At 37.0% G+C, this 72,089-nt stretch overlaps 1 protein-coding gene across 3 annotated transcripts; it reads left to right on the top strand.

The window, feature by feature from the left end:
• The first annotated feature begins 33,743 nt into the window (after positions 1 to 33,743).
• Positions 33,744 to 71,723, top strand: Ostn (osteocrin). 3 transcript variants are annotated; one of them, XM_075955647.1, is made up of 6 exons: positions 33,769 to 33,943; positions 34,900 to 34,971; positions 44,569 to 44,667; positions 47,999 to 48,213; positions 65,469 to 65,568; positions 69,177 to 70,084. In XM_075955647.1, exons 3-5 carry the CDS (start codon positions 44,569 to 44,571, stop codon positions 65,554 to 65,556), a joined length of 402 nt encoding a protein of 133 aa, XP_075811762.1. In that variant the 5' UTR covers positions 33,769 to 33,943; positions 34,900 to 34,971; the 3' UTR covers positions 65,557 to 65,568; positions 69,177 to 70,084. The 3 variants fall into 3 exon arrangements, with proteins under 3 accessions (XP_075811754.1, XP_075811762.1, XP_075811771.1); XM_075955656.1 differs by having other exon boundaries at positions 34,882 to 34,971; XM_075955639.1 differs by lacking the exon at positions 34,900 to 34,971 and having other exon boundaries at positions 33,744 to 33,943; positions 69,177 to 71,723.
• The last annotated feature ends 366 nt before the right edge of the window (positions 71,724 to 72,089 follow it).

Here is a 72,089-nt window from a genome sequence, read left to right as displayed (position 1 = left end):
CATAAAATCCTAAAAATTTGAAACCTACATAGACAAGATAGAAACACAGAAAATGGAAATACAGACACATAAAAGCATGAAATTAAACATCAGTAATGATTATTTACAGCTGAAATGAGAATCTACAAAGACCGTCTCTTCTTTCCCAGAGAAAAACAAAATAATGCTTCACTCAATCATCCCTATATTTGGTATAAGTACATTGCCACCAAGAAAGAAAATGGCAAAAGGAATGGTACATAATTCATTTAATAAGACTATAGGAACCTAACCCCAAAATAAACAGAGTTCATACGTCTATTTTATGTGTGAGCACAGTCACAGAAGTCTAAACAAAATTCTTGAGTCAACCACAAAGTGTGGGTTTTTTGTTTGTTTTTTTTTAATTATTTTTGTTTGATTTATTTTCATTTCTGAAACAGGGATTCTCTGTGTATATCTGGCTGTCCTGAAGCTCACTCTGTAGAAAAGGCTGGTCTTGAACTCAAAGATCTGCCTGCTTCTGTCTCCTGAGTGCTGGGATTAAAGGTGCAAGCCACCATCATTGGATTCAAAGAGTGTTTTAAACAATGTGGTCTTTTTTCAATTAGATTAAACTCAGAAGATCAAATGTTTACTCCAAAGTAATAAAATAAATGATAAACCTTAATATGTACAGAAAAACTAATCAGTAAATACTAACAACTATTGGGAGCACTCAGTCCTAAGTGGTATGTCTTTATCAAACCCTCCCTCTTAAGGTTCAGGGATATACACATATCTTTCCAGACACAGTAGGACTCACGTATATATGAAATTCCAGAGACTAACATACATAAGACTTGTACAGTTTCAAACCATGTCAGTTTTGGGATTTCCAACACTGAAAGGACAAGTGAACATAAAATCACATGCCTAACCAAGAAGTTGTTTGTAACTGGTATCTGTTAGGAGAAGAAAAATCAATTTCCTTCAATGGACTATCACTGGATATATCAACTAACTGCCATGGCAGGTCCAGGAGTAGTTGGTCAATACAATAGATTCTATAGTGCGTTAACGTGAATGTGCTTGCGTGTGTGTGTGTGTGTGTGTGTGTGTGTGTGTGTGTATGATTTTTGTTTAGTTTGCTATTTTTACTTTTTTTTTTTGAGACCGGGTGTCTCTGTGTAGCTCAGACTGTTTTGGAACTCACTCTGTAGACCAGGCTGGTCTCAAACTCAGAGACCCCCTGCCTCTACCTCCTAAGTGCTATTATCAAAGGTGTGAGCCATCACTACTCAACTGGTTTTCTTTTCAATGTTTTTCTCTATACAATGTATCACTTTATTTTGAGGGAAAGTCTTTCACTGAATCAGCAGCTCTTCTGGTCAGATAGTGAACTTCAAAGCCCAGCTATCTAGGTCTCCAGTGCCCTGTCTTGAGGTTACAGAAACATACCCCATGAATACTTTGTACCTGGAGAACGGACGTCTGATCACAGGTCTCATGCTAAAGCAGTAAGCATTTTACCAGTTGAGCCATCTCCACAACCCTAGTAGATTCTTACAAGTCTTCTCTTGTCTAATGTTGAAAGACACGGATAAATCCAGACGCCTCTAGCAGAAAAAATAGAGCCAAAAATCTAGCAGAAGAAATAGAGCCAAAAATCTAAGCAGAGAGAGAAGAATCAAAAATCTAGATTAGCCAGTTCAGTGACTGTGTTTCAGGAACTAGCTGAAGATAAAGTTAGATTATAATCTTGAGAATAATCTTGAGAAACAGGGAATTACCCCCTTGTGATTATCACTTGTATTTTCAGAATTTTTCGATGATCATTGGTATTTTCAGAATTTTACGGTTCCTGTCCTGTCAATAAACCTTGTGTGATTGCAACAAGGATGGTCTCTTGTGAGTTCTTGGGGGGTTGTGTTATCCCAAGACTTGAGTGAGAGTGTTCCCAATCCGGGGGTCTTTCAATGTCAGTCTGATTACTGAGTGCCCCACACTTGTTTATCCATTAGGCAGGGCCAATTAGTTCTGGACTTAAAATCCCCAAACTGTGAAGCAAAATAATTCTTTTCTCCTTATGAGTTGGTGATTTTGAGTATTGTTGTTGATTGTTTATTGCTTGTCGTAGGACTTGAAAAACGAGTCCTGAACTGCTTGATCGCCCCAGGCCAGTGCCACCTATGGAAGACTTATTGTGGACAACTCCCATTGGTTAAACTACTTCAACTGTCCCCAGGCATCCAGCCAGCCTGTCCACAGCATCAGCACTTAATGTCACTCCACTGCTCAGTCACTGCCATCCAGACTGCCTGGGCAGCTCAGTGTGATTACCCAGTCTATGGTCAATCAGGCAGCAGTCATGGTACCCACATAGAATGGTAACATGCCCAAAGATACTAGTCCACCTCAAATGAGCACAGGGATTACAACCAGCCCAGCAGTCATCTGAAAACCATCTTATGTAGCTAATCACTGTAACTCCATCCTATCTACCTATCAGCCATTCCTATTTGTAACTGACTATAGTCAGAATAGCTATACTTACAAGAGCACCTAATCACCACCACCTCTCAATAGTCACATCTCAGAATGGATCCTGCAGCCAGGCTCCAAGTCAATATCGCCAATGGAGCAATAGCTGCAGATAGTAGAATTCATTCCAAGAAAACCATCTCAGAAGCAGGGCAGCTTATGGACAGGAATGTGGAGGATTTTCCAGATGGAAAACTTGGAGCATGAGTGTCCCTAACAACTGGTTGAGTGGGAGACAGGGATTTTATCATGGAGCCATGGGCAGAGGTGATCTGGAAGGTGAGTGTAGTCCCAGAACAGTGAAATAAGGTATAATTTTAAAAAGATGGGGAGGTCATTTGGCATACAATCTTTACTCAAGGGTTTCCCATAGAAAGTAATGAGGAAGATAAAGATTTCCCTCCCATAATTCAGACGCTCCCTTGGAGTGCCAGGAAATAGTCATAAAGAGCCAGATGCTAGGAACCCAATGCAGTAGTAGATGCACCTTCAAGGTCTTGCTCTCTGAATAAGGTGTGTGAAGAGAAAAGTGGAAGGAGGCTCTGGACTGACAAAGAATGCCCAACAGTGAAAATATAGCCTGTGCAACTATTTCTCCATTGTAGTTAGATAGGCAATTATTTATCATGCTCTAATGTCAAGTTTCTATTTGACCCTCATTTATAATAGCTACTCCTTGTATACCTAACATCATTTGAAATATAAAGAAAATGCTATTTCATACTCCCAGACAGAGGGCTCTTGGCCACTGGTTGTGTTTTATTTTTCTCTGGATTAGGAGCTTGGGGGTCTATGATTCAGTTATGCCAATAAAGCTAAATGATAAGTGACTGAGATGGTGTTCAGCAGTTTTCTGACCAGGCAATCTTTAGTGCACCAAATAAAGATTTATTTCTGTAGATGTTCAATTCCTTGTGTCGTTAGTGCAGTCTTTTGTCTTACTATCTTGGGGTTAGGGTATTTTAAGCAGTTGGAAATTAAACGCTGGTAAATTGGAACTCCCTCCTGATACTATCCTATATGTTTCTCCGTTTTATTATTTTCATTCACATCTTCATATTCTTTCCTATATTTCTAATCCCATGCCTTTACCCTGGAGAGAGGTATTTTTGTTGTTGCTGGTCCCCGACAATTCCTCCACAAAGTCAACTTGAATCAACACATATAGAGTGACTTTTGTGTTGTTGTATAGAGTAATCAACCATTTGGTTGCCAGCTGCTACATTATCCTTTTTTATCATGTCATTAAATGTTCATGTTTCAAACAGAGGATCGTGCAAAAACCAAAATACGTCCTTGAATATGAAAGGAGGAATCAAACTCTGCTCTGTAGAAATGCTTTCTCATCCGAAGCCATTTATTTTGAGATACATTCTTTTGTTATGTTCCTGCCAGGTGGCTTGAAATGCTTCCTGAGTCCCACTTAGCTGATCAAATTTGAACTCTATAGCATATTTTTTCCTAGGCCTCACCAACCTGACCACCTGACATGGAGGTGAAGTGAACAGGGAAAAACCCACAAGGCCTCAACTCTACCAAAGAACTACAGGAAACAGTGGAATGCTGAGAGCAAAAGAAATAGTTTTCCCCAGGGAAAAGCCTTCCAATTGGTTATCCAATGCCAAGGGTAAGCCATCAAAACATATATACAAGTAATGTTATACAGATAGAGCCTGTTATATTTGGGAATACATATGTGTATGTATATATGTATATAGCAACAATTAATGCAAAAAAGGGAATAAATTTGAAAGAGAACAAGAAGGAATACATGGGAAGACCTTAAGAGGAAAAAAGAGAAGCTATAAATAATGGAATTATAGTATCAAAAAGAAAAGTAAAAAATATTTAAAGAACAGTTATGTAATTTAAGTTAGAGTTATGGGTCAATGTATATATGACATAAATCTGCATAAGTCTATGCATTTTGTACAGGATAGAACTATATGAATACATTTCTGTGTATACATTATATAAACTTGTTTAATTATTCAATCTTATCCTTACTAAATCTCACATGCACTATTCTGTGTCCTTAATCAAAGTTTTAATAGGCTCATTGTAGGTTATCTATGGGTTATTTAGTAGGATCACTGTAGATTATCTGTGGGTTATTTAATAGGATCGCTGTATATTATCTTTGGATTATTTGATAGGATCATTGTAGATTATTCTGTGTCTTTCTTTCCATATCCCACAAAGTCATTAATACACACTTTGAAAATTCTGGTTTATTTTGAGCTCTGAATTTTTTTTCCAAAATGCAGTTACATTTCTTCATACCATGCACATGTGCTATAAAATCACGGGCACATGAAAGTGATACGGCACTGCTTACATAGAATGCACTTGGAGATTTACTCTCAAGTTCCTGCCCTTCCTCAGCTACTAGACACACTCCCTTCACAGGCTGGAGGTTTGCTTGTTTGCTTTTCCAGTTAAATATTAGCAACTACAAAGCAACTCTGATGGAGTCCTTGTGGGATCCTGACATTTCAGAGCACCTCTCTCCAGTCTAGCATCAAACATCGCAACAGAAAATGCAGACGAGCAACGTGGAATCAAATTGAAATTATATACATATAAATATGCACAACTCTCCACATGTTCTTATCTAAGCAGTTTTGTTGTATATTTGTGGTGGATGGAAAGACTGAAATCGCACGTAACAGCCTTAAGAGTTGTTAGTTGGTAGACTCCAGAGAGTCTACCAAATGCAATTAATCTCCCTGCTATGTGTGTGTGTGTGTGTGTGTGTGTATGTCCTTCCTCTCTCTCTTCCTGTCTCTGTTTCTATTTCTGTCTCTCTTTTCTTCCCCTTTCTCTCTTTCTATTTTTTTCTTGCTCATTTTGTGATTCTTCCATACAGGTTGACCGCTTCCTCACATTGGCTAATTTGTCTGCATTTATCAGTTTCTTAAGCATGAAAATCTGCTGACTTCCAAGCCCACCATATTAAATGGACATAGTAGAATTCCAAATACTCTAGATATATTCATGATGTTGTATAACATCTATTATAATTATGTACATCATTAAAGAATTAAAAAACTCCATGTGAATCTTCTATACATGCCAAAGTCTGGTTTAGGTGACATTGAAGCAAGCAGGAGCTATGTAATTTCAAATTCCATGGAGATTTTTTTTAACTATGAAGAATAAAATATACTGAAAATTAAGTGCAAAATATAATGATATAGAAACTTTCAAGTCATAAAATAAAGTTGTCCAGTGAAACAAACAGTAGAGTAGCTATTAGATTTGTGGACTTGAAAAGCCTTCTTAAGAACAATGCATTTGAACCTCAAAGTTACAGAATAAGAAAGGATTTGGGGTGCACAAAGATCTGAAGAGGAAGCATACGAACTGCCTTGGAATAGAGACTTTAGGAGACCCAATGATACATTGCCTAGTTTCCTTTTCATGCAGAACAAAGAAAAAGTATTAATATAAATAAAAATAAATATTACCAATAAAAATATCTCAGCAAGAATGTATGTGTATAGGTATAGGTACATCAACTTATAATTTTCATAAATCATTTATATATATATTTACTTTTTGTATGTTCATCTATACATTTGTAAGCAGAGGGAATTATGTGACACCAGTAGATGAAAAATTGGCAATGAAAAGGAGCTCCACACTAAATCCCCTAGATTTTTAAGGTTGAGTCACATATCAATAAAGACAGAAGGGGTATAAATAAAAGCATGATAATTTTAAATACAAATAATTACAGCTGAATTAAATGTTCTAAAGAAAACTTAAAAGAAGCCTTAAAAATAGTGTGCTATTTATAAAATATCTAATTATAAAAGCACATCAAGTTAGAAGCTAAAGTTGAAAGAACACAAGACTAAAGTGAAGCTTTTAAATTCTGAGTATGAGAAAAATCTTAATAGAAAGAAAGATTACTTGAAAAAAGTTAGATATATCAAAGGGTAAAATATTATTCCACAAAACCATATCAAATAAATATGCAAAATGTATATTTGTATATGCTTAATTATCATGGTCTCAAAAATGTATAAAACTATGGCAGAATCATGAAAATGTACATATACATATTTTTTATATGTATCAATACATTCAAACTGCACTCTGGGTAAGTTGGAGTTTGAGGAAGTGCAATTTTCTTTAACAAATTAAAATGTTAGAAGGCTGTTAGAAAGCACTTGACCTTGACAAATGAAGTGACTGTCTCTTTCTTTTAAAAATAGCTCAGTTTAGGCTGTTAGACTGGATATAGAACCAGCTGTCTGCTCAGATTCTTTCCCCAAATCAGTGTCCAGTGCCTCTACTGAATTAATACTGAACAAATATTTAATATGATAGTGAACCAACTAATGCATTGACCTTATGATGTATGTCCCAGTCCACTTGTTCCTGTGTAGCCGCTATCTGTGCTTCTGTTCTCTTTCCTCACATCTTTTACATGTTCTTAAGAATCTGAATCTAATCTAACTCTCCATTTTGTTCTTGCTATCTAAAGTAATTTATATAGTCACTTGTTCTGAGATAAAGTATAAATATTTCCTGCTTATATTATAAAATTAAATATGAAGAATAAAATTAAGCTACCCAGGGTAGCACAGGTAGGAGGTGACAGAGCAACACATAACACGAAAGCTAAAGGTTTGTGTAGAAGGCTCAAAGTCAAATTATCGAAAAAAATAGCAGGTAAAGGTGTTTTTTAAGAACCTCTGAGGGCCTAAATTTGATCCCTGGAACCCACGTGGGAAAGAAGAGAAAAAAAATTTCTGAAGCCTATCCTCTAGCCTGCATATTTGCACAGTGGCATAATTACCGATACACACACTCACCCACACACACTCACACACACACATGCACTCAGGCACACAAGTACATCACCACCACCATCACCACCAGGCATACTACCACCACCATTATCATAAATTAAACAAAACTGGGAGAACTGAGAAGTCAAATATTGCCATACTATCAAATGTTATTAATTTGGGCTCACTTTATCAAAATCATAAATAATTGGTTTTCTTTATTCTCACTTGTAATTTTTAATTATTACAGTGATGAAGAAACACTTAGTGATGACTTCAACAGTTATGTATGGAACACTTCCCTAAACTCTCACATTTGCAAAGTTTTCCAGCTCCTTACCAAGAGTTGGTGGCTGATGGAGTGACAAGGGCCAGAGCTGCAGCTGCCAATAGGAACATTTCCTGAGGACAAATGAAGGAGGGGGGATATGGGAAGCAGCATGAAGAAAATTGTACAGTTATAGGAAGGATAGCAAAGTAAAAATAGAATAATTCAGAAATCACCATCTTTCTTTGAATGGATATCCTGGCAGTCAAAGTGCCCAAGCAGAAGGCACTTTAGCCAAGATTTCCTTTGAAACCACTTATAGTTCATGGAAACTGATTTTTAAAATACTCGGTGGTTGAGGACATGAAGAGTCAGTTTACAAACCATTATCCTCTCTGAGAAAAGAAAAAGAAATGAAGAAAATCATCAAGAACTCAAATCTTAAAACCATACAACAGAGGTAACCATTAGGTCATGTGAGAAATGAGAGGGCCATCCAGTGATTTCAACATGGTCAAATCGCCACCCCCATCTTCAGTGATTGTACTCTCAGCTTACATACATCCCCGCATTGCTGTGGTGCCTTAAAATATCTGCGAAAAATCCTGACATGTCAGCAATATGAGAGTTCATCCTCAGTGTCCCTTCATCAGCGAGCAAATGCCTTTTCTGATTGCTGAAGTTTTTAGTTTTCTGTGTGTAGCTCATAATTCTCTATTTTCTGTATTTCAGAAGGGGGCTCAGTGGATTTCTCAAAAAAAAAAAAACATGCCAGTTGTGTCTAACCTTCGTTGTTCATCTGTCAATTTAAAAGTACAATTTAAAAGTACAGTACAATGCTCTAATATTAAACTTGAGTGGAGAAGTTTCATTTAGGGATGATAAGAGACATAAAATAATGTTATCTTAAAAATATCGCATTTTTAATCTTCTCCTTTTTAAGAAAGTATAATTTCTGCTTTTCTATTTCCAAGATTATATCCTCAATTATTCTATTTCCTGGCCCTAATATGTGTCTTACTTTACCTAACAAACAGCTTTTTCTGGGAACACCTTACCTTGTGCTTGCACACGATATTTTCGTATCCTACAAGTCTGAACCTAGGCTTCTCTTTATTGTAGAACCTTGTTTGAATCCCCTGAACTGAGACACTTATGACTTCCTTCTATCCTGTGGAATGAGAGCATTTATTATGCTTGCCATCATGATTTATTTATATTTTCTTTCTCTCTGAGAATACATATGACCAAATGGCAAGTCATATTCTCTGTCCACTTCCATTGTTAGGCCCAGTTATGAAACTAACATGGTCAGATAAAGGCAATTATCAAATATGTAGCAGTGCCTCCTAGATCTCACCTCATCTGCCCTCTCTCCAAAGCCATTGATGAACTTGAGGTAGGCAGAGCTTTTGGTCATTGTAAAGTCTTTCACATTTTCATTGCAATGGTTTGTTCAAAGAGTTGGATCTGTCTATTTATCTCATCTCCTGGCTGACACAGAAGATATTTATAGATATACAATGCAGAAGTCGTTCTCTGTGATATTTTTAAGGAGCTCCTGAGACCTCTCTTTTCACCAGAACCTCTACCAACTGAGTGCTTTCGCTCACATTACAGCCCTTCAGGATGACCAAATACACACTTCTCTGTGTGTAAGAGAATGATACTCTACATTTTTAGAGCCGTTTAAGAAGGAGAGAACCATTTTCTTCTCAGCTGTCAAAATGATGTGATGCTAGATTAGGTGCTTGAATTGGAAAGGAACATTTAGAAGTATTTCACTATCAATTTTAATTGAAAGATTGATAAGGAATATAATCATGTCACAGCAGTTCAATTTTATAAAGTATTATTTCAGATGAAAATGTAATTTCATTATTTATTGAATAACGTAAAGTCATTATTTATTGAATATGCTATGCATGCGTATTCATTTACTTAAATTATTAGACTTAATTATCCTTATAATAACAAAAATAAATATGGATGACAATTTTGTATGGGTAATTTATACAAAGTCATTGTTGCTTTTGATGGTTTGTTTTTGGGGTGTGTGTGTGTGCATGCACACACTGGAATAGGGTATTTTGGGAGAAATCACTAGTATAGTAATCTCACCAAAAAGAAGTAAAGTATGACAGGTGAGAAACTTGTTTATAAAAGAGAGATTGGGTCACTTGCTTACCTAAGTATTTTCATCATATGTTATATTAAGATTGCTATGACAATTAATCAGAGATCTATTTTCAAACAGAAGCTGCTATATTTAACATGGTAATTATGAAGCTAAGAATAGTTCAGCAAATATGAACAAGAGCTTCAAGCCAAAACCTCAAGAATAGTCTATATAGTACTAGGTTGGAAATGGTAAAACACATCTTAAGTTCAAATAAAATAAAATATGTCATTGGTTTACTGCAAATCAGGTACAAGGTAATGTTGTGGAAGGCTGCTCATTTGTTCCTGGCTGCTTAGACACAAAATAATTATTCAGAAACTATATTATTTGCAATACTGTTTGGCCAATAGTTTAATTGTGTTGTTAGCTAGCTCTTACATTTAGAATTAACCCATTTTCATTATTTTATATTTTACCATGAGGCTCATGGCCTGCAGGCAAGGTTCTACCTGGAATCTCATATCTATCCCCTCTGGTGGCTACACAGCATCTCACTGACTCCACCTACCTCTCTCTTCTATATATGTCTTTCAGTCTGACTTTACTCTGTTAAGCCATTGGCCAAAAGTAGCTTCTTTATTAACCAATAAAAGCAACACATAGATGGAAAGACTTCCCACACCAGTTCCCCTTTTCTAACTAAAAAGGAATGTTTTAACTTTAACATAATAAAATTGCATTTAACAAAACAGGTATTAAGCAAGAAATACAGTTACAATATTTACATCTACTTTATCTTTTATCATAACTAAGGAAAACTATAACTCTACCTCTCTTTTCTTAAAATCCATCCAAGACTCTAGAAGGATATAATATTACCTAAGTAAATAGGAAATGCAATAGAATTGACAAGACAATTCACTGCCTAAATAGTCACCCAAAGTTCTTCTGTAACATGTGCCATCTAATCTTCAGCCTACTGGACCATAGTATCTGGAAGACTTTCCATGAAGCAGAAAATTTCAAAGATTATTCCACCAATATTGGAAGCTTGTCAGTCACTTTCTTCTGTGTCCATCAGAATTTCTGGCATGAAGCATGAACCCCAAAGGTCTGTCTCACCTTAGTCAAGTTCAGCAGTCATATCTCCATGGGCCCTCCACATCCAGCTTACACAACATAACATTAAGCAGTCCAGGCAAGAACAGTCTATTTCCCAAATGGCCAACAAACTCCATAAGGAGCCTCTTCAGTTCCCCTCATCTTTTTGAAGTAGATTTGTGCTATCTGGGGCAATCGAGTCTCACTGTAAGATTATCTAAGTGAAATATATCTCTGTACATCTAGAAAACCTAACATGACTAACACGACTATAAGCCTGACTATTACAGATGCTTATCTATTATCCTACATTTTAAATTATACATTACATTTTTAAATGAGCTGCACAAGCACAATACCTTAAGTGCAGAAATATACATATAACAAAATTGATCTTAAACTTGTATCAATAGACTAAGAGTCATACAAATAAAGTATTGACCGCTATATCTTCTCCCCCTTTAAATGTAAACAAACATTCATAAGCAATATTTTGGAATTTGGGTATAGTTCTCTTCAAACTGCTTTCTACTTTTTGTTGGGTGAAGTAATTTTGGGGGACATTCATGGTGAACTTCCAGGAGGTCTTGGTCCATTAAACTGCATTAGTCTGGAAACAAAAGCAGAACCTCTTTTCCAAAGCAACATATCCTTAGACCCAAACTTTGAAGTCAAGATACCTCTAAAATATATATGTTGATTTAGTTTAGCAGCCTGTACAAAGAAATATCTCTCTGTACTTAATTCCTTCACAGTCAAAAAACTTAAAGAAAACAAAATAATACATATAATCCATACTCTCTGTGTATTTTTCCATCTTTATGTGACTTATTTTTCTTTACTTCTTTTAACCTATGACTGTATGTCTTCTATCTCTTTAAAGACTTTGTTTAATTTTTTTAAAAAATATTTTTATAACTTTCTATACTCTTTCTTTTCTCTCTCTCTTCCAAGCCTATGTACATTTATCCAACACTGTGACTCCTTTATAGAGATCCTATTTATCTAAATCTGTCTTTATTATGTATCTGTAATTATTTTCTGAACAGAAGTGCCCCTTTTATTTTTAATACTAAGCAGGCATGGCTAAGGCCAACATGGCCCTCCCTGCTTGCTCCACCCAGCCCAACATGGTGCAGGTATGCTTGCTGCCTCTGAGAGCCATGTGCATTGCCCCATTTCCAGGCATACAGCAGGTAAATGTTACCATTAGGCAAGTTGTAGTTCTGCTCACAGATTCCATTTAAATGCTCCATAACCAAACCTTCCAAAAGAGTCAGCATTGTTTTTGCTGGCAAACCAGGAAGCCTTCTTAAAAGAGCCACGCAGTTTTGTTTCTATTGCTGAGTCAGGAAGTCTTCTCTTAAAATAATCATGCCTCTGCTTTTCCTAGCAAACATAGCCTACCTGAGAAAATGCTGCTACCAAAAAGCCATGCTTAGCTCTGTTCTTTTATGTCTAGAATTCCTTTGTAAGCCTTCTCAGGTTTTACATGGATATAGTCAACTGTGTTGGTGCGCCAGTTTGTTGTGGGAGGCTGCTCATTCATTCCTGGCCACCTAGACCTGAAATGATCACTCAGAAACTATATTATTGCAAAACTGTTTGGACAATAGCTTAAGCATGTTACTAGCTAGCTCTTACATCTAGAATGAACCCATTTCCATTATTGTATATTTTACTACAAGGATTGAAGCCTACTGGTAAGGTCCAAACTGACAATTGGCATCTTTCTCCTCTGGTGGCCATTTTTATTTCTCTTATTGAGGACTATCAGGTGAGATTCCCTATCACATTTGTTTTATTGTACCTTTGTTTATTTGATTCTTTGTATATTCTTATACGAATGTTCTTTCAGAGGCATAACTGGAAGACCCCCTCTCATATCCTGTGGTTTATTTTATTACTGATTGTTTATTTAGTTGTACAGAAGTGTTTTTAGTTTTATGAGGTCCCAGTTATTAGTGGTTGGCCTTAATCCTTGATCAAAGGGAATCCAGTTAAGGAAGTGCTTCTCACTGATGCCTTGCAGGGTGGTTCCTATATATTCTTTGTACAGTTTTAATGTTTCAGATTTCACACTGAGGTCTCTGCTACACTTGGATATAATTTTTATGCAGGGTAACAGATGCAAGACTAATTTTGTCTTTCTGCATGTAGACACCCAGTTTTCCCAGAACCAGTTGCTGAAGATGCTGTCTTTTCTCCAGTGTCTATTTTTGGCTTTGTTGTCATTATCAGAAGGCTGTAGCTACAAATACTTGTGTTGTACTTCTATTTTGTTTTATTGATCTACGTATCTATTTTATGCCAGTGTTATGCTGCTCCTTTCTTGCTATAGTTCTATAATATATCTTGAAATCTATAGTAGTAAGGCCTTCGGTAATTTTTTCATTTGTTTTTTGTTTTTTTCAGTATATCTTTGACTACCCAGGACCTTTTCTGTTGTGGTACAAATTTTAGAATGGTTTTTATATTTCTGTAAAAATGCTGTGGGTATTTTGGTTGTGACTGCCTTGAATATAAAAATTGTTGTTATTAGATGGTCATTTTCAAAATATTAATTCTGCCAATCAGTGGTTATGAGATGTTTTTCCATTTTTACAGGTCTTTCTTGATCACTTTTATAATATTTCATTGTATTTGATGCCATTGTAAATGGATATTTGTTCATAATAATTTTTTCTGGGTGTTTTCTGGTAGTATAAAAAAAGACTATGGCTTTTTGTGGGTTGATTTTGTACCCTGACACTTTGATGAAATGGCTGATTGTTTCTACTAGTTTTCTGGTCAATGTTTTGGGGTGTCTTAAATACATTATCCCATCTTCTGCAAGTAGGGATAATTTGACTTTTTTTCCTATTTGTGTGCCCCTCTTCTTGTCCTTGTAGGCCTCCCCTATTCGAGGTAACTAATGATCAGAATGGTAAATCTTGAGCCCTTGTTAGGCATGTCACAGGCCCTAGAAAGGAATCTGCAGAATTGCCATACTGTTTTCCAATGTGGGTTGTACCAGTTTGCACTCTTAACAGCAAATGGATCAAAGACCTCAACATAAAACCAACCACACTGAACCTCATAGAAGAGAAAGTGGGAAGTACAATTGAACACATTGTCACAGGAGACCACTTCCTAAATATAACCCCAGTAGCACAGACACGGAAAGAAACAATTAATAAATGAGACCTCCTGACTCTGAGAAGCTTCTGTAAAGCAAAGGACATAGTCAATAAGACAAAACAGCAGCCTACAGAATGGGAAAAGATTTTCACAAACCTCACATTGGACAAAAGGCTGATCTCCAAAATATACAAAGAGCTCAGGAAATTGGTCATCAAAAGAGCAAATAATCCAATATAAAAAAAATTAAGTCTGGATCTAAACAGAGAACTCTCAGCAAATGAATCTAAAATGGCTGATAGACATTTAAGGAAATGTTCATGATCCTTACCAACAGAGAAATGCAAATCAAAACAACCCTAAAATTCCATCTTACACCTGTAAGAATGGCCAAGATCAAAAACACTGATGACAACTTATGCTGGAGAGGATGTAGGGTAAAGGGAACACTCCTTCTGAGTTAATGAGTTCATTGTGTGTGAAATTACATGCTCCTGTTGAGGAGCATATGGGTTGTTTCCAATTTCTGGTTATTATGAATAGAGCAGCAATGAGCATGGTTGAACAAGTGTCTCTCTCTGTAATAGGATGAGGCGTCCTTGCAGTATGTACTGAATACTGGTAAAGCTAGTCTTGAGGTAGAATGATTCCCATCTTCCTGAGGAACTGATGTATTCATTCACATAGTGGCTGTACAAGTTTTCACTCCAACCAGCAGTGAAGAAGTGTTCCCCTACTTTACCACTGTGAACTGTAACTTGTGCTTTTAATCTTAGCCATTCTGTCAAGTGTAAGATGAAATCTTTGAGCACCTCTGATTTTCACTTCCATGATGTCTAAGGATGTTAAACATTTAAGTTTTTCTTGGCCATTTGAGCTTCCTCTATTGAGAATTCTCTGTTTAGATTTGTACCCTATTTTTAAATTGGATTGTTTTCTTGATATTTTGTTTCTTGGGTTCTTTACATATTTGGATATTAGCCTTTTATATGGTGTATAGTCAATAAAACAAACAAACAAATAAAAACCTTTCTCATTATTTTGGCTGTCTCCTTGTCTAAATGGTGGTGTTCTTTAGCATACAGAGGTTTCTCAGGTTCAAGAGAGCCTATTTATTTTTGATCTTAGTGTCTGTGCTATCAGTGTTCTGTTTGGGAAGTCTTTTCTTTTTTTTTTTTGGGAAGTCTTTTCTTATGCTAATGGGTTCAGAGCTATTTGCCACTTTCTCTTCTATCAGGTTCAGTGTATCTGGTTTTATGTTATAATATTTGATTCCTTTAGAGTTGAGTTTTGGACAGGGTAATATGGATCTATTTGGATCTTCTACATGCAGACATCCAGTTTGGTCAACCTCATTTGTTGAACATTCTGTTTTTTCCCCCAGTGCACATTTCTGGCTTCGTTATCAAAAATCAGGTGTCCATAGGTGTGTGGGTTTATGTCTATGTCTTTTATTCAATTCCATTGATCAATGTGTCTTTTTTTATTTCAGTATCATGTTGGTTTTATTACTATAGATATGTAGTACAACTTGAAATTGGGGATGGTGATATCTCCAACAGTTATTTTATTCGTCAGAATTGTTTTAGCTATCCTAGTTTGTGTGTGTGTGTGTGTGTGTGTGTGTGTGTGTGTGTGTGTGTGGTTCCATATGAATCTGAAAACTGTCCTTTTAAGATATGTGAAGTATTGGTTTGGAATTTTGATGGGGATTACATTGAATCTGTAGATTACTTTGGGTAAGGTGGCCATTTTTACATTAATCTTACAAATCCATGAGCATGGTAGATTTTCCAGTCATCTAATATCTTTCTCAAAGACTTGAAGTTGTTATCATATAAGTCTTTAACTTTCTTGGTTAGAGTTACCCCAAAATATTTTGTATTACTTGATGCTTTTGTGCAAAGTGTTGTTTCTCTGACACCTGACTTCTCAATGGAGACTCTAAAAAGCCAGAAGGGCCTGGACAGATATTCTACAGACCCTACAAAAGAAGAGATGCCAGCCTAGAATAATAAACCCTGCAAAAATTTCAATCACCATAGATGAAAAAAGACATTCTATGATAAAACCAAATTTAAGAAATATCTATTTTCAGGTTCAGCCCTACATAAAGTGTTAGAAGGAAGATTCCAACCTACAGAAGTTAATAAGGCCCAAGAAAATACAGGAAATAAGTTATTCCAGACCAGCAAATCACAAGAGCAGAAAGATACACACACATACATGCACACACACATACACACACACATACATACATACATACACACACACACACACACCCTGAAACAACAATATACTAGGAATCAGCAAGTACTGCCAATTGATATCTTGGTATCTCTCAATATCAGTGGTCCCAATTCCCCAACAAAAAGGCTGAGACTAACAAAATGGACACAGAAACAGAACCCATTCTTCTGCTACATCCAAGATTCATTACTTAACATCAATGGTAGACATTACCTCTGGGTAGAAGGGTTAGAAAACATATCCCAAGCAAATGTACTTAGGAAGCAAGCTGTTGTAACCATTTTAATAACTGGCAAAAGAGACTCAAACCAAAACATTTTTAAAGATATATGAACATTACATAATCACCAAAGTAAAAAAAATCCTCCAAGAGGACATTAAAATTTTTACCATCTGTGCAACAAACACAAGAGCACCCATGTTCATGAAAGAAACACTAAGTCATACATATCTTAAGTCATATATTGATCCTCTCACACTAAGTGTGGGAGACTTCAATATCCCAAAATGTCATCCAGATAAGAACTAAATAGAGAAATACTGGAACTAACTAATGTTATAAACTAAATGTACCTATTAGATATTTATAGATTATCTCATTCAAACATAAAAGAATATATCTTCTTTGCAGCTCATGGAATTTTCTCCAAAATTAACTACATACTCAGAAAAAAATCAAATCTCAACAGATGCAAGGAAATTTAAATAACAACCTGCAACATATCTGACCACCAAGAATTAGAGATGGATATCAACAACAGCAGAAACAATAGACAGCTTACAAACTCATGGAAACTGAGCAACTCTCTATTGAATGAAAAATCGATCAAGATAGAAATTAAGAAAGCCATTAAAGGCTTTGTAGAATTGAATGAAAATGAATAAATATCAAACTCAAATTCATGGGACACAGTGGAGGAGTTTCTAAGATGCAAGTGCATACCATTAACTGCCAGAATAATTCAGTGAAATAATGATTGAATCATGTAGTCAAAGGCAGATTTCTCCTGTGCATTCAAGTATAAGCCGGCAGTGTTAAAGATGGTGAAATAACAAAGAAGAAAGTATATTTTGTTTTCAAAACAGCAAATTATCAGTAACTTCATTCCTAATGTTTTCAGTATATGAGTACAAAATTGAAAAAAGATAATAAATCATGGAAGCACATCCCAGAGGTTTCCATATATCTCTTAGGTTGACTATAGAATTCTTCCACTAGCCATATATATTTCTTAGGTTGACTACAGAATTCCTCCACTATCTATCCCTTTATTGGTCTTGATTAAGGAAACTGATGACACCTGATTAGATGTAGTAAAAATAAATTAAACATTATCAAGATTGAAGATAAAGAACTTTACATGATAACCTGCTCGGTGAAATTAAATTTGATGTGATTAGTCACTACTTAGTGTCTATTTTTCTGGATTGTGATTTATGTACACATTAAAAACTTCAATTTCATTATGTATAGTGTATAGAGTTTCCAAAATAAAATGTCAATGATAATTTCCATAAAGCTCTGTGACAACAACTTGTTTAGGAATATCAACACTTACCATATGTCATTTTAATGGATACATAGACTTCAGTTCTTTATACTTCTAATATATAATACTTCATTGTATACAATTTGATGTAAGTTTTATGAACATCTGTGAGAAGCGCAGTTCTAAGTTTCATTTCCCAGTTCATTATTAACAGTCTATGTACACATCATACACCATCCAGAAGACCAAAGAATGTTTGTTCAGAATTTGCTTCACTCTAGGTAAGCATTGCAATCAGAACTTCCCTTGGCTGGCAGCAGCCTTTAAGTGTTTCTTTCTGTGGCTAGCAAGAGTTTTGGTTCCTACTCACTGGTATAATTATCTGCAGTGTAAAGAAGAAGAACCCATGTATTAAACCTGCTTGCTGAAGGCCTTGCTTAAAAAAGACGCTGTCCTAAGACTGGTGTCTTTGTGAATCATTTTCTCTAAGTGACCTGCCTAAAGTCTATTTTTCTTTCTGTGTCTTGAAGTGAGAAGACAGCGGCCTTCATCCAAATAATGCTACTTCTCTCTAGATTGGAAAAGTAATGCTTTGTGTATTAATTTGTTTATACAGGTGTACACAGCCTGCTACTACCTAGAAATGAGCAGACCCCAGTCACAGGCATATTGGCCCTATTCATGGCCCAAAGCATTCATATACAGAACAATGGTGTTGTGTTTTAGTGATAATATTTTAGGGACACTATACAATCATAGTTCTTATTGATTGGAAATTTGTACTAAAGAGTACTGGCTGTGGCATACTCATGGATGCAAGAATACATGCCTATACATAGGTGCACTTGTGTGTATTTGAACAAATGTGTATGTTTGCCTATCCATAGTCTTAGATCCTGCATAAACATTTATCAAAATTAAAACTTGAGCTAGAAAGCATGGTAGGTTTTGCATTTAAAATGTATCTTGAAGATATGAATTTCACTACTCCAAGAATCCTTGGGAGGGGAATGAAGAGCAATGTTGAGGATTTATGCTTATTTATAAGTCATTTTGTGATTAATCACATGCTTGAAATTTCCAGACATTAAAAGTGTATAACTTTTGTGATACCCAGTCCAGTTCCTTCATCCTCCCCGCAAGGTGACTGCAATTCCTTTCTGTGTCACATGGGAAATAAAATAACTACAGAGTTCCCAAAGAATGTAATTCTATTCAGGGAAAGGCAGGTGGGAAGTAATGTTCACCTACTATGTGAGCAACCTTCTACCACAGGGCTGGGTTCTAATTCTGGACAGAACTGAGACCCACTTGGCAGGGGCCTTGCTTCATGGTACCTGCAAGGACACAAAAGGCACAAGGAGAAGGAAATTGCTCCTCCTACGTTCCATTCACTTTTTCCATTCCATTTTTAGCTGGCTCTTGCTCTTGGCTCAAAATTCTCCTTTTACTTTGGTGCCAGTGATTCATGAACTAGAGAATTCTGGATGTAGTCCTAAATTTAAGACTTCATTTCACCAATTTTAGCAGAAAACACTTTGAAATGCCCATAAATAAACTATGGATGGAGAGTTCTTGTCAGTCTCTGGAGAGAGAGCCATGCACTCTTCTGTGGGCATTTAGATTGACTTTATGCTCCTTTTTGGCTCTGCCAGCCTCTGAGGTGTAGGTTACAGGCAACAGCCGTCCGAGCAGGGAGAGGATATAATGTCTTTACTGGGAAAGCGAGTTACCAAAGTAAGAAGACTGGAAAAAAAGAGCTCAGAAAGCCATAAAAGGTAATCCAAGAAATCACATTGGAGGAAAAACTGACTTAAGAAAATCACAGCATTCTAACTTGATACTTTGTAGGCTAAACAACTAGAATAAATTTCCCAGTAAAAGCATCTAAAATAGCTGGGTATAAGATAAAATGAAAATGAATGCAGTGGGCAGTCAGTCATTTCAGACAACTATCATGAAAAGGCCCCTGACAAAGGCAGAAGAGTACTTTGTACTGATAAAAGATGTAATTCACCAAGAAATTTAACAATTTAAATGTTGCTTGTTTTTACTAATGCAACTTCATACTTGAAACCTTAAAGTGAAAGAAATACAAGAATTAAACAAGATAATAGCTTAAGTAAAAGATATTTGAAGCCAGGCGGTGGTGGCGCACGCCTTTAATCCCAGCACTTGGGAGGCAGAGGCAGGCGGCGGAACTCTGTGAGTTCGAGACCAGCCTGGTCTACAAGAGCTAGTTCCAGGACAGGCTCCAAAACCACAGAGAAACCCTGTCTCAAAAAAACAAAAAAAACAAAAACAAAAAAAAAGATATTTGAAATACCTCTCACACAAGCTGAAAAATGAAGCAAGAAAATAAATATAAGAATATAACATTTTAACAGCAAAACTATATGTTTGAAATAATAAACACATAAAAATAGACACATAAGAACATCTTTGCTTGTCAGACTATGGTAGAGCACTTGGGAGGCAGAGGCATGCAGAACTCTGTGAGTTTGAGGCCAACTTGATGTACAGAGTGAGTTCCAGGTCAGCAAAGGCTACACAGAAAAACCAAGTCTCAAAAGAGACATCTTTGCTCAACAATGATAAGTATTGTCAAAACTGTGAAACTTTTATGAATTAGCCACTTGCAGGATTACAAAGCAAGCCACAACAGCTTTCAATAATTGATTAAGAAAACAGGATTGGGGATGATGGCCACTTTCCCGTTGCCGACCCTAACACTATGCATATAAGGCCAGCACTGACTGAACTCAGTGGGTTCAGACAAAGAGTGAAGGAAGTTGAGAAGGAAACGTGACAGTGGAGGTAAGAAAGGAGTTGGAGGGAAGGGAATGGAAGGTCAAGTTGATCCAAATATATTATATTCATATATGAAATTCTCAAAGATATTTTTTTTAAAAAAAACGAAGGAATAGCAAGTTGGGGTGTAGCTTTGTATAGAGCACTTGATTAGCATGTGCAAAGGCCAAGTTTTATGCTTGGCAACAGAGAAAGAAAGAAAGGGGGTGAGAAGATAGCAAAATCCTAAATAGATAGGAAATAATATCTATGATATATAAATTGTCTATTTAAAACACATGCAACTAAACAGATTAGCAAAGTCAAAAGTTAGCTTTTAGGAAAACTACTGAAAAAACCACACACAGGTTTCTAGGGTAAGAAGGTAGAATAGGCGCTTACCTTATGACAGTCTTTGAATGAGAAGAGTCAGTGGATGACAGTCCTGAGTCAGGGAGGGAATCAACATCATCATGGCATCACTCTCAGTGTTTGGGTTATGACAGGAAGGCATCAACTAGAGAGAGGAGTCTGTTGGTTGATACTTCAGAGAATCACCAGTCAGGGAATACAAAGAAACCCTGCTACAGTATCTGAGTAAAGAAGGACAAAAGAAACAGGTAACCCAAACCCCCCCCAAAAAAACGAATATCATATGTACTTACTCATTAGTAGATTCTAGCCATTAACAAAGGGCTTGAACCTATAGTTCATGATCCTAGAGAACCTAAAGAATAAAGTGAACCCAAAGAAAAACTTATATAGATCCACCTGGAAATTGGAATCAGAAAAAAAAAAGTTGATAACGAGGTGGGGGATGGGGTAGAAAGAAGTGGAGAAGGAAGGGTTAAGGAGAACTTGAAGGGATGGGATAGTGTGTTGTAATAGGAGCAGCGGGCTACATTCCTGAAACCCGGCCACCCACATGGCTAGCTTTATACCCGAAATAATTACATGGAAACTGTATTCTTTTAAAGACCGCTTGGCCCATTAGTTTTAACCTCTGATTGGCTAGCTCTTACATATTGATCTAACCCATTTCTAATATTCTGTGTAGCACCAGGAGCTGGCTTACCAGGAAAGATCTTAACCTGCGTCTGTCTGGAGTGGGAGAATCATTGTGACTGACTGACTCGGCTTTCTTTCTCCCAGAATTCTGTTCAGTCTACTCTGCCTACCTAATTTTCTGTCCTATTAAAGGGCCAAGGCAGTTTCTTTATTTAACCAATAAAAACAACACAAAACAGAAGACTCCCACATCATTTCCCCTTTTTCTGTTTAAACAAAAAGAAAGGCTTTAACTTTAACATAGTAAAATTACATATAACAAAAGTTATCAAGCAAGAATTACAGTTACAATATTTATATCTATTTTATTCTTTATCATAACTAAGGAAAACTATAACTATAACTAACCATTCTTCAACTCCATCAAAGACTCCAGAAAGATACAATATTACCTAAGTAAATAAGAATTAAGCAACTTTCAAAACTCTAGAAATGACAGAGACATCTCGCTTCCTGGACAGTCACCCAAAGTTCTTTTGTACCATTGGGGCATCCATCTTCAGCCTACAGGCCATAGTATTCAGCAGACATATCCATGAAGCAGGAAATTTCAAAGGCAGTTCAGTCACTATCTGGTGTGTCCTACAGAATGTCTCACAGACTCTTTCACCTTTAGGCAAGTTCAGCAGTCCTCTTTCTGCGGGTTCTTTGTGTCCACTTTATGCAACAGTCCGAGCAAGGGCAGTTTCTTGCCCAAATGGCTAACTAACTCTATAAGGAGCCTCTTCGATGCCCGTCTTCCTCTTGAAGTAGATTGGTGCTGCCAAGAGCAGATATGTCTCATTGTCATTAAAAGCCCTAAGTTATTAAAACATTAAATGCCATATTCTGCAGTCTCTGAAAGATATGAAGAATGCCTATCTAACTGAAATATATCTCTATATATCTAGAAAAGCTAACTAACATGACTACAGGCTTTACTATTATCGATGATTATCCATTAGCAACCTACATTTCCTATTATACATTACATTTTTAAATGAACTACACAATCATAATACCTTAATCAAGATCAGAAATATACATATAACAAGATTGACCTTAAATTAGTATTAGTAAACCAAGATTCTTATCAATCCAAATTATATCTATATCATCTCCCCCTTCAAATGTAAAAGAACATTTATAAACAATATATAGGAACATGGGCACAGTTTTTTCTCTCCAAACTGCTTCCTGCTGAATGGTGGCACTGTTAATCATATCTTTCATGTGGTAACCTGTGTGCCAGGTTCATCTCAGTTGGCAGTTCAGTGAAGTAATTTTCTGAAGGTGTTCACAGCAACCTTTCAGGAAGGCATGGTCTATCATACCATATTGGGATAGAAGCAATCCACAGGGTCTCATCCTCTGTGAAAACAAAAGAAAACCCTCTCCAAAGCATCATATCCTTAGACCCAAATTCTGAAATCATAATACCCTTATATCCATTTTGGTTTAGTTTGGCAGCCCATGTAATGAAATGTCTCTCTGTACTTAGCTCCTTCACAGTCAAAAATTTTAAAGAAAACACAATACAAAGAATCCAGACACTTTGTGAATTTTCCACTTTTACATGGCTTATTTTTCTTTATTTCTTTTAATCTATAACTATCTGTGCTCTGTCTCTTTAAAGACTTTACCCCTTTTTTAAGGCATTCTCTATATATTTTTTTCTTTTCTCTCCCAAGCTTATGTAACTCATCCAACATTGTGGTCCATAGAGGTCTTATATGTCTGAATCTGTCCTACTGTGAATCTGTAACTTTTTTCTATCCAGGAGCAGTTCTTAAAATGTTAAGCACTTCTTAAAAACTTAAGTTGTGCCATGTAGAGGTAATACGGTAATAGGTAGAACCTGTTTCCTGCCCAGTCTAAACCTTAACTGCGCTGTTATTATGGTAATTACGGCAGTTCCCCCTGAGATCAGCACATTTCAGCATGGCAGAGCAGAGCCTGAGCTGCTCTTGCCTCAGCCATTTGGTGCCCATGAACCGAGCACTGTTCCAGGCACACAGCAAGTCCACATTGCCATCAAGCAAGCAAGCATTTTAATCACAAAAACCCCATTCAAAAGCTCTGTCTCCCACAGGAGCCAGACAGAGATTGCAATGGCGGCACAGCCCAGAAAGCCAGCATTTTAAAACAGCCAGTTTTTTTCTGCTGCTGAGTCAGGAAAATTTCTTTGCAGCAAGCCAGCCACAAACAGCCAAAAGCTGTGTTAATCTCTGGCTCTGTTTTTTAAAGCCCTCTCAGGTTTTTAAGTGGATTTAGTCCATCACGTTGGAGCGCCACTCTGTTGTAGGAGCAGCGGGCTACATTCCTGGTACCCAGCTGCCCAAATGGCTAGCTTTATACCTGAAATAACATGGAAACTGTATTATTTTAAGCACTGCTTGGCCCATTAGTTTTAACCTCTGATTGGCTAGCTTTTACATATTGATCTAACCCATTTCTAATATTCTGTGTAGCACCAGGAGCTGGCTTACCAGGAAAGATCTTAACCTGCGTCTGTCTGGAGTGGGAGAATCATCATGATTGACTGACTCGGCTTTCTTTCTCCCAGAATTCTGTTCAGTCTACTCTGCCTACCTAATTTTCTGTCCTATTAAAGGGCCAAGGCAGTTTCTTTATTTAACCAATGATATCAACACAAAACAGAAGACTCCCACATCAATAGTGGAGAAGGAGGAAAGACAGATATGACAGCAAGAAAAGAGATATCTTGATTGAGGAAGCCATTATGGATTTAGCAAGAATCCTGGCTCTAGAAAAATGCCCAAGACCCACACAGATGACCCCAGCTAAGACCCTAAGCAATAGATGAGAGGGTGTCTGAACTGGCCTTACCCTGTAGTGAGGCTGATGATTATCTTAAATATCACCATAGAACCTTCATCCAACAACATATGGGAACAGAGGTAATGACCCCCATCATAGCACTGGGCTGAGCTCCCAAGATCCAGTTGAAGAGTGGAGGGAGTGAGAGTATGAGCAAGGAATTTATGACCATGAGGGGTTCATCTACTGAGACAGTTTGCTTGAACTAATGGGAGCTCACCAATTCCAACTGGAGTGGGAGTCAATGAGCATGGGAACAACCAAGCCCCTTTGAAGAGGGTTGGTTGACAGCTGGGGCAGACTGTGGGGCCACTGCTAGTGACACTGGGATTTGTCTCTACTGCATGTACTGGCTTTTTGGGATTCTATTCCCTATGGATGTAAACCTTGCTCAACCTAGATGTAGTAGGGAGGGCCTGGGACTTTATACAGGGTGGGCTGCATGGCCCTCTCTTAGGATTAGAGGGGGTAGAAGGGTCTGTGGAGAGAGACGGAGGGGAGTGGGATGAGGGGAGGGAGTGGGAATTTGGAAAAAAATGTTTAAATAAATAAAAAAATTAAAATTAAAAAAACTGGTAAATGGCAACCTGATGTGGGATTCCCCTCTGTATGCTGTAAATATGTTTTATTGCCATTGTTTAATAAAGAAGCTGTTTTGGGACTATGGCAGAATAGTGGAAGGTGGGAATTTTAAACAGAGATAGAGGAGAAAAGAAGGTGGAATCAGAGAGGTGCCAGGTAGCTGCCACAGGAGACAGATGCTGGAAACTTGTCAGTAGGCCATGGCCTTGTGGTGATGCACAGATTATTAAAGATTGGTTGATTTAATATGTAAGAGTGAGCTAGAAATATGCACAAGCTAATATACCAAGCAGTACTGTAATTAATACACTTTCTGAGTGATTATTTTAGGTCTGGGTGGCTGAGAAATGAACATGCAACCTCTGCCTACAGTGACCCCCAAGAAAAGCTTGCAGGTTCTTTTATACACAACTGAAGGAATTCAAAAAGAACTTGATCATTCTATCTAGGATTAGTTTATGCAAGTGACAATCATATTTATACCTTTCTTATTGGATAGGGCTAACATGAGTGGGCCCAGGCCTTTCCATTCATGGGCAAGTATGGACAAGTCCCAGGTTTTGTCTTTATCTGGTTATTGCCTTGAGGTACCTGAGTGAAAGGGAAGTTGGCCCTGGCCTAGTATTGCCATTGCTCTTTTCCTTATTGTTGGGGGTATTGGTTACTGGTTGCCCTTGGTTTGTGATTTTCTTGAAAACTGACTTGTTTAGTTTCAGGAGGCTGGAGTGGAGATACAGTTCTTTTTCCTTTTTTTATTGTTTGTATTTAGCTATAATTTTTTTCTCTTCTGCTTCCTTTCTCCCCTCTCCTCTGTATATAGGTGGGCTACTGATTTTTGAGTTAATCTTGTGTCCTGCCACATTGCTGAAAGTGTTTCTCAGTTGTAAGTGTTCCCTGGTAGAATTTTTTTGGGTCACTTGTGTATACTATCATATCATCAAGAAAAAGTAAAAATTTGACTTCTTTTCCAATTTGTATCCCCTTGTTGTCTTATTGAAGTAGCTATACCTTCAAGTACTATATTTAATAGGTATGGATAAGGTGGACATCCTTGTCTTGTTCCTAATTTCTTTGTGTTTTTTTCCACTTAGTTTGATGTTAGCTTGCTGTATATTGCCTTTATTACATCTAGGTATGTTCCTTGCAATCCTGCTCTCTCCAAATCTTTTATCATTAAGGGGTATTGGATTTTGTCAAGGCATTTTCAGTATCTAGTGAAATGATAATGTGGTTTTTTTTTCTTTCAGTTTGTTTATATGTTGAATTACATTGGTGATTTTCATATGTTGAACCTTCCCTACAACTCTGGGATAAAGCCTACTTGGTCATGGTGGATTATTTTTCTTATATGTTCTTGGAATTAGTTTTCCAGTATTTTATTGCATATTTTTGCATCAATGTTTGTGGGGGGGATTGGTCTGTAATTTTCTTTTTTAGTTGTGTCTTTGTGTAATTTTGGTATCAGTGTAACTATAGCCTCATAAAAAGAATTTGGTAATGTTTCTTCTGTTTCTAATGCTTGGAATAATTTGAGGAGTATTGGTATTAGTTCTTTGAATTCTGCTCTGAAACCATCTGGCCCAGAATTTTCTTTGGTTGGAATACCTTTAATGACTTCTTCTATTTGCTTAGTGATTATAGGCCTATTTAATTTGCTTATCTGGTCTTGATTTAATTTTGATGTCCAGTACTTATCCAGAAAATTGTCTATTTCCTTTAAGTTTTACAATTTGGTAGAGAACAGGTTTTTAAATTATGACCTGAAGAGTCTCTCTGCCTTTTGGTTAGTTTGGATAAAGATACAACTCTTTGTCTCATTGATTCCTTAAATTGCTTTCTTTGTTTCTCTTTTGTTGATTTCAACTCTCAATGTGATTATTTCCTGTCATTCAGTCTTCCTGGGTGAGTTTTGCTTCTCTAGTTCTAGAGCTTTCAGGTGTTCTGTTAATTTACTAGTGTGGTATTTTTTTCCAGCTTCATTATATAGGAATGTATTGCTATGAATTTTCCTCTTATCACTTCATTGTGTCCCATAAGTTTACGAATGTTACAGTAATTTTCATTGAATTCTAGAAAGTCTTTAATTTCTTTCTTTATTTCTTCCTTGACCCAGTGATGATTCAGTTGTTCATTGTTCAGTTACCATGAGTTTTAGAGATTTCTGTAATTAATGTTGTTGTTGAATTCTAAGTTTAAACCATGATGATCTAATAAGACACAGGAGGTTATTGTGATTTTTTCTGTATCTGTGGAGATTTGCTTTGTTACCAAGTATGTGGTCGATTTTTAAGAAGGATCCAGAAAGGAGGTGCTAAAAAGAAGGTATATTCTTTTTTGTTTGGGTGAAACGTTATATAGATGTAGTTAAGACTGTATAAGTCACAACATCTGTTAATTCCTTTCTTTCTCAGTTAAGTTTCTGTCTGCGACTTGTCTAGTGTGTTAAAGTCTCCCGCTATTAGAGTATGGGGCTTGATGTGTGATTTATGCTTTAGTAATGTTTCTTTTACAAATGAGAGTACCCTTGTATATGGGGCATAGATGTTCAGAATTAAGAGTTCATCCTAATGGATTTTTTTCCTGTGATGAATACGAAATGACCTTCTTCATCTCTTTTGACTAATTTTAGTTTGAAGTCTATTTTGCTAGACATTAGGATAGCAACACCAGCTTGTTCCTTAGGTCCATTTGATTAGAAAATCTTTTTCACAACCCTTTACTCTGAGGTCATGTTAGTCTTTGAGGTTTAGGTATATTTCTTGTATGCAACAAAAAGATAGATTCTGCTTTTATATCTGATCTGTTAGCCTGTGTCCTTTTATGGAGGAATTGAGTACACTGGTATTAAGGGTTATTAATGACCAGTGATTGCTAGTTCCTGTTAGTTTTTGTTGTTGGTGTTGATATTGTGTGTGAATTTCTTTGGGGGGGGGGATTTGCTAGTGTGTGACTATCTATTGCCTTCGTTTTTGTGGGTGTAGATAACTTTCTTAAATTGTTTTTTCTTCCTTCTATTACTTTGTGTAGGGCTGGATTTGTGGATAGGTATTGCTTAAATAGTGGTTTTGTCATAGAATATCTTGTTTTATCTGTCTATGTTGATTGAGAGCTTTGATGAATATAATAGTCTGGGCTGGCATCTGCAATCAGGACCTTCTTGCTTTCACTGTCTTTATTGCAAAGTTGCTTGTAATTCTGATAGGTCTGACTTTATATAATACTTGGACTTTATTATTTGTAGATCTTAATATTCTATCTTTATTCTATATGTTTAGTGTTTTGATTATTCAGTAACAAGGGGACTTTTTTTGGTCACATCTATTTGGTGTTCTGTAAGTGTCTTGTATTTTCATAGGCATGACTTTCATCAAGTTGGGAATGCTTTCCTCTTTGATTATGTTGAAAGTGTTTTCTGTGCCTTTGAGCTAGACTTCTCCTTGTTCAATTTCTGTTATTCTTCGGTTTGGTCCTTTCATGGTTTCCCAGATTTCCTGGATATTTTGTGTTAAGAATTTTTGAATTTAACATTTTCTTTGATCACTGAATTGATTTCCTCTATTGTATCTTTAATGCCTGAGATTCTCTCTTCCATCTCTTGTATTCTGTTGCTTATGCTTGCTTCTGTAGTTTTTGATCATTTACGCAGATTTTCCATTTCCAGATTGCCCTTGGTTTGGTTTTCTTTATTGCTTATATTTCCCTTTTCATGTCTTGAGCCTTTTCTGCAACTATTTGATTGCTTTTTCTTGGTTTTCTTTAAGGGATTTTTTGACTTCTTCCATTTTTTGTTGTCTTTTCTTCTACTTCTTTAAGGGCATTTTTCATTTCCTCTTTAAGAGCTGATAGAGGAAGGTCATTGGTTAAAAAATAAAGAAACTGCCTTGACCCATTTTATTGGTTAGAACATAGGTGATGTGGGAGTGATTTCTTATTAATAAAGAAACTGCCTAGACCCATTTGATAGGCCAACCCTTAGGTAAGCGGAGTAAACAGAACCGAATGCTGGGAGAAAGAAGCTGAGTCAGGGAGTCGTCATGATTCTTCCACTCCAGACAGACGCAGGTTAAGATCTTTCCTGGTAAGCCACCTCGTGGGCTACACAGATTATTAGAAATGGGTTAGATCGATATGTAAGAGCTAGCCAATAAGAAATTGAAACTAATGGGCCAAGCAGTGTTTAAAGGAATACAGTGTCCGTGTAATTATTTTGGGTAAAGCTAGCCGTGCGGGCGGCCGGGTGCCGGGAAAGTACCTTGCTGCTCATATTACAACAGAGACTACGCCAACTGAAGGCGTAAGTCACAAACAATGCCACACCAGTTTGGAATTATGATTAATAGGGTGGTATTTTTTTAAAGGGGAAAAAACTTACAGATCACCGTCCCAGACAACAGCCCTCTGCGCAACCAGGAAGGGAGTCTAGTCACCAGCGGAGCAGGAAGTGAAGAGAGAGAGAAGAGGGAAGTAGCCACTTTTTTAAAGGGAGAAAGACCACGCCGCAATGGGCTGGTATCTCAGCGGCTATAGGCTGGAGGAGCGGGAGGACCTCCCGCAACACATAGGTGGGTGGAGTAAACAGAACAGTAATGCTGGGAGGAAGAGGAATTGAGCTCATACTTGACAGCTCTGCTCTCTGGAGAGACACCATGTTCCCCTCTCCTGGGCAGATGCGATAGCTCTGCTCTCTGAGGCAGATGGTGATGCAGCCAGCCACCAGGTCAGACATGCTGAATCTTTCCTGGTAAGTGCACCTCATGATGCTACATAGATTATTAGAAATGGGTTAAGAGGCTGAAACTAATGGGCCAGGCAGTGTTTAAAAGAATACAGTTTGTGTGTTGTTATTTCCGGTAAAGCTAGCCGGTGGCAGGAGCTGGGTGGCGGAATGCAGCCCCACTGATCCTATTGCTACAAAGAGCCTTAATAATCTTTATAAAGTTGGGCTTTTGTCCCAAGACCCCTTCCTTTTTACCCAGCTACATGGGATTATGAGAAAAATTAATGGTTGTTTTTAATGACTCCTTTTTACTGGGGGAAGAAGGATCTAGTTTCATACATTGTCACTTAGCCAAATACTTCAACTTCCAGGGACATTCAGACAGTCCCCCTTATGCTTTTTTTTTGCCTCTACCATATCCCCTATACCAGTATGTTTACCTTTAAGGCTCATAAATCTCAAAGCTAGTCAATTCACTCACAATATCTGGTCTTTAAATGTAACTTCTCCTATAGATAGGTATCAACCAACTAGATGCCAACCTTCCTGGCATCATATTCTCCCTAAAGGAATTCCCAAATTTGATCCATATGAAGAACTCCTTTCCTGACTAAATGTCCTGCTGAATCGAAGATAATTTCAGAGAGCTGGCTTCTAAGTTTTTCTCAGGGAACAAAGCAGAGATGAGACTGTGGAAACCAAGGTGATTGACTGCATGACTAAATTTCTCACTGGATGTCCCACGGAGTAGAAGAAAGTGACCCAATTACACAAGTACATGAGAAAAGTTGTGCCCAATAATCTATATACTGCTGAATCATTTGGTACAGGTCCTATTTAGAGAAAGGAAAAGGCTTATGGCTTCACAAGACATTTATTGTGAGCTCAGTCATTATACAAAAGGTAGTGGGCCCAATGTCTTGCAACTGGGTTTATCTCCTTCAGAACACATTCATTCTTGTGGGTCAACCTTTTACTTTATCACCTGAAATTTCACTGCATAATTTTTGTGGATCACAGTATGCTAGCGCTCCTAAGCAAGCAATTTATTCTTGTTATTTTGCAGTTTATCTAAGAAGTTCTTTCTCAATACAATGTCACAAATTTACTTCTGTGTTTTGTTTTTCAAGTTTCTTTTAAGTTTTGATACATTCTTGTTACGGGAGGTCCTCCCACTCCTCCAGCCTATCACTGCTGAGATACCAGCCCATTGGGGCGTGGTCTCTCTCCCTTTAAAAAAGCGGCCACTTCCCTCTCCTTTCTCTCTTCACTTCCTGCTCTGCTGGCGACTAGACTTCCTTCCTGGTTGCGCAGAGGGCTGATGGTGATCTGTAAGTTTTTTCCCCTTTAAATAAATACCACCCTATTAATCATAATTCCAAACTGGTGTGGCATTGTTTATGACTTACGCCTTCACATTCTGAATTAATTTTGTGTATGGTATGTAGCAAAGGCCCAATTACATTCTTTTTCTTATAGATATACATCTATTTCACCAATATATTTGGAAATATTATTATGTCCCTCTTGAGTGATCATTATGTCCTTAACTAAAATTGACCACCAGTATATTTTAGTATGTCAATCTGGAGTAACCCAATTGTCAATATTGAATGAAAGGTGAGTCACCAGTGAAAAAGAAAATAGATATTAATCATACAAAGTAATTGCTTTTGTTGTGACATTTGCATGTATGAACATAATATATTTCATTCATATCATTTTCTTCTTGTATCCTTCCCCCAGATCACTGATCCCCTTCCCCTTACATAAGAGCTCCAGTTCCACTATCATATAATTTTTCTGCTCTCTACATATAGAAGGAAAAGAGACAATGGACGTCTGAGTCTGGTTTATTTCAGTTACTGTCAAGGTTACCAGTTCCACCCATTCTCCTGCAACAATGTAACTTCATTCTTTTTGTCTAAATAATATTCCTTGGTGTGTACATACCACATTGTGTTTATTTATAAATCATTTATTTCAAAATTGCCTATTGTCAATAACCCTGTGTTTATTAAGCATTTTTTTTGTTTTTAAGAAAGATCACAGTCAATTGTCTCTACCTGGATTCTTCTGTTTTGGTGTCCCTATGATCAATCACATAGTCCTTCAGGACTAGGGATGTTTGTCTTTTAGTGTATCATTTATTGACTCTCTCTTCTAATATGTGCACACTGCTCAAATCACATTATTCTTCATATTCTTTATTTTCTTAGTTTTAACGAACCTCCTCTTTACAGTCAGAATCCCAACTGATAAACATAGCCATTGCCAGGTCCTGGTCCCATCACATTCAGGCTAGAGGACTTGTGCTATGCTTTTTTAAAATGATGTGCTGTGTTTCTTTGCTGTTAATTGTGAATAATACCTCCTTGGCAAGGCTGTTATCTGAATAGAAAAAGGATCTGCTCACTGAAAAGCCTTCGATAATAGTTTCTCTTTCTTGTTTTAATTTAACTTTCACTCAGTGCCTATTTTCTTCATCTTTATAAATCTTTGCATGTTAGCCCTCTTCTCTCCTTTACAAGATAATGCAAACCACAAAAGCAAGCCCCACAGAACTGTGCAATGTACAGAAGCCTGTACAAATGACTTAAATGTACCATAGTTGTGTTCCTGGAATAAACTGCTGCTATTTTTTTTTTTACTGCTGTAGAACAGTTAAGTCAAATTTTGAATTAGGTCAACAAAATCCACAAATAGGCTGGAATCTTTGGACTGTGTAACAACAAGAGATCTGGAATAAATCAGCTGCAGATATCACTTGTCAGAATGCTAAGGCGGTGGGATGCCATAGATCCTGGTTGTGGTAGCATCATGATACATTCATTAAAACTATATTGAGAGTTTTCCATCATGTGGATTCAAGCTTAACATAATTGTTTTATGTCAATAATATCTAAACAAGATTCCAAAATTAGGCTATATTTTTATCTTGACTTGTGAACCTCTGCTTCTGACTGCTCAGATTTCAGGCTTGTTGAGACATATGCTGTCCCTGGAAGCCCTTCATAAAAACAAAACATTTTACTGTACCAACATTTCAGAGTGTTCTGGTCAGTTTGCCTGTGTAACTCCAAATTAACCATGCAATATTTCCCATGACAGTGAGTAGTATTTTAAATGGCTTGTAAGCAAAACCAAAAAGAACAAATTGGTTTCTATTGGTGCAAAAATATAATCTGGTTTAGATTCTCTTTGGTAGCTTTTGAAATAGACAGAATACAACCACAGGCAGAGAATTGGATGTGGACATAAAATTGCATTTGTAATCTAGCTCAGACAGCGTTCTTAGCTGTGTGTCCTCACTAAAAAAGTGAATTTTTGACCCTCTCCTTACTCTATCTGATAAACAGAGACCCACAACGAATCAAACAAGCCCATGATGATCGAATAACACACCATGCACATATAAATCCAATCATTTCTTTTTACTAACGCCCTTGTGCAGAAAAATGTGATTTTTCAGGAGATGAAGGAAACCTTAAGAAAGAGAAAGAAAGTTTTGGTTGAAACGAAGTTATAATAAAAGAGAAGAAGAGCAGGATAAAGGTGTCTATCCCTCTGTATTTATATCACACTGTAGCATTTTTTGGTTAGTGACAGGCTTCCTAGTACAGCCATGTCAATTAAGATGTGCCTGTCTGTTTCACTGACACACCACAGTGCACCTGAGGTTCAAATTACCCATTGTTTCTGAAGACAATCATGTAATAGAAAGGTCCCAAACTACACCATACTACAGTTTATGTCTGACTCCAATCTTTTGAAATCTTGCTGCGAAATGCCCTGGTGACTTTCACAAATCTTTGTGTATTTAATTGCCCAAATACAAACTTTAATAGTCAAATCTGGACTCAAACCACTGGTAGAGGTGATGCATCTGAAGCTGAGCACGAAGCTAAGTGTGCACTTAGTTTTTCCAGAGTGCAGCTGCTCAAATGCCACAATGAAAACAAAATAGATAGAACAGATGTGAAAAAGAAAAGAAATGAGGAGAGGGAGAGAGGGGGAGTAGAGAGGAGAGATTGGAAAGAAGGGAGGGACCTAGGAGGAGGGTGGGCAAAAGGAGAGAGAGAGAGAGAGAGAGAGAGAGAGAGAGAGAGAGAGAGAGAGAGAGAGAGTTAGGGAAAGAAATGTTCCGTGGAAAATCTGTAGAACTGATGTAAGAGAAAGCAAGGACAGGGGCTGGAGCAAGTGAAGTGGAACTGCGACTATAAAAACACGGAAGGAAACTCACCATCAGGGCTAAGTTTGGGATAAACTGCAGACAGGACTCTGTAGTTAGGAGTTCCGACTTCTCACAAGGTAAGCAAAATGTGAAAACTGATAAAGAACTCGGGGTCAAGTTTCTCTTTTAACTATTGCATGTATTTTCACATCCTTGTAAAACTATTTCATGCATGCCTTGATTCTGCTAAAATTAGAAGTGGCTTCTGATAAATTTTCCTCTCTGAATAGTAGAAAAATCTCGTATTTTTTGTAGAGCAAATTGATAAAGATACTTGTGAGACCCTTACATTGATTTGCATTTTTTCTTTCTTTTTATTTTTTTTCCATTTCAAAATCAAGGAAAAAGAACACAGGAGAAATGCTTATGGTTTTATTCCTCTTTCATCTCAGATGTTAAGTATAAAGAAATGTCTTAATGTACAAATGGTCACATTTAAAGAATTTGCATAGATGACAAGGTTTTCCTTTCATCCAGATTTCTGGCAAAACTAGAACTTAAGGATAGCTCTAAAAATCAAATTCTATATATGTAAATCCTGGAACATCCTTTTTATCTTATTAGAAAAATTGAATATAATAATAGCAACAAAGTTACAGTAGTCTTACATAAGGTTTATTGCTCAGTATTTGAAATGTTCCTGCTACTTACTAATTGAATTGTTAATAATTTAATATATATTTTGTGCGCTCATTGAGAGCACATCAAAAATATGCTTCTGGTTTTCATCACTAAAATAAAACATAGGTATGTATTCAATCAATTGAAGTCTTACAGTTAAAAAAAATTCTTCCTCTGAATCATATGTGTGGTTTATTGTAAGTGTGGGGATATCTTATTGTTTAGACATGGGATTACTATGTTTCTGACCCATCCTTCTAGAGATAGATTATGACAATTTAAATGTCCACATAATTGCAGAATTAACAGAATCACCTATAAAGTTCTACCCCCAAATCAACAATGCATTATGTACATTCTCTTTTCTTTCCTTTGGTACATTTCACACTCTGAGGGGATTTTCTCCAAGCAGAGCCTCTGCAGAGAGCTCCAATCTCCACTATAACTGAATTACACTGTAGCTTCATTCAAGCAGTTAACGAATGTAAGTGTGGCATTCTCTTTTTCTCAGGGTTTTAAAGGAGTTATATAAAAGTGAGTTCTAAGCAGTGGAGAAAAAGCTGTCTTTGTGTGAGTAGATATAAGAACCTCTGAGATATGATTTATTTTTATTTCTTGTTCAAATGCTCTCAGTGATTTTGATACCTGTTTAATAAACTTAGATCAGTTGGTTTGTCTCAAAAGAAAATAAATCAAAAGTATTGTTTTAGTTCTGTCCCATGTTTTTCTATGCACTTCAGGTGAGCCTTGAGCATAAACCAGGACTTGGAGATGTTTTATTGTTGAACAGAGTAAATACAAGGTGCAAGAGCATGAGATGGCAGATTGGCCAGGAAGCTACTTTATCAGTCACTCTGCCCACATTAGAGAATAAAAATCCAGATGTGACATCATTTAACTTCTGTCAGTATTTCAACTTCTGTGTTCTGACATACCCTCTAGTCAAGTCTTACACTTTGATTCATTGGTGCAGCCAAAGAAACATAATCCTTAGATTCTGGTCACCAGACTTCTAGCACCAGTCCCAAGTAATAACTCCCTCAAACATTTCAATTTCCTGGGGCTTTTCATAGTACAACTGAAGTAGGTAGAGTTGCCATCGGAGAGTAATGTCCTCTCCTGACCCTGGACCACTCTAAGAATACACATAAGCTGGACAGTGGCTTCAATGTAAGTCAATCTTCAGGTTATAGATCCCCACCCCCACCCCTTCTCCAATTAAATCCAATGATGCACTCCAGGATAGTGACCTAATCAACATTACTTGGCAATAGTTGCTCCTGGTTTTGGCTGTCTTGAACCAATTTTTAGTTCGGTATTGCCCTTTCTTCCTTCCAGATGTCCCACGATGAAGGCTAAGGCGTAAGTCACAAACAATCCCACACTAGTTTGGAATTATAATTAATAGAATGGTTATTTATTTAAAGGGGAAAAACTTCCAGATCACCGTCCCAGACAACAGCCCTCGGAGCAATCAGGAAAGGAGTCTAGTCACCGGAAGTGGAGCAGGAAGTAAGAGAGAGAGGAGGGAAGTGGCCGCTTTTTTAAAGAGAGAGATCATGCCCCAATTGGCTGGTATCTCAGCGGCTATTGCCTGGAGGAGCGGAAGGAACTCCTGCAACACCATGAGCCCAGAACTTAAAAATAAGCATCCTTTCCCTGCACCCACAGTGCCTGCCATCCTTACCTCTCCTTCCACCCACAGTGCCTGCCATCCTTACCTCTCCTTCCACCCACAGTGCCTATCATAATTCCCCACCACCACCAACAACATTGCCCTGCCATCCCTTACCCTCCCTGCACCCATAGTGTCTGCCATTCTTTCCCCTGCTCACACAGGCATTACTTACCTCAACTTTGATCAAGTTCTTTTCATTCTCTCTAAGTCTCACTTTCCTACCTAGAAGTTGCTAAATTCAGGGATGTCTAGCATCTAGCTCTCCTTTTCCAAAATTCCATATTCCTATGAAACTTAAGGGCCTAAACATCAAAACTGTGCTTTAAAAACATTTAGTATTGAAAATTCACTTTGGTTAATATGGTTAAATCTTAATGAGTAATTATGCCTTGTGTACAAATGAGATATCTTCTCTTTATTTTCTACCCAGGGGTACTGTCTAAAACTGGATGCAAGTATTTTCATGGAAATAGTACAGTTGAAAGTGAAGAACAGTACACTAAGTATTACAGTGACTGCTACTAGGAAATAGTGACTCTATTTTACTGTTCCTTTTAATTTAATATATTTTAATTAAAATATAATTGTATTCTTTCTTGTCTTTCTTTCCCTCCTATCAACCACCCCTACACACCCCTGTTGTCTTCCCCTTAAATTGATGACCAAGTTTTCTTTGATTATCACCAGTACATATATATAAATAGACACATAAATATAAATATAATCTGCTGAATTCATTATTGTTATTGTGTGCAAATGATTCTAGGGCTGACCACTGTATATTGGATAACGAACTAGCGAGCTCATCTATGGGACAGGCTAATTCTCTGTCTTTCACCAGTTGATAATATTTTCATTATTATATTCTCAATTCTACCTCTATACCATGTTTCTAGATTCTAGGGAATAATTTGACCCATATATTTCAAGGTCAAGTATTATAGTTTTTATAAAACTTCGAAGTAAGAAATATTTTAAAAAGTTGCCACATTTTAAAGGATGATAAAACTGTTTATTAGGAAATGGCTGTTGCTTGTGAGTTTACATGAAATGTTTCTAATTTTCACAATAAATCAATAGAGTGAATCTCTGTTCCCCTCCCAAATGAAAATGTCAAAGAGCAAGACTGAGAAACACGCCTTGCCAGAGCTCTGATCCCATGCTGTGTAAGCTGAGACCTTGCACATCTCCACACCTTCCCTTTGTTTTGGTAGGAAGTTTAGGAGCAACACTAGGGGTTAGGAGGTCACAGTCTTGTGGAAACTTGGCCCATCTCAGTTCATCAACCTCTAGCAAAGGAATGACGATGCTTTCTACACTAATCTAACTTGATGGCTGCATGCACAAAAATGATGCAGGATAATTTTGAAAGTATTCATGTTTTATTATACTATGCAAAAGTTCTTTGAAGATTATGCAAACACTGCAGAAAGAATCTGCTTTTGCAAGAAGAAATCTGTGGGCAGAGCAAGCAGGCAACTTGAGTTGGGCAGGTGTCCATTTCTAGATCCCTCGTTCCTAGCTTACAAAATATGATTAATGAATGCATCCAGTTTCTAAGCAATATGGAATTCATATTTACCCTTTTTATGTACATCTAGAGTGTATTTTTATTGATTATATTGGCTAATTTTATGTCACATAAATGTAAGATTAATATTAAGTATTACATGGGTCAAGGGAGAGTAAAGAATGAAGTTGTAAAAGTCTACTTCATTCTGAACATTTCATGTCTAATGCTTAACTTCACTTATTCAACTTGAGCCTTTTAAGACCTTTTTATCCTATGTTTTCAGTGCATCCAATCCATATGTTAGGGTGCAGGTCTGTCAGCTTTTTCTCTATCCATGGTGTCATGGGTTCTATTTTGTCCCATTGATGAGTATAAGAATTAAACAATTTAGATTCCTTAGAAGATTCAGCTACAGTCACAGGCTGAAGTTTTTCTGGCCATAGGTATCATTGTTTTACGTCATTGTTTAATTGTTTAGAGGTCTAATTGCCAGTTAGAATGTAACAGGTCATCTTAGATGGAGGAGTGATTACTGTGGGGTCTAGCGTGCATCACTTGCAGAGACCAGAATGTGGAATGGTAGTGAGTGTGAGTGAACTCCAGAATGGGTTTAATCCAAGTTATCGTTAGTGGAAAAGCTTGCCTTTCTTTTCCCTTAGCCTAACTTAGTGTGTTGAGTTAGCTTCCATAGCAACTCGCCTGGGTTATCAATATGTACTGTGCATTTGTGCTTACCTACCAACAGCTATGGCCACTTAATTAAGCACATACTGTTGACTGCCCAGCATTTGGCATTGTGTGTATATGGACTGGTCAACATGGCACAGCCCCTGCCCTCAAGTACCTTATAAACACAGCCAGATCTCTTTGTTAAGAGATCTAAAGGTTTTCTTGGTGGTGGTAGTGGGGTCGTTCTTTAAAGAGCCATGGTAAGCTGCTGCCTTCTTTATTTCTTTGAAAGCATTCTGATTGCAAGGACTTTTCATTCCAGAGGCATTTAATACAAGTTTTATTGTTCCAAAAGTGGAGAGCAACAAAAGATGAAAATTGTGTCTAAATAAAGAAAATCAGTGGATACATAAGCACTAGCAAATTATCATCCTTCCCTAATTGTCACACTCAGGGGAAGTCATTATAAATGCTTTCATAAAGACCTCCCTAGAGTTGAACTTTTTTGGGGGGAGGGGGGAGATGGAAAAGTGTTTTACTTTTATACAACTAGGTTATATTGAAAGAGCACGAAACTCTCTGAAAATGAGGGCTGTTGCTCTGGCTCTTATTTCTCTGGCTTCACAGCTCTGGAAAAGCTTTTCCTGTAAACAGAACAATGGGGGAGGGAGGGAGGGAGGGAGGGAGGGAGGGAGGGAGGGAGGGAGGGGGAGGGAGGGAGGGAGGGGGAGGGAGGGAGGGAGGGAGGGAGGGAGAGAGAGAGGGAGAGAAAGAGGGAGGGAGAGAGAGGGAGGGAGGGAGAGAGAGAGAGAGAGAGAGAGAGAGAGAGAGAGAGAGAGAGAGAGAGAGATAATACACCCACTGTTCTAATTCTCAAATAATCCATGTACTACTCACTAGCAGTCTCAATTTGACCTTTTCAGAATTGCATCCACAACAGAAAGTAAACTGTGTGAACCACCATCACAGAAGCAATGGTCCAGTGTTGGTGAACTTATTGCTGGGTTTTACTTCTAAACCATCCATTAGTTCATTAGCAAGCTTTTGGGAATGATACTATATGAAAATTGCAAGGACATGTGGGTACTTATTATTGGTGCAGAGTGAAACGCCTCAAAATTTCTAAATGAAACCCTCTTAATTATTGTAGCGATAAAGTCAGTATCCACTAAGGTTACGGGTTTTTGAGGAAATACTAGAGTGATTGTTTTATCTTTATAGATTGTTTTCTAGATACAGGGGAAATAGCCAGGCAATACTTCAAAGACTACACGGGTTAAAAAACTTGCCTCTGAAGAAAGAATGAAGCATTGTGCTATCCTATCCCCTCTAAAGCCAACAGTGAGGTGGGAACTATAATGCCAATCAAATGAAGCCACACACTGAACTTTCCTCTCTGAATTTCCCAGAGCAGCTGTCACTTTGGTGCCATGGAACCTGGAACTCATTGCAGTTATTTTTGTTTTAACACTGTGCGTGGATAAATTGAAAGATTTATCCATGATCCAAAAGGAGAAAACCAAATAAATATACAAATAAACATTTTTTTTGTTTCTATGTTTATTGAGTGTCTTTTAGCCATTTGAACTTCTTCTGTTAAGAATTCTCTGTTCAGTTCAGTGCCCCATTTTTTAATTGGGTTAATTAGCATTTTAAAGTCTAGTTTCTTGAGTTCTTTATATATTTTGGAGATCAGACCTTTGTCTGTTGCGGGGTTGGTAAAGATCTTCTCCCAGTCAGTAGGTTGCCTTTTTGTCTTAGTGACAGTGTCCTTTGCTTTACAGAAGTTTCTCAGTTTTAGTAGGTCCCATTTATTCAATGTTGCCCTTAATGTCTGTGCTGCTGGGGTTATACCTAGGAAGCGATCTCCTGTGCCCATATGTTGTAGGGTATTTCCCACTTTCTCTTCTATCAGGTTCAGTGTGTTCGGACTGATATTGAGGTCTTTAATCCATTTGGACTTGAGTTTTGTGCATGGTGATAGATATGGGTCTATTTTCATTCTTCTACAGGTGGAGATAGTGTCTCATGTAATTCCAGATTTAGATTCCAGGCACAAACCACCATGGCCAGTATATGTTTGGCTGAGCATTGATCAGAGGGCTTCGTGTATGTTAGACAAACACCCCACCAACTGAGTTATATCCACAACCCCACAAGTTAACATTTTGTAATACATGGATATAGCACATCTCATCAACTCTTCCTTATATTTACAGTGGAAAGTAGTTAAGAAAATGTGTAAATTATTGAAAATTTGAATAAAAATTATTCAGTTTCAAGCTCATTTTTTTTTTGCTGAAAACGAGGGTGGATAGATTCTGGCTTAAATGTTTTCAATTTAGTTATTAGAGCAAATTAAAAATTTCCAGATGCTATTAAAATTCACCCACAGAATTACCATCATTGTGAACTCCAAAGTTTAGGTCAACTCTCCAAAAGTAAATTGATTATTATAAAGTTTCAAACTGAAGAGACCTTTAATCATCTGATGAGTTTGTTTCAACGGTAACCTTTAAGCACTGGTATTTTAAGAGTCTTATTAGTTCCAAGGTTTATGAGATCAGCTATCATCTCCTTGGGCTTCTGCTTTTGCAGAACATTTTGTTATAACTTATGACAAGTCATTATAACATGAAGAGGATGAAGTGACCCCCACCCTTCTCCCCTTTGCTCTCCTTTTTGCTCCCTACCCTGTGAACCCTTCGTTCACAGACGGAAACACCTTAATTCCCACTCAACTATCTTTTGCTGGGTTCAATCAAAATGCAGGAAAGCTCAGCGCTGTTGTACTTCCACAATTCATCGTATTTTAAAGAATGAATAGTGCGCATTGTTTCTCCAATGGAGATGACAACACTCCATATTTCTCCACATTGATCTATGTGCGCTCCACTCCTCCAGACTTGGGTGGGAGGTCCTTTCCAGACATAAGATGTCACATGTAGAAAGTCTAAGGCACAGCTTCAGATAGTTCACAAAGAAAATGTCGATTTATCCAGATGTATTAAATAATTCAAGTGCAATATATAGCATAAAATAGGATGGAATATTTAACATCATAATTTTTATTATAATAAATAGTATGCAGGAATACTAAAATGTAGCATATAAAATACAAGAACCCAATTGCTTGCAAATAAAATACCTACAAAATCCTAGAAGGCAGATTCCACACCCTCTGTCTATTTTGGAATTCTTTATTACTCCAAGGAATATAATTCAAAAGCTACTCAGTTAAAAGGAGGAGTCTAACTGTTACACACCCAAATTTTAGTACTTGGGAGAGTAAAGCAGAATAATTATGAGTTCAAATTTACCCTAGGCTACATGTTTTTAAAGAAAAGAAAAAAAAGCTAATGTGTTAAACATTTTTTTTAAATGTGGAAACACTTCAGCTTTGGTAAATTCATATAGTTAAAGAATTCTTTTAAAGGTTCCTTCTGTGATTTGGAGAACACATTGGACCCTAGGGGTGTTTAAATCATGAGCTATATTTATTCACTATCAACAAAATAGAGAAATGGGGCTAAACCTGGTCTTTTCCTTTCCTCCCTATAATTTCCGCTGTTTCTAATTTTGTAGCAATTGAGTTTCAATGAGTTAATCCAATGTCTCTTGTTTGGCAGGTGCCAGAGTCCTTGTTTATATTAGTGTACAAAGTGCCATATTTAGAAACTCAGCCTGTTGGTTTATTGGCTCTAAAACATTAAATACATGTATTTAAACTTAGCATTTATTTTTACACCTCCCTATCCAAAGGATTGGGATGTGGTTATCTGTTAGAGGACACATTAAAACTATTTTTTCTATATACGCCCAAGCTCCAAAATACATGTTTCAGATGTAATCATCAATATTACAAACACCATCATTCTGTTACATTTACAGGCCCGTGGGCATGAAGGGAACTTTGGTTAGCAAGATGTTTGTGAAAGTAGCTAAAGGAAATCCACATGGAAAGACTTATAAAACAGGGCAACTTGGCACTTTGAAAACTATTTTTAGCATAATTAAAAATGGAGGGAAGTGAACACAATTGTAATTTATCTTTGACTAAATGAGAGAGTGTTACTTTAAAAAGTAGATATATACAAAATATGAGATTGTTTTCAAATAAAGCTATGCTTTTAAAATGTCTTCCTCTGTATAGATGAATGTAAAAGAAATATCAGCAAAATCAGTAAAAAAATATTAATGAAGAATGCCTGGTGTTCTAAAAGAAAAGCTAATATAATTTTGGTTGATATTTCAATCAAATGATCACTACTGTCATTTCTCAAGATGTATGTTTTTATATTTGGAAATATGATCTCATTTATCATTTTCCAATGGTCACTGAAAAACTCAACTGAATACCAACTTAACAAACAGAGAACACAAAATAAAGTGTTTTATTTCAAGAGATGATAGAATACAGACAAGAAGTTAGAGACTGGTATTAATAACAAGACACCAAAAGAAAATAATTAATGCTATAATGAACAAAGAGTTTAATCTCAATTTTATTACATTTGATAAAAGAAATGTTTTATATATATATTATAAAGATATTTTTCTCCATCTTGAATCTTAAGCAGGACACATAATAGAAATGTTCCTTTGTCTATGCAAAATCACAATTCATGTTGTAGCATGTAACACAACTACTCAGATCTAGAGTCAAGTTTCACAGCAACAAGAAGGAAGTATAAAGTTGGGGGACACATAAACATATATGCAGTTACCAAAGCAATATAGAAAAATGCCACATAGTGGTACTTCCATGTACCAAACCTAAGCAATGCATGTGACAACAGCATTATGGGTAAATCAATTCCACCCTGCAGGAACTCTTTTGATGTAGGAATTACTTCTCACCTCATACATATGAAAATTGAAGTTCAAGAGAGTTAAATAATCTTTGTCCAAGATCACAGCAATACTAAACAAAGTGAGACTCAAAACCATCCTTCAAAACTCAAAGTCCTTTTCCCTTTGCCCCAGAAGGGTATATATTTGTCATGTATATATATTACACTTCTATATCCACCCAAAAGAATTTCTTTGAAATCTATATCTCGGGATAAATAACTAAAGTCGTCTGTTTTAATAGTAATATGAATCTAATTCATTTACTCTAAGCTCATAGTTTGAATGCCATTCAGTTAACCCAGCCATTTTCTCTTGGATAGAGTACATGAACTGATTCTGAATGTTTGCTATTAAAACTAGTGAGTTAATGAACTGTGCCACGCTGTGTCATTACAAGCCTGTGGAAGTTTCTCAAGGTTACACACCTAGAAGTAAAATAAAGGCACAGTTGCTAGAACACAGCTATTTTCAACCTTTACTCTTTGGCCAAGTTTTTCTCACACAACTGTATCCAATTCCAACTTCATCAGGACTTTTGTGATATTGTTTCCAGATACTTCTCTAAAATCTGCAGTGAAGAGATTATTTCTGTTAATGCAATATGTGTGAATGCTACGGTGTTTGTTTTGCAGGACATTAATTTCCCATTGTGCTGTCCCTTGTCTATGAAATATGTATTCATAACTTAGGCTGACTTTTATTTATTTGAGTGTCTGGTTTATGTATGTTACTTATCAGACTTAATTATGTGTTCCAGTTAGTAACTTTTGTCTTATTTACTCATGTTGAAAATATCTCCCATATTGCAATTTGTCTCTTGATTTTGTTATATGTTGAATTTGTTGAATCTTACCACATAAATTTTTTAAATTTTAGAATATTAAATTTTGTCACTTTTTAAATAACATATTCACATTTTGAGTCTTAAACAATCCTGATCAAACACAATAATATAAATGCATTATCTTATTGATTGTGTAGTGTTTTCAAAATTTTTATTCTTTCAGGTATACCATATATTCTGATCCAGAGACCTAAAGCTTTATTCTCTCACATCTGTCAACATTAAGCTACTACCCCCAAAATAAAAGTCATATGACATCGATATCATTTCTTAGATATTTGGTTAGATTTGATTGAATTATTATTATAGCTATATAAATACTATGTATGTTTTATGGAAATGAATCCTTTAGAAAATTCATTACAGGAGGCTGACAGATTTTCTTAGATACTATTTAATTAGATATGCATACCATCACTTAGAAGTGAATGGCTTCACTTCTAACAAGCTTTTCCTTAGCTTCAGTTTTCTGTCTTTATATTTCAAGCTAATTAATATCAACCTCAATGTATCTTGAGCCTAGATGCTGGACCGGAGATTGGCAAGTGCACACTTCATCCTGGCTGTGGTTGTGATGCTGTGGAGCTCAGGAAAGGCGTTCTCTGTGGACGTAGCAACAGAGGTAATGCGAACTAGCTTAGGATGTCACATGCAAAGATGAAGGAGGTGGTTCACCAATGACACTACCCAAGTAAGCATGAGGCCCAGAATTCAGATCCCCAGCACCCACAGGCAAGCTGGGTGAAGCATCAGGCACCTATGGTTCAGGTGCTGGGAGTGTGAAGACAGACCTTCTGGGGCTTAAACTAGCCAGGCTGAGCTAATCAATAAGCTCCAGATTCAGCGAGAGCCCCTATCTTAAAAAAATAAGAGAAAGAAAAATACTTGATGCCAGCCTATGGCCTAGACGTGTGCTCGCGCGCGCGCACGCGCGCGCACACACACACGCATTCACAAGCTCACGCTCACACACACTCACATCGGCATATATGGGCATATTTATATTTTAACAGACACAAGCTGTTTTTACATCATCCAGAAGATACAGCTGACAAATGGCTTCAGAACACAAAATCAAAAACAGAAACATTTCTCTCATTGCCAGTGATATTCAAGGTTGTGAACTTTAAATATATAAATGATGATAACTATTGAATTTAGAGAATGCAGACCATATGACTTATCTAGATTGTGTGTGTGTGTGTGTGTGTGTGTGTGTGTGTGTGTGTGTGTGTGTGTGTTTTAAACAGAGTCTCTCTGTAGCTTTGGAGCTTATCCTGGAACTAGCTCTTGTAGCCCAGGCTGACCTCAAACTCACAGAGATCCGCCTGCCTCTGTCTCCTGAGTGCTGGGATTAAAGGCCTGCGCCACCACCGTCCAGCATTATCTAGATATTTTTTTTAAGAGTTTAAAATAGTTAAGATTTGTATTCATCAAACAAAAAAACATTAAAAGTTAATTTTTACTACAAGCATGTTTTAATTTTATCATGACATCAACATGAAATGTAATTATGTAAAATGTCAGTTGAATGCCGAATTTTCTGTAGTTTTGGCCAAACCTTTTATTACAATAGGAAACAAAACTAGTTTTTATGCTGTGCTAAGTGAAAAAATAAAACACTTTTCAGATGTCTTAGTTTCCTATTTGTCAGACTGTGGCCTTTTGTTCTCCGAAGGAGAAGTTTTTCCCAGGCTTGGTAGGTTGTGACCCTTGGCTTCTGACAGGCAGAGAGCCTGGGGAGTGGTGGTTGACACTAATGTCCAAACATTCCTGCAGGCCACAGCTAATGGGATGTTTTCCTTAAGATGGCAAGTGTAACGGCCCCAGTGCAATCTAAAGATTTTCGCCAGTCTTTAACGGCAACTAGTGGTACAATTCCTGGCCTTAAAGCGTCTGCGATCTTTGGTCTTTAAGGCCTGCCAAATATCTCTGGCATGATTCCAGGGACAACAGTTTGACTTTTCTGGCTGTTTAGTATTCTCTGTCCTCTAGCTCAGATTCCCTGATCTTCCTCACCTTCTCTTTACGTCTGCCATTTTATTTTGTGTCTGCGTTGGATGCTCTCTAGCTGGAGAACTTTCCAGCTGTCTGTTTTTGCAGTGGCTCTTGTCCCAGATGCCTCTGCAGAGAAGGTAACTGCCGTTGCTCTGTGTCCCTACTGCCATTAACTCTGCTACACTCTGCAGCCAACTCCTGTCCTTTCTCTTGCTGAACTTGTCAACTGCTTCTGAAGCTCTGTCTGCCCATCTAACAAGAAAATCAGGCAGAAAATGCCAGTGGAGAGAAGCTTTACACTAGTCCTAATGTTGCTATGGAGAGAGAGGGATACACCGCAGGAAGAAGTCTCTCAGCCAACTTACCAAATGAGCTCAGTGAGCTGAACTACCTGCTTGCACAGCCAGAATTATGGACCATTTACAGCAAATCTTCATGCAGATGAAGGCATATTTACACCAATTGTGGCATTACTAGTTTTATACCAATCACAACAGTAATTTTGCTAAGCCACTCCTCTGACTTGGATAGAGATGATTGCAGGGAAATGTCAGCCCAGCTGACTCGTACCAGATCTTTAGGAGCCAGCATCATGCCTCAGCAGCAAGCAGCTCCCATGGTCATCCAGCTTCCTGCAGTCACCTCTGTGGTATCAGTAATTAAGAACTAGCATAAGGGTAGTCTTTTGACTGGTAATCCATCCTTTTTTTCAAGGCGACCTACTTATATTTATCAGTTTTCACTTAGGGAGTTGAATCTCTCCACCCCCTATTATTAATAATAATAACTCATAGGGAAATAAATATCACAGAGGGTATCTTAAATAAGAAATTATTAAAAATTAATATCAATTGTAAGCCGCATGGTAATGATGTTAGCAATCCCACAGCGAAATAGGACTCCATAATCAGTCTCATTTTGGTCAATATTATACATTGTGATTTAACATTCTTTCTCTCCTAATCTCTGTTGTGATCTACCTTGTGACACATGGAAGCGTGTAGTAAAAGGGAGACATGCTGGAGCTCGAATTTCCATCTGGAGCATCATCTCAGGCACCTATAACAGATGTGTTATTCCTTAACAGTAAGGGAGTCTGAGGCTTACCAAAAGGAGAATTCTAAAATTCTGTTACTGGACTAGAGAAGGGAAAAGAGAGTTCCCACACTCACTCATCCATTTCTAACGTGCATGAAGTACGCAGAGAAAACATACATATCAGATAAATTAAGAAAATATGCCTGTAACAGTATTGTTATTGGGGTAGTTCTACACATTGTTTATAATTTTTAATAAATCACATAGACTGAGATATTAATTTCCTTGGGCAGAGAAACAGGATTTATTTATTTTTTGCATCCCTTTAACCTAATGCAGAACGTGGAATGCAATGGAGTGTTAGCAGGTTACAGAGAAGATGAATGAATTGAGGAAGTAAAATGGCATGACATTTAGAGTTTTGCTTTCAGAAAAAAAATGCTCAGATTTTTTTTTTTTTGTTACGAGAAAAATACTGGGATAGGCATAAAGAAAAAGAAATAAAAGCTTAGGCCATGACTCTCAAATTACTTTCACTTAATGGAAAACATAACTTTGTTGTAACAGATACTCTTTAGAGTAAGATGTGGAGAGTCACATGAGAAAGAGGTGCAGGGCAAGCGCCATGGTGCGCAGGGAAGGGCGCTGCTCTTTTGAGGGTTAAATCTGAAAGACTAAGCAGTAAAGATGTCAAATTTTAGAAAAAAAGCCTGGGTTTTTCCCCCTTGGGTATATCCTTCTCTGTATGTTTCAGTCCCCCAAAGTCTAGTTATTTTTTTTTCTAAAACATAACCGCAAGACATCATAAAATGAGCAACAGGCTTATCATCTAGCGGTAGAAAATGCCCAGTGGCAGTTTTGTGCATCCTTGCTTTCCACTGTCTAAATGAGTGAGCCCACCTTTCTCTGCCCTGTAGGCTTCTGAGTTTGGAGCAGCAGGCTTGCAATCACCAGCCACAGGCAGGGAAGAGAAATCAGCCACCGACCTTGCAGCTAAGCTCCTGCTTCTTGATGAACTCGTGTCCTTGGAGAATGATGTATATGAGACCAAGAAGAAGAGGAGTTTTCCTGGCTTTGGGTCTCCCCTTGACAGACTCTCAGCTGGGTCTGTAGAGCACAAAGGGAAGCAGAGGTAGGTGAGCAAGGAAAATTACCCCACTGTCTGATTCTTTCATTCTAGGGTCTGTAACAAGACCCCACACTTAAAACACTGTGGACAACTTGAAAGTGAGCAGAAATTGCATGTGCTGGCCAACTTGTTGGTTCAATGATGATTTGAGGGGTAAATGCTTTGGAAGTAATGCTAGGGTGATGTGCTGGAATAGCTTATTGTGCTTCCTAAGGGAGATACTGCTCACAGATTAAAAAAAAATAATTAGTTGACAGGCAGTGGTGGAGCACATCTTTAATACCAGCACAGAGATAGGTGAATCTATGTGAGTTTGAGGCCAGCCTGGTCTATAGAGCCAGTTCCAGAGCTGATTCCATGACTACTGGGAAACCCTGTTTCAGAAAACTAAAAACAAAACAAACAAAAGTTACTTGAGGACATTATTAGTTATGGCAGATAAGGGTCAATGTGTATGTGACAGGAAAGGTCCTCCAGTCACTTGAGAGTGATATTTCAAAGGCACAACCAGAGTGTTTTCAAGTTATCCTTAATACAGGGCTTCATAAAACAATGTGAATTATTTCATCTCCTATAGCAAGAAACAGCATACACTCAAATTTTGTTTCAGAACATATGTTTAAATTAAATTTCTTCTCTCTTCTGGCCATGTGTCTCATACAAAATCCTCCATAATTCCCAGTTTATCTCTCTCTAAAATGGATATAAGTACTTACTATTTTACTATCTGGTTTTACATATAAAATCAGGTGACCTAATCAAATGGAAGTGTTTGTAAGCTACTAATCATTATGACAGAATTATAATATATTCATTGATGTCCTCCCTTAATTAATAATTAAAGAATCGTTGATTTACTCTCAATACTGTTAAAGCACCATCCTACACACGTCATTTTCAATCCTCCATATCCGTTCCTCTTGCTGTGTATTTCCCATTACAGTGGCATACGAGTTCCCTTGTACCACATCTAATAGCGGCCTTCCATGTTTTACTATCTTATAAGTTCTGCTTTTATATGACATAAGTATTTCCCCTCCCTAGGGCTTCTCTGATTCCAATCTAAATTATTTGTTTTCCATATTGATTCTTTCTCTGCTCTTTCTTCATCTCGTTCTCTGTACTATCCCCAGCATTTTATCACCAACTTATGCCCTTCTTCTGGCCTTTGGTGATGGCTGTCTACATAAAAACATTTGTATGAGCATCACCCATAGCTTAGAGCATAAGGATAAACCTTTCAGTAAATCCTGCGAAGGATTACGGAATAGCACTACTACATCAACTCCATATCCCCTTCCAAAGACCCCCTTGGTTGACTCAGTTTCAGGACTTGCTCTCGATTTGCTGAGTCCAGGATTTTGTTGATGATAAGAGTGTAAGTCATAATTTCTCCTTGTCCTAACAGATTCTTGAAGCTCCACTCAGAATGTAACCATATATTAGAGATTGAAGTTTATTTAACCTGCACTTGACAACCAATATCTTACTGATTTTGAAACTTATAGACTCGAATATAGACAAATGCAAATTTGGTTACCTTTAGAGTCTAGGTATGATATCATAATCCAGTGGGAAGGAGAAGGAAAATATAACTCTCTCTCTCTCTCTCTCTCTCTCTCTCTCTCTCTCTCTCTCTCTCTCTCACACACACACACACACACACACACACACACACACACCACACCAACACACTTGTGCAGGTACATGTGTGCATGATCTAAGTATGGATATCATCATAGACTAACTTTATGAACCAATGAGTTCATTGGGGTTACTTATAGATGTGTGGATAAAGGGTCACTTCCAGGATCATAAATGACTCAGGGACAGTTCTGTCACCAAAGCCCACCCTAGCATGAAAGGCAAAGGTGGGGTTTGAAAGCTGTCCTTTGCCACTGTCTGACAAGCCCAAACTCTGGCTGTGATCTTAGCTAGCTGATAAGCTTTTTGTGACCCATGGAGATTTTTTTTTTAATTTTTAATTTTTTCCCTGTAATAAATTTTGGTTTCTAGTGTACTAGAAAAAAACACACAACAAAACTGGGAATTTGGAACACACTGCACAGCCTACAGGTAGCTAAACAGATTGGAGAATGTCCTTCTCAGGTTCTTCTGTTTTCCTGAGTTTCTTCCAAGGAGCTGAGCTTTCTCTGGTTGTCTGGTCTGTGAGACATCTAGGACTCTTGTCTATCTCAGTGTGTCTTTACTACTTATATGCCGTTGGGGAAATGAAGGCCTACTAAATCTGGTCAACTTCAGGGACTTCCAGTGCTATTTTGAGTTGTTTACCTCATGTCTAGAAAGGCTTCCATGAGGATGGAATGTTTTCAATCTCACATGACCAAAACCACCAGAGAGGTAATATCATAAGAACTATCCACAACACTAAGTTGGAATGGTTGTTTTAAGAAAACAGGATTGTATTGTAGCCTATGGCTTGACATTATTTATAAAGCATAATTAGCAACCATTCAGGGGCAAGGATGATAGGACAAAATTCCTAATGACATTTTATTATTTTGTGGTTGTTAATTGGGAATAAAAGTCTATTGTAAAGAGATATTCTGTGACCTGAAAAGGAGAAAAACAAGAAGTTTAAATATTAAATTTAATGTCTTTTATCTTTGAGAATAATAGATAATATCCTAAGAGAGAAACTCAAAGTTATATAAAAAGTTATATTAGTTCAAAAAGCACCATTAAAACAAATCTAATAACTTTCCTATGAGAAATAGAGACAAAAATGAAAACACAGTGAAAACATTCCATAAAATAAAAACTCATAATCACAACAGCTAAAATATTACTCAAATCAACCATTTTCATAAATATTAAGTGGAGCTAATTTTTTCTATTAAGATCTGAGTGTCTTCAGGGTATTAGGATATGATATATGGCAGAGAAAACACCTAGCACGGGAGACACTGAGTGTGCCATTCTCCAAAGCTGAAAATAAAGTGATAACATATTAGTCTTCACAGGCAGACTGATAAGGAAAATCAATCCTGCCTCATATTTAAGGAGTGTGGTTACAATAAAACAATTTAGAAGTGCCAACATATGGAGAAAATGCAAATTGTACAATAAACAGATAAATTAAGGACTAAAAAGGTTCAGTCCTTAAGAACACTTGCTGCTCTTATAGAAGATTTATTCCCACACCCACATGGTAATGCTGGTTCTAGCAGAGCTGATGCCCTCTTCTGTCCTCTGCAGGCACCAGGCACACATGTGATACACATGTGTGATATGCAGGCAAAACACCAATACACAAAAAATAATTTTTATTTGTAATTGATTAAAACGAAAACATTCAATGGCATTCATGTAGGAGGAAACATAGGAAATACTTAGGAGTAGAAAATTCAAGAATAAATCAATAAATCATGCTATCTAAATATTTGAAATGTTTATTTAACATATAATTTAAAATATCATAGCTAGCTCAAGAGCAGAAATAAATGAACTTCTCTATTTCAGTTAATATTACAGTTGCTACACAAAGAAGAGTTACACCAAGTAACAACAAGAAATAATTAATATTTTACCACACTCCTGTGGGAAATTAGACAACAAAAAAAATGCCTAAAAGTGAGCTCAATAATAAGAGAACATATGGTTCTGGGTTTAGTATCTAGCATCAGGAAAAATGATAAAAGAAAATAAACCTAAAACTTTCTTCATAAATTATATTATTGGTGGAAATATTGATATTTCTATCATAACAATATTTATCATATATCAAGGGATGAAGTAAATGAACATTTATTTAATAATCTAGTTCTGTCATTCCTGATGCTAACAACAACTGAAGGAAAAGAAACGAGATAAAGTTGTTAGATGAACCAGTTAAATAAAATTTAACACCCAGATATCATGACTTCAAATAGTTTATGAAATATTTGTACTAGTCTGAACTACAAAAACTTTGATTCAATTTGTATATATTGAAAATTCCTCCAAACAAAGCACATAAGCAGCAATCTTCAACAAGCAGCCTGAGTGCCCACCTTGCCACCTCCCAAAGACATCTCTCACTTAGCAGAACACGTGAGAGTCCTCGGAGAAAGAGAAGTACTGAACTAGCTTCAGCTCCCTTGTATCAGTGCCTGGGTGAGAGATCCAGGCACACACTTGACTTTCCTGCTGAGTAGTAACCTGAGCTGCAGTTGAAACATAAGCTACACAATGTTAAACATTTAAGTTCATGAATGGAGAGTTGTGTTTTAGACTGTTGGCTCTCTTGAAAGAATACCATTTTCCAGCTCACAATAGGAGAACTTGTGAGGGAGGAAAGCATTAAGCCTATCTTTCCTACAGGAACTCCATCACTAATAGAGGCAACAGTTTTTTATGCTCTACTATCTGAAACAACTAAGAAATGATTAAGTGATAGATGAGGAGGAAAGCTTCCTTTATGGAATTATTGTGGATAATAAATGAAAACAGAATAGTGGTGTATCTATAGCCTAAAACTCTAATGCTATGCTGGATCCAGACAATGTCACCAACTGCTGCTGTCACTACAGAAGAATAAATGTGTCCCCTGGTGAAAAACCTATTAGTATTTTTAAGATAGCATTATTAAAAGACAGAAAAAAGAGAAGAAAAAATTCATTTTGCTTTTAGCTAGATACCAATTTTTAGCAAACATGAAATCAGAAGTCTTCTGAGACACCATGGAGAAGCAAACAAGCACAAAATCCAGACTGTGGAGAACAGAAAAACATAGTTTAGATTTTCAATAAATGAATTACAAAAATTTTTGTATGAAAATAAATGATGGACAGAAAAGGCATACTAACTATTAAAATAGACTTGAGAGACTCATGGTGCTATGTAAAAGCCTTTGGGGCCTCCTGATTTAACAATGACGTTATTTAAAGTTGAAATCTATAGGAAGAAATATAAATGAGAACAGGGGTTACTTAATGATGCCAAGTTGTTATTAGGAAAATGATGACATGTTTCTTTATAAATCCAGAATAAGTTGAAAATTCTTTCAGTAGAAACGGCATTTAATTAACCTAACCTACTGAACTCAGTGATAAAATAAGCTGTAGAATATAGCTTGATAATTTCACTGACTGGAACATTCAAGAAATCATATAGATTGCCAGCTCAGGGAAATGCCAAAATTCAATGTACAGTTTCTACAAAAGTTTCATGGCTTTCTTGCCATCATAAAACAAAAAAAAAAATTGACTGTTAAAATGCTGAAGGTATAACGTCATTCATATTTATCTGAAATTTGCTTGAAAATAAGACAGTTGTGGGGGCAAACAGGATGAAACAAGATGAAGGGTTCATTGAGCTATTTTATCTTGGCAAGTGTCCGAAATGGTATATAACGAGGTTTTTAATTAAATAATAAAACAAATAATAAATTAGACCTGGCATGTGATTATTTGAGGGAATGACTCAGATATGGAGAATAGAATGAGAAATAGCAACACATAGCCCAGTGTACCAAGAATTTTATGGGGACAGAAGGACAAGCAAAACTAATATTTGAAGACATGATTTCTGTAAGTTTGTCAAAAAGAGTAAAAAAATATGAATTCTCAAGTAGAACAATAACAAATTTTGACAGAAATATATAATAATGTGACAGACTATGTAAATTAAGAACATTAGTTTTCATAATAGTGCATGCTTGTAATCCTGGCATTTGCATGGCTAAAGGGTATTGTAAAAACTCAAGGGAAAAAATGCACAGAAAGAGAAAGAACGAAATGAGGAACAAGCATTGCTCTTATTCTCTTGGGATAAGAGCACAAGAGATGGCTCAAAACTTTAGGGCAAGTTCTTGAGAGGGTGACTTAGACTAGTGCAGGGTCCATTTGATAATAAAAAAGGGGGGGGTAAAAAACCACAGCAGGAGAGCTGCAGCCACACACAGGCATGCTGTGTGGCACAGACATTCAGCCTGTTGGCTTCAGGTTCTGCACTGCCATACCTGTGTAACATTAGTCAGTATTCCTGGAGCCAGGTTGTGGGGGAAGCATCCAATCTTTGATAAAGTGAAAGAAGAATCTCGTAGAATTGATTAACATGTGAAGCTAAAGGGAGTTTTTATCTTTTCCTCTTTTTATGGGCTTACCTTCACCTCCAAATATTTCCAGAAGCTTGGCTATGCTTTGAAGGCATTTGTTCAGACAGTGACTGACCTTTGTGTTTGAGGAATTTAAGATTTGTTTCTAACTTAAAGTATTAAGTCCTTCATATTTAATTTGAAAGTTGGTAGTTAATTTATTAAAATTATGTATCAACTGCCTTCCCTTTAAGGTTTCTCTGCATCATTCATTCTCATAGGAGGGTCACAGAAATTCTTATTCTTACTCGCAAGTCAAATATATTAGGTGGTCTGTATATTAGACAACAATATATTAGGTCAAAACTAAGGGAGGTAAGTCATTACAACTGCAGAAAACATTTCTTTAATTTCTGGAGTCTATAAGCAATTTTTATTCAAACTCAAGATTTCCTCTGTGTGACAAAGTTCCAAGCACGTAATGCCTTCTGACTTGTCCTCTGCACGGATAATTGAAGTAAATGCTGTGTTTCAGTTACAAGCCAATAAAACGGAGAGAGCCATACTTGTCCACGTTTGGAGATTGGGTTTATATGAATTCATGTCCCTGGATTGAGAGAACAGAGTTGTAAATATACAATGCACATTATTTATACCTGGAATACAGTATTTAGAAAGGATTGTATGCTTTTGAAAAGTCTACTAAGAGATGAAGTCAGAAGGATGTAGGAACGAACAACTGGGGAAAACCAGAAACAAAAGAAGCGAGGAGAGCGTTAAACAAAGCAGGGTCTGTGCCAGACTGTAGGAAGCAAAAAGATGGTCAACGCTTCTCACTTTCTGCTATTTGACATTAATTTTCTTCTGAAAATGACACCAAACTTATTTTCAGGTGCTTGGGAAAATTACCTTAATTTTAAAGGCAAATTCAACCATGCTTTGAATTAATATACTTTTCCCATCTCAGCATTTGTATTAAATGTCTGAAGTTAATGAACATCTGCTCCATTTTTTTAAATAAAAAGGAGCAGGCATGATTACATCTTGAGTAGATCCTTTAGGGGACTGATACTGACAACTGACCTGGGATTTTTCTGGAGAATGGCACCACACAATATTGAATACACATTGAAAATAACAATGACATTGCTCTGTATTTGAACATTTTTACAAGTATTATTCATATCATCCCATTAATATTTTTAGGTCACCAAAGGAAGTAATATTATTGTGTTCTCCTGTCTCTCCCCTCCCCCCCCAAAAAGTAACACTTCAGAAATAGAAAATTTGGAGAGGCTATTTCACCAGAGGCTATATACAAACTCTAAATATAGACAAATGATAGTGGATACACAGCAGCCCTAGGCCCTGGCCTAAGACACACTGAAAGAGGATTCTGTAAATCAGAGCATAACTCAGGGGAAATTTTCCCAAGGTAATTTGAGGAGGACAGGTAAAAGCAATCCCAAGATCTTCCTGTTCTTCCTCCCTTCTCCCTATCCAAGGCCACCCATTTCTTCACTCAATGGAAAACCAAGGAACACAGGAACATTTATTTAAAGCCTTCAGCCTCCTAAGGCTGAAAGTTAAAATAGAAAAAATAAACAGACAAGCCTGGAGAGAAGATGAAAGATTCATAGTTCAATTATAAACACCCTTCCAAACTGGATCAGTAAACATTTTGTTCTAAAACATTATTCTTATAAATCCAAGATAGAAGAACTCCACAGAAAAGAAAATTTACACTTTTTCTAGGCAAACTGGTAAGATTTTTTCCATCCCTTAATTGATATCAAGGGTGACTATGATGCCACTGGTCACATGTACACAATGAGCATGTTTACTTTGTCTTTTTAAAAAGTCACAGATGAAAGTGTCTACTTACACTCCATTATCCAACCTTGAGTTTTATAAAAATGTTCCTTTGCCTGGTTTCAGCCTGTTCAAGCAGGTGAGTTGAAGTGGGAATGGGCTGTGATCTGTATCCCCTCTACCACTTCCCCTGTACCTCCTCTGGCTTTTTGTGGAAGCTTAAGTTGGAGCTTACTACTACAACTGGGAAGTTAAGAGTTATTAACAGGCACTATCAAAACCTGGCTTTTCAGCTTGTAGGGCTTCTTAAATCCCTACAACAGAGGAAGTTTCTGCTGGTCATCACATATCACCCACTAGAATTATTATAAACACCTTTGCCCTGAGCAGAGTTTTCCCTCTGGAAAGTTAGGCACACTCTTCATCTTCATCCTGTCTTCATGGACTCCTCATTTGGCGGCACCACCAACATCACAGTTGGCAGGAAACCCTTAGAGATGCCCCTGTTACACTAAACCTAAATCAACCGCATGCTTTATATAGTTGATTTTGAATACCAAGTAAAGTTGTTTCATAAATAGTCCCATCCTCACTACATGAGGCTGACTCTCACAGCTCTTTGCTCTTAGATTTGGAAGACACTTGTCCATCTGGTCTACCATCAGACTGTCCTGAATGTTTTCGCAAAGGCCTTCTCCTCGTGGAAGGTAGAAGAAAAGCACTGCTGTTCTCCAGTAACTTGCTCCCAAGAAATTTCTCCTGATACATTCAACAATACTTTTTTTATAGTTTGAGATTGGACACAATCAATTGTAGCAGTAGCCTTCTAAATGTTATGTAAGTCTACTACCTCATTTGAGAACTCAAGAGGAAATATTTGCTACCTATTTTATTTTCAGCTTTTCCTCAGTTTTGGAGGAGTCAAAACAAAATAATGAAATAAAGAATAAGATGCTGGTTCGTGACAATAAAAGGAGGAATATTAGGAAACTCATTTTGTTGAATGATTTTCAGACAAATAAAATTATATTTCTGACATTATCTACTTATAATTTATCTTTTATTATTTAACTTCAAGTTAAATACACTCCATTTAAAACTCCTTCACAGAAATTAAAACTCCGTGAATAATGTACTTATCAACGTTTAGGATTAGTGACATTATCTTTGAATATATCCATCAAGTCAATTCTCAACATCTCATACCAATGAAAATGGGTTTCTTGCCCTGCAACTGTTGGAGTGGAGAATAATGGTGTCAGATTCAATTTACTGATGTGACTGCCCTTCTCGATGACAGTCCCAAAGACCAAGATGAACAGCCTAATAGCTTACATCCATTTTGATTCATTATAAAGCAACATGACTGACCTGGACCAGCTGAATCATCTCATAGGCCAAGCTAGCATTTTTCAGTTTTTATGTGCTGATGTCTGGAAGAGGTAGTTCTAAATGGGTTCTATTCCAGATGTTAGAACACAGGAAACTATCCAGAGGACACCACCCCTTTCACAGGCTTCTGTCCTCCTTGTTAAATGGCCTGGCTCTGCACTGGGAAATGCCCTTGAGCATAACGGTCTTGGGCTACTCTTGCCAGAGCTCGTTCTTTACTGCCAGTCTCTTCAACACCTCAATTCACCTTGTGCTTGTCAACTTTACCCAACTTGTATGTGAAGGTCAACAACTTTCTCTCAAAGAGAAAATACAGAGTTGATAGAGAGTTTTCAATGTACTTTACTCACCCTTCCAAAAGCAAATTTCTACGCAGTATTTTAGTGTAAATCTATTTGCTAGATGAGCATTTGAAATGTTCGATCACTTCGCAAGAAAGTTGTGAGGCAAGTCGTTGAGGATCACTATGTAGTCTGTGACTCTGCAGAGTGTCTCCAGAGAGTTGCAGCTGGGTTACTTTAGTTACTTAGTTCTCACTATTGGACGCAGTGTTTGTGGTTTCTGTCTGAGTGCTTGTTGAATGCGTGAACATGCAGCTCACATTCCTTGGAAAAAACACTTTAGAAGATAGCATTGCAAGGTCAGCATCATCATCACAAATTTAATAAAATCTACATAAGGTAAATTACTACCTTTGAGATAAAATGCTACATCAGATATAACCTTTCTCACTGAAGCGGTGCTTCCCTGTATGACCTAAACTCACAACTTAAGGAAGCACTTCTGTGAGAAAATGATTGATGCTTGCCCCACCCCTTGTTCGCTTCTTCCCTGGGGAAGTACAGCCTCTAGTGCTTCCTCATTTTGGCAGAAAGGACAGAACATGCTCATCTATTTCCTTCTTGTCTTTATGGGGTAAAAAAACCTTCCATGCAAGTGTATCTAATGCAGGAAGGTCCTTGATCTACTGTTGGACAGCCATATTTTTCTTGGTTTTCTTTCTAGAAACAGCAAGTCATGTTTGTGCTCCTTTTTCTGCACAGATATTATGTGAGAACAAAAGTATCTATCTGCTCAGTTTGGGATTTTTTTTTTGCCTGGTAGTTCATTATCTAATACTGTGAGACTCATAGGACTAAAAGTCACACCCAGCACGGAGCAGGGCATGCAGCAGAATAGAGTTATCTTGGAATCTGACAATTTTGAATACTGAAATGGAGACTCCAGAAAGGGTGAGGGGTATATTGAAATGTAAGTAACTATCTTGGAATTAATGGTATGGCATATGAGGGAAGATTAAGAAGACCACAAAAAGGAACTAAAAGGTATTAAAGAGAATGACCACAAGTCACATTTAAATTTGAAAATAGGTTTTCAAGATTCAATCTGCCAATGTTAGATTGAAAATGTATTTAATTTAAGCGACGAAGTTGTTTTAAATAGTCAATATATAATGCCTTTTTTTCTTCAAAACCACATTTAGGAATAATAGAAAAATAATATGTAAATAATCAACTCATGTACTTAGCACAGCTCTCCACAAGGGCTGTAGTCAGTTGAGGGGCCCTGGAGGCTAGAACATCTACTTCCAAAATGGCCCACTCGTGGCTGGGATGACTTTGTTTCTCTCAGGCTATTGGCAGAAGATTTCCGTTCTTTGCCATGCGAACTTTTTATGAGGCTTTTAGGGAAATGGCAACTAGATGCCCCTCAGAACTAATAGTCCAGCTAGGAAAGGCAGAAGGCAGAGCAGTTTATAAGACTTTACACAGTATCTTTTCCACACTGGCTATGAAAGTTGGCTCTTCCCAGTGTAGGAGACTACACAGTGAGGAGCCTAAATTGAAGCCTGGCTGCAGCATTCTTTTTAAGTTTTTGACTATAATACAATTCCTTGTTTTCTAATCTTACGGACTTATTGAAAAAAATGTCCTCTATGAGGAATTACTGCATCCTCTCTCTGGGTAGTTTTCCATGTTGGTGAGCCGACGGCCTTTCCTAAAAGAGCCTAGCATTTTATTATATTCTTAAAATGCAGCAACAAACCAGACTGTTGTTAGGGAACATTATCCAGATCCTCAGTCCAAGGTCCTTTCCTTGAGACTCCCAACCAAACACAGGGTAACAAAAAAGTTTCATATTCAACCAACATTTGTACATGAAATTCATGAATGGATAGTCTGAAAATGAGCCTTAAAACTCAAGATAAAATTCAAAAGGAGGATTTCCCACCCTTGAAAAAAAGATGTAATTGTAATCCCATATAATAAAGTAAAATTGCCTAACTATTGAAACCATATAGGGAATGACCAAGGAAAGAACTTAACATGACAGCCACATTAGTGACCACAGATGCAACCATCCTCCAAAAATAACTGAGAGTCCAGTCAGGTATGTAAAACAACACACATTATCTCATTGGTTTGCTCTATAAAGGTTATTATTTTTAGGAAATTAACTATTGAAATTAACAGTAAAGAAATAAGCTGTATCATCTCAAGAGATGCAAGAAAATCACAACAAAAAAATCAATTCCTTTCAATACTAAAGTCACCAATAAATGAACACTAGAAAATTTTTAATCAAGTAAAAGTCACATACACACATGCACACACACACACACACACACTCCTACAGCTTATAATCTTATGTGATATCACTTACAACAAATGAAATTCCACAAGCTATACATGGTCTTTATGGAAACAACTATAACATTTCATCACTGAAGACATCAAACTACCCCAAGTGATAAATCATCTGGGCTAGCAAGACACATTCATAGTGATCTTAGTTTTCCACAGATCGACTTATACCATAGAGTCAATTCAATTCTAGTCAAAGCTGTAATAAGATTTTCAAGAAACTCAATAAGCCGAACCTAGAATTATGAGACAGAAAGAACTCATTAAATAAGATGGAAATGTTGATATTCATTGAGGTACCGTTAAAGATTTTCTTATAAAAGAAAAACAAGAAAGTGAAAGCAGAAAGTTAGTACATAAGACTGACAAAATGTCATATTTACTGAAAACCAAGCCTACCTACCATCAATATTTGAAAGGAGAACAAATTAGTAAGAAGAAAATAGGTTGATTAAGCAGACACTTCCAAAAGAAGGAATCCAGGTGGGCAATGAGCAAGTGGAGGCAGGAGGCTTCATTAGAAATACAAAAGTTAATTACATCCAGTATAAGAGAGTATCTATGAAATCAGGCTGTCAAAACTGTAAGGACATGTCCTGGGGCCTGGAATACTCTTGAAACAAAAGAAACTGTGTCACATGGCTCTCAGGTTTGCAAATATGTAATAATATGGGAAAATCTGATACTAAACAATAAAATTAAATATATTCATAGGTGGCAACTCTGTATAATGCTCAGAAATCCCTAAATAAAGTTGAAAGTTATGAATCAAACAGTTTTCAACTGAACAGTATACAGCTTCACCAAAAAATTCAACTCCTCAAGATTCCCTGAGTAGCATGATGAATTAACAAATATTATACATCTATTCAATGGAACACTTTAATTAAAAAGAAAAGAAAAGCAGTTGTAGCTACACATCAACATGAATGCATTTTAAAATATATAGCTTTACTGAAATAGAGAATTCATCCATGATGGCTTTAATTTTTTCAGGTTTAGTGGGTCATGTTCGACAGAAAACAGTTTACTCTTAGAAATGGACTGGGTTGGCAAGATGACTCAGAGGGTAACCCTATTTACCTAATGTCTTGGGTTGGTTCCCTGGGACCCACACTGTAAAGAGAACTGATTCCCAAAAGTTATCCTCTCTCTCTCTCTCTCTCTCTCTCTCTCTCTCTCTCTCTCTCTCTCTCTCTCCCTCTCTCCCCCCCCATCTCTCTCAAACACACACACCACAGGTTTTGAATGTAAAAAAATCAAAATCACAGATGATATTTGACACATGGATGCATTGTGAAATTATCGCACAGAGAAGCTAGTTGGCATATCAATCAACTCCCACGGCTCCTGTTTTTATGATTAGAACACAGGATTTAATCTGTTAACAAACTTCTAGTGTATCATATGTTCTGCAGGCATAATTAATAATACAGTTATTAGGAGTAACAATAGTACTGGCACTTATAACGTTCTCAATAATAATAGGTTTTACATTAGGTCTGTAGCATGTAATTTCTTTAAGGAAAATTCTAAAACTGCCTGAAGCAAGTATCAGAGCTTTAAACAACACACATAAGGTAAGGTGAGGCAGAAACATGATTAGACTAAGCTTGAGTCTGCAGAAGAATCCTGGGACAGGGCCACCAGAGGAATGTGACTTGGCAGGAGACAGTGGGATGCCTACTTTTCAGGTTAAATTCTGTATCATTTGCTGGTGCTGTAAGTATGGATGTTCTTTTCTGTTTTCTTTAAACCAGGCAAAGATGAGTAATGGTCCCATTGGCATATATGGTGTATACTTAATAAAATGCTTAAATACAATTTCTACTGCTTTTTTAACAATGGCAACCCAGTTTTAAAAAGGATAGATATAGACATCACAGGATATTCTATTTGACATGGTAAGTCTATATTTTATTGTAAATATAAAAGCCATGTTGAAAATAAACAATCCAAACACTCTGCTTGTATTAGTTTGCTAGATAATACATCTCTTAAAACTGCTCGCAGGGTATTTTTTCATAAAAAGGGAGAATGCTTTGACCTGTGTCTAATATAAGCCGTGTCATTACATCATTTTGTCACAAGAGGGACTAGACAGTCAGAAGTATATCTTCCTGTGTGAAATTAGACTGCCAAACTTTCCTTCTGTGCACAGGGAGTACTCCCGTCAGTGCCCCTGTTACAGATTTATGTACATATTTGATATTAGACAAAAATTAAAAAAACTGCCAGTTTGCCATTTTGTTTCTGAACTGATATAAAATATACATAAACTCCTGGACTTCATGAGCCATTCTGATTTTCCTTGACTTTTTGAATATAATTGGTTTTGCTTTTTTTAAGTACTAATTTGTTTATATATTGAGCCTATTTATATGCACAAGCTCATGATAAATTGTTTCTAGATATCTGTAAGTTTTTGCAGCTGATCCCACATTTGATAAAATGAATTGAAGTAATTAAGATGTTAGAACAAAACCATATGCGACCTATCTCTGCCCACTGAGCCCAGTCTTCTGCTCTGACAGAGCTCAAATAGTCTGGAAATAATTCAACTGGATTAGCAAGAGCACCAGCTGAACATATGTGTAAATATCTCTCCATGTGTCACCTCAGTCACCATTGTCAACATGAACCAGGCACTGAGAGACAAGTAGCAACACTGTAACCAAATAGTACCTAACAAGTAAGAATTTTGAATGAATTTAAAGCTCCAGTGGATAGGAACATCAGGTAGTATCTAAATTTTATCAGACAATGAAGAATTGCTTAGAATAACAGAATTGCCAAGGATCCCAGAAACATTAAGTAAAATAACTCATCAAAGATCAAGTCCTAATTCCCTAACTCATTTTAGACCAAATCTGGGGACAGCAAGAGGAGAGACTGGTTATGGCTTGGATGGAAGGAAGTTAATTATTTTGCTTTTTCCACAAGTACAGCCCCTACTCATTTGTTTGCACAGAAAAACATCAGCTACCAAAATGCAAGAAAAATGTCATAAAAATTTCTTTTACCTGAGATTTGGGAAACAATTCTGAGAACCAGTGAACGTTCTGGTGTAATTTATATACTCTATAAAAATAGTACACTTATTTTTAGAAAACTAAACAAATAATTTTTTTTCACAGCACTTGAACTTAAAGGGGCCTTGGGAGCTGACATTTCCTTCCCCTTTTTTAAAACCTGGGGGGGGGGATTCGATTCATTACTGAATTTTTGGACTTGTCAGCCCTAAGCATTCTTCTCTGCCCAACATTGGCTTCTGCCTAACCTGTCCAGGAATTTTAATGGTGGATAGTATGAAGAAATCAATTTAAAGAAAGGGGGAAACCACATCAATTTAATATCTTGTTTTTTTAGCCCCATAGCACTTAAATTAAGCCCTGAATCATACAGAGAAATATATTTGTTCTTGTTGATACCATAATAAATTACAATCAATTACTAACTCATAATTTTGTTGATCAAGGTTAAGTATATCCTTATCACTCACGGTCCATCATTGCAGGCCAATTCTCCCATTCTCTTTTTCTGTTAGGTAGAGATGTGCCTGATTTCTGGCCAATGATGGCATATAAACTCCTATTTATGTGTTCTCTCACACTCTTGCCTTGTCTTCCTGCTGGAACCAGATGATGTGAAGGTATCATCAGGCTGTAATCTCCCAGGTTTCTCCAGGAAAAGCATTTTCATCTCTTTTGAATTGTTGGCAGAGTTCAGCTCTTATGCTTGAAAAACTGAGGTCCCATTTTCCTTGCAAAAGCCTGAAGGAGCCGCAGCATTCCTTCCTTCATGACTCTCTCATCTTCATGCTGTCCTCGGTCATTGTGGTCCCTCTCAGACTGCTTTGATTACCTGATGCTCAAGGTTCCCTTCTGCCACTGTCATCTGCTTCTAGGAACTATTATAAAAAGACACCAGGTCCACTCAGGAATAATCAGCATAATCTTCTAATCTATAAATTTAATCTTATCTGAAACTTGGTTGGGCTATATAAAATTACATACTATGAGTCAGGGACTTCAATGTGGACCCTGATGGGAAGACATTTTTCTCATTGCTACAAGAAAATGATAAATTAAATGTTTATTTGTGTTAGTCTTGGCAAAGTTAGTTAATTTATGATACGGAGAAGAGCCCTACATAGTGTTGCACACCTTTAAACCCAGCATTAGCAAGGTTGGGGCAGGCAAATCTCTGTGAGTTTGAGGCCAACCTAGTATACAGAGTGAGCTACAGGGATAGCCAGAATTATATAGAGAGACCCTATCTCAAAAAAAAAAAACAAAAAAATATATAAAAACAAAAAAAAAAAGATACAGAGATTTTTTTTTATTCTAGCACACATTGTTTATAATTACACCAAACTCTTGAAGCATGACTAGTATGTCTAGTTTCTCATAACTCTTGTTCATTGGATTTAAGCTAATTCTACAAATTATGTATTTCCTGTTATTTTATAAGGTAGTAAGTTTCCCTTCATGGAAGTGGTGATAGTTTGAAGTGTCCCATAGGCTCAAATGTTTGAGTACATATTCCCCATTTGATGGAACCATTTGAGTTAGTTTAGGAAGTGCAGCTTTGCTGGGGGAGTTATATAACTAAGGATGGGCTTTGAGGTTCAAAACCTCCCACCATTCCTAGAACACTCTCACTGCTTGGTGCTTGAGGTTCAAGTTGTAAATTCTCTGCTACTCAGGCTGACATGACTACTCACAGTCACTTCCCCACTGTGATGGTAATGAACTCTTTTCGCTCTGGAACCATAAGCCCAAATAACCCCTTCCCTTCTATATTTTGCCTTGGTCATGGTGTTTTATCACAGCAGTGGAAAGTGACTAACACAATGGTCACTGAGCAGAAAATTATATCATTACAGTTCATTTCTGCAACCAATCCTTGACGCAGAAAATATCTAAGCAGACACAGATGATTACATACAAAGCATTTTCACTAGACATCTAAGAGAATGTATGAGAGGCAGGCTTCTGCCACATCAGTTTTAGCTTCTATACATTTTCCTTTCTCCATCCATTATCCTTCTTCACAGGCTCCATTTAGAGATCTGAGTGCAATATGAGAATGAAATCTGCAGAGGCAGAGGAGTTCATCAACTAGGTCATTGACAGTTTAATATTCTGATAAGATGTGAGTTTCCATGGGAGCTATATGATTTGACTCTGCTTCTCTGAACTTTAATTTTCTTGACAAATGGTCAGAGACGAAAATGCTAACTGGTAAACAGTATCTAATTTTTGTTCCCACTTCTGAAGAAAGCCTCAGACTTGCATTTAATTAAAAAGCAAAAGTAATGTTTGATAACTTGGACACTGGCATAAAATATTCTTCATGGTTTGTCACAGGAAAGTAGTAGATCATTCAAAAAAGCAACGCTTTGGAATTCCCATGGATCGGATTGGGAGAAACCGACTTTCTAATTCCAGAGGCTGACGAATTCCCTTCGTAAGTAAAATTCCATGACTCTATGGACGGGTGCTAGAAAACATTTCACACTAGACAAATGGACCCATCCCTACTTGTAAATGTCCTTTTTGGGATTTTAGCATATTTGTGTGTGTGTGTGTGTGTGTGTGTGCATACACATATATATACACATTTGCAAATATTTATTTAGTCAATTTTATTTCATTTTTTATTTTTATTTTATTTATTTATTTATTTATTTTGGTTTTTCAAGTCAGGGTTTCTCTGTGTTGCTATGAAGCCTTTCCTGGAACTTGCTCTGTAGACCAGGTTGGCCTTGACCTCACAGAAACTCACTTGCCTCTGTCTTTGCCTCCCAAGAGCTGGGATTAAAGACATGGCCACCACCACCTGACTTTTTTGATGCTAAATGATTTAGAGGACTTTTAGAAAGGAAACAAACAGCCTAAGAAGATTGTCCGAATTTTTGAGACAACAACATAACATTTTTATCTATCTTCCAAGTTCACACTCAAAGTACATCAAGTTTTAAAGCTTCATATATGCTCAAAGTATGATAATAGTTCACGTAAATTTACAATTTACATTGTGCTACATTCATAGCTACCTCAAGGCTATGCAGCTCAAAAGTTGTAGGTTGAACACACTTGAGGGGCGCCAAATTTTTTCTTTCCAATAGAAAAGTCACCCATCCCAATGCTTCATAGCAATAAATTTTTACAAAATCCTGTGCAATTGTCTAAGGCTGGTGTGCAAGTAAGAGTTAAGGTTCTAACAATATTTGTCCTAGTTAACTTTAGTTGCTAACTTCACATAGCAAAGCACTCACAGAGAGGCAAACCTGACTGAGGAACTGCCTGGATCAGATGGACCAAGCCTACTGTGAAGGGGCGTGGACTATGTAAGAAAACTAGCTAAGAATGTGCATGGGAGCAAACTAGACAGTATGCCAGTCAATGGAACGTCTTGGTTTCTACCTTCATTCTTCTGCTGTGTGTTCCTGCCCTGCCTTCCCTCAGTGATGGACCACTTGCAAGTATAAGCCAAGTTTCCTCCCCAAATAGCTTTTGGTCAGAAAGTAGTAAGAAGAAAACTAAAAGAACATGATATATTACATTTTTGGTTCACTAAAATAAATTATATCACGAACAAGAAACGTTTATTGACTTTGACATCCAGGTGACATGGTTCCTTTCAGTAAAGCTCATGAAAGGTTCACCCTTTTTTCCAAAGAATTCCTACAACCTGCAGCTGCTCTAACCATCTCAGTACAGAGACATGGGAATTCTGTTTTCTGCTTCCTTCATGACATTGGCCTAATCCTTTCATAATTAAAAGAGTTTTTCTTTCCCTTCAATAACTCTAAAGTCATAATGATGGTCAATATTTTATTATAATGACTTAATTAAAAGAAGTGTTGATCCCAAGATTCTTCAATATTGATGTTCTGTAGTCACGGAGTCCCCTTGAAAGCAAGAGCATGCACTGATTACTGAGGGCATCACTGCCTTTTGAACGGTACTAGCCTCAAAACACACAGAGCTAATTCCTTCATATCTAGAAATAGACTAAATGTGATCATTCCTTGGGTCTGCTAACAACTGCTGCGCTTCTATTTGAACAAGAGTTAGCTAATAGTTATTAAAAGCCTAGTATTTCCTGGAACCAAGGGCACGTCTTCCAATTTCTTGATACATTACCATGACTCTGAGATTGATATAATTCTCACTGATTTCTGCATATTCTTTTGCCATTTTTCATTATCACATGCTTTCATATTTCTCAGTTTCCAAAAATTCATATAATAGTCAATATAGGAAACTCATTTTCATATGAATTTTCACACAGTAGGAATCTTGTACAGAAAGAAGATAGCTCAGCTGCTATCATGTCCAAAGTATGGTAGTGACATACAAGTTTCTGCACTACCATCCACTTAGCAAACTTCAGAGTGTCATTGTAAGAATGGCCATTCCCAGTCAACCCTGAAGACAGTAATATCCCATGTGAAGGCCTAGAAGAAAGTGGACATTATCCATTTCTCTCTTCTCCATCAGTCACTTCTCAGTCATTATGTTTTTGTAATTTCCCACCATTGTCACCAAGATTTGAATGGGGAACAAAACCTATAAAATTATACACAATTTTCATTCAAATTTCTGTTATTTCTAATACATTTTTTTACTATCACAATATTTCTTTGCATTAAAGAGTGGGTGCAGTTTGTACAGCATAACATTTACAAGATAAGAATTTGAGCATTGTTAAGGAGCGTTCATACAGTCAAGCAGTTAATCGCAGATTTGAGAACATAAAGTCTTGCTTTGCCCAAAGAGTTCAGGAAATTTAACGACCGTGGGTGCAACCCACATGTTACAAATCGTATGTAGAGCAAGGTGGAGAAATCAGGTGTTTCACTCTCTAGGTCAATATTCTCTTTCTGACCCACCAAGTTTCCTTGATTCCAGACTATTGATGTTTGTCAGTTTTGGTCAGTCAGTTGGTGCCAGGGATCAAATTCAAGCTCCTTCATATGCTAGGCAAGTGTAATACCCCTATGCTATACCCACAGCCCTAACTGTCACAGGGAAAACCACAGAGAACACATGCTCTGTCTCTTTCGGTTCCATGGGGGCTGAAGTGCTTTCCCTTGGAGGAGGTTTAGCTGTGGGTTTTTCCCTTCTGGGTTTCACATTGAGGTTTCACACTAAAAGTGAAACTGCTCCCTAGTCATAGAAAATTGGTTTGGCTTAAGGTCAACTCCACAAACAACTGCTAGAAATTAACAAGTTTCCAGAGAAGAAGCCAATTGCTCATCTTCTATATTTTGGAAAGGAATATTATCTGGTATTTACGTATTTTATTCCCATCAGCAGCACCACATCATACTAAAGGTTTGAGACTGTAGAGGCATTGGCTTAAGCAACTCACATTCAATAGATATTGTGTGCATGCTTTCAGTTTTTCTAGGAGGAATTAGAAAGTAGTATTGAAGGCAGGATCACCTACTTCATGGCATTAGAAACACAGTCATTGAGAATGGCAGTCACTTGCTACTTCCTGAGTTAAGACTTTCCTTTAATGGGTGTAAGGCACATATCATTGGTTTAGATCAACAATTTCATCTTAGCATGGTGTTGGCATCATTACTCACGTATATTATCAGGACTCCAAAATACAGCAGGAATCTCATGTGTAAAAGATTGTGTAAGATTGAATTCTTGTATCAGGACCAAAATATAAAGTTATTAATGTGTACTTAACGCTAAACAAGCTCTAGTTGATCTTTCTTTATCTTTCTTTTGCTTTTCATAACACCCTTTGAACTAAGATCAAAAACTCAAGAGAATTTTGAAATAGTTGATATCTCAAGAAAGAACTGACAAATACTATAGTTTCCATTGAAACTTGAGCATAGGTTCTTAGCTCATTCATCACAAATGCGCTTTTAACTCACTGTTACTTGAAATCATTACATTATGGTAGAAAATATGCCATGTAACTAAAAGCTGACATGAAGTACCATGTGATTAAAGGATTACATCTTGACTGTTGAAGTTTTAGATTTTCATCTGATCTGCAGAGGGCAAAGACGGTTTTAACAACTTCATCTTTCATTTTTACAGATGTGTCTGACTTGCGAGAAATGGCACAGAACTTATAGAAGATGCTTCAGTGAAGTTCTTCATTGCTCCTTGCTGGTGAACTTGTTAAAGAATTAACCTTCTGCAAACCTTCCCAAAGCTTGAGACCCCTCAATTCATCATGCCCTAGTGTTGCTATGGTTTTAGTTAAGTCGTACAGATTATTTCAGTGCATGAATGGCTTTGGGGGATATTTTTAATGATTCATAAACCATAATGTCGTTCCCAAACCTACTTTTAAAAACAGTTGTCAAGTATTATATATTCTCTTGTCCTTAGTGCTTTTACAATTCAGTTACCTGGTATGCTTTCTAGAAACCTAGGGTTTAAAGACCTGAAGAGTAAGGAAAGGAGCATGTGTACAGCATACATAATAAATAATACATAATAAAGAGGGTGTTTTAATTCTTCTGAAATGCATCAAATTGCTGAAAATCTCCCCTCCAGGCTTAGAGAAAAGGCAGTAAGTGAGTGACTGCTTCAAGTGTGGTAGAAGCTGTAGCAAAGGGACAAACATTTTGAGAAAGCTGAGCAATAGTGTTCTTTAGAAAGTAATATCTAAAAGTTAGTACAAGAAAATTAGTATACTTGGCCTTTGTGAAATGTTTTGCAGAACTCTGAATTTAAAAGATTTATTTGAAAAGAAATTGCTGTCTCTTTTGCTTATTTTTCCCAGCATTGGGATGTACTGTACAAACGTTTTCTATGTTAGAAGCCTTTGTTTTTGTTTGTTTTTTTCTCTCCCTTAGATGTTTCTAAGCTACCAACCCAACCAAGTAGTTCTTTCTGTTTTGATAAAAGATACTAAAATCAATATTAGACTAAACTATCTCATATTAAAGTTTGAATTTGAGCTGTACAAATTGGCTTTCTGCATTACTTTAATTCAAAAACAGGCTATGAGAGCAAGGAACGCAAATCAATGACAGAGTACCTTCCTAGCATGAAAGAGACCAATTTCCAGTCTAGTTAATATAGTGATCCATGCCTGTAATCCCAGCACATGGAGATAACAACAGGAAGATCAGGAATTCAAGGCAACCCTCAGCTAAGTAAAAAGTTGAGGCTAGGCAACATGAGACCTCTGTTTCAAAAGGAGAAAGAAACAAGGGAAGAAAAAGAAAGGAAGGAAGGAAGGAAGGAAGGAAGGAAGGAAGGAAGGAAGGAAGGAAGGAAGGAAGGAAAATATGCAACCAACATATTGACTTATGCTCCACTCTGTGTAGTGAGTGCACTTGTCTGATAAAGCCAACTTCAATGAAGAAAAGAAAAAAATAGCTTTCTCAACTTAGACCTACTTTAATTCATACATCTTAGTTTTACCACCACATTAAAAAGAATAGAAAAATAAACAACAACATTCTGATTGAAATGGAATCTTCTTAACTATAAATTAAAACATCAGTTATATAGATAATGTGATGGCCTATCTCATTTGATTTTTTTTAGATTTATTTTTTATTATGTATACAACACTCTGTCTCGATGTATGCCCGCACACCAGAGGAGGGTGCCAGATCTCAGTACAGATGGTTATGAGCCACCATGTGGTTGCTGGGAATTAAACTCAGGATCTCTGGAAGAGCAGCCAGTGCTCTTAACCTCTGAGCCATCTCTCCAGCCCTCATTTGATTTTTTTTAATACAATGTATATCAGTAAATTCAGCTATATTCCCCTGGGAAGCACCAATTTAAAAATCCATAATTTGAAGTTATATATGTGGCAGAACTTCCTAGTACCAGAAAGTTAGCACCCCCCAGACACTCTCCCATTCTCTCCACTGCTGTAGCCCATGCTGGGCCACACCTAGCCTAGCTGCAGAGGTTTTAGCACCAGCCCTACTCTTTGTGTTACAGATTCCTTTTGTTGCCTGTGTGAATCTTGTCTGAGAGTTTCCCATTGATACAAATCCTATGTAAAACTTGGTTGGGGCAATCTAGAAAACCATGGTACCTCCTGAACCAGGTATTTGCCCTTGCCATTGTATTTTCGGAAACTTCCTTTAGGGTGTTTGGAGCGTATGGAAATCTACTGGCTAAAATGTAAACATGAGGAAAAATAAAAATGCCCTGGGTGAAGAGAAAGTGCTGTACTCTACCAAGGCTGGGGACCCCTGAGATTGTGAAGGCTAAGATCATTCTCAAGTGTCTCTGAGTTCTCATTTCACAGATCCATGTGAACACACATACCCATGCCATGACATAGTTGCCTTTTTTCTCATTTCTAAATAGAGATACACAGAGCAAATGAATATGTGAATATGAATTTTGGAGTCCTAATGTTAATTACATAACCAACTTGGACTGCAAGGATCTAATCCTAAGTTACAATGTCTTCAAATTTAACACTACACAAAAATTTACCAAATTGCACCTTTAATCTCCATATCATTTGGAGAATTAAATTTCTTAAATTATTAAAAGCTGAACTGTATTTTAGAAAAAGCAACAGTGACATTGTGCTTGGCATGTAAGTTTCAATGTGCTGGAATATTATCCAACTTTTACAAAGTAATTAAATGTGTGATTAAACATAAACTGGAATCTTAATCTTTATACTAGCCTTGTGCTTGGGCTCACAACTCTTGTAAGTACACAGGCGCTTCCTTAATTCTTGTAGCCTCATGTTTGCTCCTGTGTATTTGTATGCTCCTGAGGTGGGGTATACACACTACTGCAGGCATGGTGCTCAAGCTGGTCGCTTTATTTTCTTCTTCTTTTCTTTTTTTTTAAATGTGAAATCCAGTTTTAATCCATTCTGTCATCTCTATTTTCAGATCTTAGATTTTAAGACGACAACATCATTTCTAGAAAGACCTTCTGTCTAAATACTTGGCACACTAACAATGAGATGTGTTCTCTAGAAGGAAACTAAGCTCATTCCAGGGCAGATGT

The sequence above is a fragment of the Microtus pennsylvanicus genome, chromosome 1 (assembly GCF_037038515.1).
Source record: "Microtus pennsylvanicus isolate mMicPen1 chromosome 1, mMicPen1.hap1, whole genome shotgun sequence".
NCBI lineage: Eukaryota > Metazoa > Chordata > Mammalia > Rodentia > Cricetidae > Microtus > Microtus pennsylvanicus.
The sequence above is the reverse complement of the archived record's forward strand: the minus strand, read 5'-3'. Positions and strand labels throughout refer to the sequence as shown.

Coding starts and splice junctions, on each gene's coding strand:
- Ostn (XM_075955639.1), top strand. CDS start 44,569: ATGCTGGACCGGAGATTGGCAAGTGCACACTTCATCCTGGCTGTGGTT. Junction 44,668..47,998: donor CTGTGGACGTAGCAACAGAG/GTAATGCGAACT, acceptor TCTGCCCTGTAG/GCTTCTGAGTTTGGAGCAGC. Junction 48,214..65,468: donor GAGCACAAAGGGAAGCAGAG/GTAGGTGAGCAA, acceptor GGTTTGTCACAG/GAAAGTAGTAGATCATTCAA.